Source organism: Neltuma alba, unplaced genomic scaffold, assembly GCF_004799145.2.
Source record: "Neltuma alba isolate B1F8T4 unplaced genomic scaffold, ASM479914v2 tig00003215_pilon, whole genome shotgun sequence".
NCBI lineage: Eukaryota > Viridiplantae > Streptophyta > Magnoliopsida > Fabales > Fabaceae > Neltuma > Neltuma alba.
The window spans coordinates 1-72,089 of record NW_021633191.1 but is presented as its reverse complement, the minus strand read 5'-3'; the positions used below and the strand labels follow the sequence as shown (position 1 = coordinate 72,089).

The 72,089-nt window shown below is 32.7% G+C and overlaps 4 protein-coding genes and 2 long non-coding RNA genes across 7 annotated transcripts; 3 read left to right on the top strand and 3 right to left on the bottom strand.

The window, feature by feature from the left end:
* Positions 1-2,343: 2,343 nt before the first annotated feature.
* On the top strand, positions 2,344-15,299 carry LOC114740969 (putative 3,4-dihydroxy-2-butanone kinase). Of its 2 annotated transcripts, none has more exons than XM_028929225.1 (20): positions 2,344-2,507; positions 4,604-4,677; positions 4,795-4,858; positions 5,333-5,445; positions 5,565-5,612; positions 5,966-6,037; positions 6,126-6,215; positions 6,446-6,619; positions 7,551-7,634; positions 8,849-8,904; positions 9,006-9,136; positions 9,219-9,311; positions 9,544-9,608; positions 11,646-11,783; positions 11,867-11,907; positions 12,846-12,929; positions 13,042-13,115; positions 13,227-13,339; positions 13,415-13,510; positions 14,934-15,299. In XM_028929225.1, exons 1-20 carry the CDS (start codon positions 2,468-2,470, stop codon positions 15,063-15,065), a joined length of 1,782 nt encoding a protein of 593 aa, XP_028785058.1. In that variant the 5' UTR covers positions 2,344-2,467; the 3' UTR covers positions 15,066-15,299. The 2 variants fall into 2 exon arrangements, with proteins under 2 accessions (XP_028785058.1, XP_028785057.1); XM_028929224.1 differs by having other exon boundaries at positions 11,640-11,783.
* Positions 15,300-19,586: 4,287 nt separating this feature from the next.
* Positions 19,587-22,431, bottom strand: LOC114740961 (zinc-finger homeodomain protein 1-like). Its single transcript, XM_028929218.1, has 2 exons — positions 22,381-22,431; positions 19,587-20,516 (listed from the first exon to the last, which is right to left on the bottom strand). Exon 2 carries the CDS (start codon positions 20,323-20,325, stop codon positions 19,765-19,767), a length of 561 nt encoding a protein of 186 aa, XP_028785051.1. The 5' UTR covers positions 20,326-20,516; positions 22,381-22,431; the 3' UTR covers positions 19,587-19,764.
* A 15,068-nt stretch (positions 22,432-37,499) lies between these two features.
* On the bottom strand, positions 37,500-40,252 carry LOC114740962 (zinc finger protein SHOOT GRAVITROPISM 5). The gene is made up of 3 exons (XM_028929219.1): positions 39,763-40,252; positions 39,267-39,666; positions 37,500-38,471 (listed from the first exon to the last, which is right to left on the bottom strand). The coding sequence occupies exons 1-3, from the start codon at positions 39,854-39,856 to the stop codon at positions 37,718-37,720; spliced, it is 1,248 nt and encodes a 415-aa protein (XP_028785052.1). The 5' UTR covers positions 39,857-40,252; the 3' UTR covers positions 37,500-37,717.
* A 982-nt stretch (positions 40,253-41,234) lies between these two features.
* LOC114740971 (uncharacterized) lies at positions 41,235-65,818 on the bottom strand. The gene is made up of 3 exons (XR_003739732.1): positions 65,747-65,818; positions 49,155-49,158; positions 41,235-41,246 (listed from the first exon to the last, which is right to left on the bottom strand). It is a non-coding gene; the product is annotated as an uncharacterized LOC114740971 (long non-coding RNA).
* On the top strand, positions 65,332-66,683 carry LOC114740970 (uncharacterized). Its single transcript, XR_003739731.1, has 3 exons — positions 65,332-65,526; positions 65,749-65,891; positions 66,227-66,683. It is a non-coding gene; the product is annotated as an uncharacterized LOC114740970 (long non-coding RNA).
* A 1,380-nt stretch (positions 66,684-68,063) lies between these two features.
* LOC114740963 (CASP-like protein 4D2) lies at positions 68,064-69,163 on the top strand. Its single transcript, XM_028929220.1, has 3 exons — positions 68,064-68,218; positions 68,595-68,730; positions 68,894-69,163. Exons 1-3 carry the CDS (start codon positions 68,064-68,066, stop codon positions 69,143-69,145), a joined length of 543 nt encoding a protein of 180 aa, XP_028785053.1. The 3' UTR covers positions 69,146-69,163.
* The last annotated feature ends 2,926 nt before the right edge of the window (positions 69,164-72,089 follow it).

Here is a 72,089-nt window from a genome sequence, read left to right as displayed (position 1 = left end):
ATTGCTAACAATTAGAGCTGGAATCTGGGAAATGGTACACAGATCAGCATCTTTAGCCACTTCTTGTTATTGCATCACAAGGGATGTTGGAACCCGCGACTTCTCAATCTTTTATATGACACAGAAACAATAGAAAATATCAAAAGAATTTTGTTCTGTGTGTTTGGTTATGCTGACAAACCAGCCGGGAAATTAAACTCTAATGGGTAATATACAGTTGCTGATGGTTGTAACTTATAAGTTCTTTCTTTCTCACAATGGCTTGATTTCACCACCTGACAATTTATGGGAAATCATCTCAAGATTTCATCTTATCCCTTGGGTCTCTTTATTTATTTGGAAATTGCTGAGTCTCACATTGGAAAGCTTCACAAGTATTGTGAGTTTATAAGTTCAAGGGGCTCTCTCTTTTTTAATAAGCTAGTCTTTTGAGATGGATGGCTTCCTTTAAACTTATACTTATCACATTTGTGCTTTTATTAAAAGTTAACCAACCAGAAAGGTCTATCTGCAAAGGGTTCTAACCAGAGGAGCTGATCAGTAAGACTCTCTTTTTGGGTTTATACTCATCACAAAAATCCTTTAAAAATTCCTTCCCCGTGAAGGATATGGTATGTAAACACCATTTGACTGTGGATTCAGCTTGCTTATTCAGCTGCTTTGCCTTTGAGACGCTGGGACATCTTTTCTTGCCTTGTCCTTGGTCAAGAGCGACATGGTTTGGATCCCAATTGTCCTTTAAATCTGATCCTGATCAATGCCAGCCCTTTTATTCCTGGTTGAAGATGATGAGATGGGATATTATGTTTGTTGTATGTTTTGTACTGTATGTGGTACTTTTGCGACGAGCAGCTCATGACGGTATCACTGTCGACCCCTGTCATGTTATCTTCACCATTAATTCTAGTTCTTCTAGCATGTCTCTCGGATATGTCAAGAGCAAGAAGACAAAATAGACTAAACAATCAGGAGCTCTTCCGAATGAGATTGCCTTATGACCTGATTGGACAATTATTATCTCTAATATTTGGAAGTGAGCGAAGAAAGCACATGAATTTGAAAGATTTACTTCAGAAGTGAATTGGCACGAGCTCTTTCCATGACAAAAGGCACATATCAGGACAAACGGCTCTTTGTTGTATCAGGCTTAAGGCAGATCTATCCTCATATTTATAGCAAACCAGAATGTCATTGGACCACCTATTTTGTATGCCCTGCATATCCAAACATCAGACGCTATACTACTGAAGTTTCTTCAGCAACCGGCCAGCACTTCTAATAATACCAAAGTGGTTTTAGATGACTGTATGAAATTAATCAGTCTTTTTAGAAGCAGGTCGTTCAGTTAATTTTCCCATTTCTCCTTTTGTACTTATCTATACTTCATGGCTTGTAACATCTTCTATATAAATAAAATATTCTTATATGATTAATTAATTAGATAATCTTTGACGAGAAGTTTATGTGTTTTATCCTTCAAATTTTTTATTTAATAAAATATTCAAGTGTTCAGATGAAATTTTAACTCTTGTAAAATAATTATAAAAAAGAATACAAGATCAGTGCCTTTTTGTTTTTTGGGACCAGCTACAAGATCGGTAATTTGGGTGAGAGTTTAATCTACAACATCATTTTTTGAACCCCAAAAAAAAAAAAAAACCCACAGCATCATTTAGCTTTTAACCGCGCCTCACACCGATGGGTTTTTTTTTTTCAATATTCAAAATGATATACTATGCCTAGTTTACTAATTTGAGGAAAAAAATTAATCAAATTAGTTATTTATCATAAATAGATGTTGTTTTTTTAAAAATATTTTTGTTAATTATGTGTGTTTGAATTATCTGTTAATAGTAATTTCTTAACCTATGCAACTACTATAGGTATTCTTTATAATAAATAAATATTGTATTCCTTAAAATATTTTTGCTAATAATAGGTATTAGCTAGAACTACAATTTGGTAAAATTTTTAACATATGCAACTATTATAATGATTATTTTAAAAAAATAAATAAATATAAAAAGTAAAATAAATTAAGATCTTATATTTAGAATTAAATTAAATACCAAACTAGTTCTTCAATCAGTTAGTAATTTTTATTAATGGCTACTTATGGAATTATTTTTATAAAAATAAAAAATGTTATGAAATAAATTTTATCTTTTATTTATTTACATCTACAGTGGCAGGGGAGCAAATTATGATAAAAAGTGAGGATATTTTCGAGAAAAGCGGAGCGTTTTTCTCGCTGGAGAGCCTCGGACAAGGAAAGCCAAATTATCAACTCCCTCGCTTTCCTGTATATAAAAGGGTCACACCACCAAACTAACAACAACTCTCCCTCCCTCTTCCTCACTCTCTTTCTCTCTCCCTCCTGGTTTTTACTGTTTCATGCACAGCATTATTAGGGTTTTCGTCGTTCGCTTCTTAATTCGATCAGTGCTGCTCTGAGAGAGTCATCCACATGGCTTTTCCTGGGAAGAAGCTCATTAACGATCCTAATGGTTTGCATTTCCTTCTTGGTTCTTGCGATTTCTTGGGGACTTTCACTTTTTCGGTCGTTGTTGTTTGCCCCGCGAATACCCATTGTTTTTTTGCATCTTAATAAAATTTATCTGCATTTTTTTTTGAGAAATTTCCTTCGGACATAACTTGAACTCTGAAAATTGGATAGATTAAATTGTTCTATTTGCTTGATGATGGAGCGGATTAATGTTTTTGCTTAGTTACTCTCTCTCTCTCTCTGTGTTGTCTTCTTTGCGTTCGGGACTTTTTTCCTTATTTTTGACTTATTCTTACTGAGCCTATAATGAGTTTCCCGGTACTTGTCCTTGATTGAGTTGTGGAGAATATGTCGTAGAATTGATATGGGTGATTTTTTTCTTGTTATTTTAACTATTTCAATTCACATATGATGAATCAATCAGAATGGCTCAATTTTAGCAGCGGGGTAAGCCCTCTTTGTCTTGGGTAGCCAGCCATTTTTCGTTCTTCTTGTCTCTTGTGTAACCTCTGTTGTCTCAATAGTCTCTCTGTTCATAATGCTTTAGTTGGCTGTCAATTTTCTTTTAAGTACTAGGATGCAATATTTTTGGTCAATTTGTGTCTTTCCTGCAATGGGTGGTGCTGTAGAGATTTCTCTGGGTTAGGCGAGTTTAATTCCTGAGTTTGAGTGGTGACTTAACCGTGCAGCAGTTTAAATTAAAAATATTACCACACTACAAAATAGGTCTTATATTTAGGACCGGAGGACTATTATCTTTGCATGTGATAAACATACTATGACTGAAAGATGATTTAACCATATGACTGAATATTATAGAAGTAGCTGTCTGACAGACAATGCTCTGAACTTGATTATAGTGAATGAAAATAGTGGAGCACATGTACAAAAGACAGACAAGATAGCTTTACCAATCGAATTCCAGCAAAAGATAACGACAAGGCTTTAATCTAACTATAAAATATTTGAAAATTCCTGTTATATAATACTCCTATCTTAAAAGATCATTTAAAATAATCTTATGATAAGGCCTATCAAAATATTTTAAATAATCTTATTCTAATAAATTAGGATGACACTATTCTAATTGAAACAGAACACTTAACCTAGTGGTAAATGGATAAAAATGCCGTCTCAAAATAACTAAATTGATCTTTAAGTAAACAAAAAAATTAAAATAGTTAAAGATAATTAAAATCACCTTTAACGTCCAATAATGACAAACAAACGCAGATTTATGTTAGCCTTTTCAAATATTTGTCCCAAAATTTAAAGCAATTAAAGCAATGTGTGTTCCCCACAATCCCGATGTGCCAGGAACATTCTAAAACTGAGTGTAATAGACAAAAAGAGAATTGTACCATGCATAGTGGTCCTATCTCTGATATGGAACCAGTCTAAGTAGCAAACCTTTGTAGAATTTTCACTCTTAGAGGGATTTTAATGCTATAGAATTCAGACCTTGCCCTGTTGTCGAATATCATTATTCTGTTTCATACTTCTTTGTCTGATGAAAATGTTTGGCGCTAGGATTCTTTCACTTCATATACTTGTTTTCCCCACTAGTTTTTTTGATTCTAAGACCAAAGACCCGAGGTCTTTTCTTGTCAAAAATCTTTTATACAAAGTCTAGGCCCCTTCTAAGGTACGGTTTGCATGATCTAGTTCAGAGTCCAAAGTCTAGTGAGGCTTTATCATCTGATGTCTGTTTATGTGTTCTTAAACTTTAGGTACAAATAATCATGTTGTCATCATTGTGAAGTAGCATGGCTGATTTTTAATTGGCTGTTTGATTTCCTTAACGAGAGTTGGTTTTGTCCAGCTGATCTATGAACTCTTTATGTTTTCTAGTTTATGCGTTTCTGGCAAAGAAATTTGTCAATGTGCAGTTTTTGTTAGTTTGTAGTGTCTTTGGTGAGGACAAAATGCAAATTTTTCAGTAAGAAGTTTCTTTGACTTCAATTTTTGATGAGGTTTATTTTTATGGCTTCTCTAGGGGTCTTAACAATCGTTTTTTTCCTTTGCTTTTTTACTTTCTCATACTTCTCTCTTTTCTGCAAGTTAAATATTTTCCCTGTCTTTGTTGTTTGATTGTAGATGTTGTCACTGAATTCATAGAAGGTCTTGTGGAGACATATCCTGGGTTACAATATTTAGATGGCTTTCCACAGGTGATTCTACCTGCACAGCCTCGTCTTTGCACATCTTTGCTTGGTGTACTGCCGGTAAGCCTTGGTATAAAAATTTCTGATGTTGTTGTTTTTCCCCCTACTGTTTGCTGGATGCAGGTGAAGGTAGTGCTACGTGCTGATGTTTCACAGACAACATATGACAAAGTTGCAATCATATCAGGTCTGGGATTTTCTCTTGATTTAAATTTGTATTTGTTAAGCTTCATAGTTCCCTGGGTGTTTGGGATGTGCTCCTCTTAATGAAGAGGCTCCTTTGTTGACTGAAATGACACAACAGATTGTTAGCATCTTAGCATCTTAAATTTTTTTATTAATATTCTTGCTAGCGCTGGCGCATGTCAGATTTAACATCGTCCAGAAGATTCTAAGACCGTAGAGCAGATCAACATTACTGGTTTATAATTGATTTACAGCCTTAGACGATATTAATTATTCTAAACCTGCTTGAATATGCATTTTCACTTACTGAGTGAAAAGAACAATTACGTCTATTGATGATCTAAGCTGTTGTTTTGATGTTTCATTTCTTTGTTCTCTTATCTTTCTCCCCAGCCTTCTAAACTGGCCTATTTATTGGTGATTTGTAGGCTTACTTTAGCATGGTTCTCACTTGGCTTTTTATTCCATGATGCAGGAGGAGGAAGTGGACATGAGCCTGCTCATGCTGGATTTGTTGGAGAAGGGATGCTGACAGCAGCCATCTGTGGGGACATTTTTGCCTCTCCACCAGTTGATTCAATTCTAGCTGTATGCTTTGTTCTTATAATTTGAAGTGGTGCACGCACACTTAGACACACTAAATTTTCAGTTTACGTATTTGGTATGTTCTTTAATAGTCTGATACATGTATGCTGCTTTGAATTTAGGGCATCCGAGCTGTAACTGGTCCTAAGGGATGTCTCCTGATTGTCAAGGTATCCTATTCCCTCCACAATATGTTTGCTTATTGCCTCGTTAAGTAAGAGTTAACACCAGTCATCTTACCAGTATGTATGTTTTTGTGCTCATTATCAGTACTTAATTTTTCAGTTTTAAATTCCAATAAATTGAAATTTATTCTTGATAACTTAAGACAATCAAAGTTAAAAAGGAAAAAAAAATTATTTTATTTTATTTTTTATTTCGCACTGACTGGATGTCTGCAAAATCAGATCTGATATGTGAATGTTTCGTATGTAGTTTTTGAACAAGTAATATAAAATCATGTGTAGTCATTAGGATCTGCTTCTCTTTCTGGATTCATAGTGTCGAATTTGGGTGTTGATAGAACTATACTGGTGATCGTTTGAACTTTGGTTTGGCTGCTGAACAAGCAAAGTCTGAAGGTTATAAAGTGGAGGTATGTTTAGATGTCTTTGGTTTTCATCTTTAGCCTAAATAATACTTTAGATGCTGGTAATCCATGTCAAGTGTTTTACACTAAGCAGACAGTTATTGTTGGGGATGATTGTGCTTTGCCTCCTCCTCGAGGGATTGCTGGAAGAAGAGGTTTAGCAGGGACTATTCTGGTTCATAAGGTTCTCTTTCTTCTGTACTCTCTCTTTCTCTCTGCTTTTTCTGCATACAGATGAACCTTAAGTCACATTTTTTCATGCTAATTGCATGAAGGGACTTTCTGGTTTATGCATTCAAGTGAATTTTATTTTGCTTAAGGTAGAATTATGTCTGTCAAGATAATACACATTTTATTCTGAGCCAAGCTGTCATTTTTACATTTATTATATTGCAATCTTTTCGTGTGAGGCAGGTTGCAGGTGCTGCTGCTGCTGCTGGCCTTCCTCTGGCTGATGTTGCTGCTGAAGCAAAACGTGCATCTGAGATGGTAGGGACCATGGGTGTTGCCTTATCGGTGTGCACACTTCCTGGTCAGGTTACATCTGATCGTTTGGGCCCTGGAAAGATGGAATTGGGTCTTGGAATTGTAAGTTACTTATGTTGGGGCAATTTTTCTTTGAAACAAATTACTTTTTGGTAGTAGCAATGTTTTTAAACTGGGCCAGTCATCGAATTAGTTAAGGCACTAGTTCAAGGTCAATCTGTGATCAAACCGGTAGTTATGATATTAATATATCTATTATTTGATGCATTAAATTAAAATTCTGTATAGTCAAATCTGAACAAATTAATATTTGCCCACTATGGCACAATGAACTCAAAATTGCAAACTAATTGTCTATCGTCAAAGTATATATTAAGCAAGCATGTAATTATTAACAGTTATGTATCATGTGCAAGGATGATGGTCATATATTATTAGAATATTGGAAGAAAAGGATTTCTCTTAAAACTGATACTATTTTGTATCGATAACTGAAAAATATTTTAATACAAAAATAAGAAGTTTTGTTGAGGTGTGCTAGTTTAGGATTAGTTAATTAATTAAGTAATATTATGGTGTGCTAGTTTAGGATTGGTTTAGGATTAGAATTAGATTTGGATATTATCTAGGATTAAATTTGAATATTATATTATCATATCTTAGAAGAATAAATCTGAGATATTAAGGATTAGGATAAGATTCTAGGTTTAGCTTATGGTTTGCTTATATAAAGGCTTATTTGTACTCTTATTGATAATAGTCCTTTTTACTTGTGTTCTTTCTACCAATAAAGTCTCTGATCAAACCAAAAGGATGTATGCAATATTATTTGTTTTCTGTCACCCTTGCGTAAGCGTGGAATGAAAGGCATGGATAGATGAAGTAAAAATTTAGTTCTGTATTTTATTTGATTTAGATTTCCATTTGGCATTGTTCTTAGAATATGTTAGTATTAATTAATGGGTGAGAAGGGATGAAAGACTGACGCTTCTTAAATTCCTAAGTACCTGTTTACTATTGCTACTCTTTACAGCATGGGGAGCCTGGTGCTGCTGTGGTTGACCTGCAACCTGTAGATGTGGTGGTTTCTCATGTTCTTACGCAGATACTATCCCCGGTATGCTTCAATACTGGAAGGATAATTTTTAGTTCAATTTATGGGCTGGAGTAGACTTATCATGAAAAATAACATTGTTTGCTGTGATGTATTGTGGCACCAAATGGAAGATGAATTAAGTAATAGTGTAGGGTTAATGCCTTTAAAAGAAGATTAGTACCCTTCAGGGTTTAGTGTGACCTTTATGTTTCTACATCTAATTTTCAGAGGAACCGGAAATTCTACTATTGGGGTTTTCTTTTTAATTCTTGGAAGCTTTTCATTATTGTTTGGCATGGTTTGAGCCTAATAAAATTTTTATATCCCCCCCCCCCGGGAGGGTTTTTTGGGTGTTTATGGCATGGTAAAAATAAGAAGATATACAGAGAATCTTCATAGAAGAAATCTGTTGAAAGATTTTTCATTTGGGTTTGAGTGGTGGGTATATTGCTGCTCCAGGCTGCACTGAACTTTGGAATAGTATTATTCTCTCATCGGCAATAAAATCATTTGATGTAAAACACTAGATAACAAGGGGAAGAGGAAGGAGAGAGAGGCAGAGATACAGGGAGGAAGTTGGACGAGCAAAGGCCTGAGAATAAAATGAAAATGACTCAAATTGGAATGATCTGAACAAATTGCATTACCACAGACCTATTTCATGAGGAGCAGAAAATAAATTAAAAGTCAGGAAATAGACATAAGCAAGGAAAGCAGATGCGTACCTTGATAAAGAATAAAGATTTTTCCTCGAGTCTTTTAATAACCCTCTTCAATGGGTTCTCAATTTCTTTTTGAATGTCTACCGAAAGCTCATTATAAAACCAACCTAGTGACTGTCATCCACTGTTCTTCCTGCATGCCTCAGCTTAGCGCAAATTCATTGAAGCAGGTAATGCAGTCAGAAACACTTGATAAGGGCAAATATTTTCCTTTCAATTCAATTCCATTTTCATTTTAGCCTAAATCTTTATCTGTGGTTGACCAAGGCGTATTAGGTTTTCTGTGACAGTTTGCCAATATTTTGACTATATTTTCTGGCACGTATGTAAATTGACTTGAACATTATAATTACTCAATCCAAAATTTTGTCATTGATTACTTCAATGTGAGTGTTTTTGGATTAATATGTCTGTTCTTGTGTCTAAAAGCTTAAGTTGCAATTGTAAGTAAGAATTATTTTATATTGTTATGTTTGTTTCAACCATACCTTTTGCCCCTCTTGATGTTCACAGGAAACAAACTATGTTCCAATAACACGTGGTAGTCGGGTTGTCCTCATGGTCAACGGGTGGGTACATGAATACTATACTGGATTGAGAACAAAACGATGGTTCAGTTTTCATGACTACCATTAGTTGTGGCTTCCTGGTTCTTTCCTTTTCATTGCAGGTTGGGTGGCACTCCTATAAGTGAACTAATGATTGCAACTGGAAAAGCAGTTCCTAAATTGCAGCTGGAGCATGGATTGGCTGTTGATCGAGTGTACACAGGGTCATTCATGACTTCTCTTGATATGGCTGGTATGTTATCCCACATAATGACATTTTTTTCAATTTATTTATAATTTCGATTCATTGAAGTCTTGTTTCCCATTTTTGTCAGGCTTCTCCATTTCTATCATGAAGGCTGATCCAGTTATTCTTCAACGTCTGGACGCATCAACTAAGGCTCCTTATTGGCCTGTTGCAGCTGATGGTCTGTATATGTTGGATTTGTTTTCATCTTGTTGCTGTGGCCCGATTGATTTTATTTTCACTACGTATTTGTCATGTTGAGAATTTAAAATACCTTTTTAGCCAATATTGCTGTTGGCCGATCTTTTTTATCCCTGCAAAAAGCACATACTGATCAACTGTGCTTACAAAGAAAGCCTTGAGATTTTCTGGATTAAATCATCCATTGAACTTTCAAAGTTCTTTGTTGGCAGGTAATCACCCACCTGCTAAGATTCCTGTTCCAGTTCCACCATCTTGGTCAGCAAAGAGTGATGAGGTATGGGCACAAGAATTTTGCAATATTTACCTTATATGTATTGGAGTTTAAGATAACTACTTTTTAGTGACATAACATTAGTTGTCCAAATCTAGTTTGGTTCTCCATAGGATCTCCATTTTCAAAGTATCACACTTTATGGATTTATACATACCTTCAATCATAAATCTATTTTAATAGGCATGATAAATTAAAAAGGATAAAAAGTCTTTTTTGAATCATGAATCTCTGGGGATAATCATGCATATTCTTTTAATCACTCGTGACAGAAATTTTATAGCGCCCTAGTGACTTTAAATGACTAATGGGAAATAGTTATTTCACTTTCTTCGCTTTGTTGTTTTGTTCACAGATGTTTTAGGAGGCTGTCTTATTTCTCTTACAAACGTGAAAACCCTATCTGGGAAAACTTATCCTGATTTAGGGGGCACACTTAGTTTATAACCCTGTCATTGTTTCGCTTGTTAAGTTATGACTTCAAGTGGGCATAGGTTTCTATGCTCTGTTTGAAGTATTATGTAGAAATTTAATTGGTTCTTTTTTCTGGCCAAGAATATTTATCTAAATGATCAAATCATAATTATCTAGAGATAGGAGTCGAACTCAATTAACTTCTCCCGTGGCAAGTTTTATTTTTTGTACATTGTTGTCTTTAAAATATAAAGGGGTTAATGGAAAGATATAGAAGTAAAAGGAGGGATTTACATATGGTTTTTATTGACCTGGAAAAGGCTTATGATCGTGTGCCAAGAGAAGTAATGTGGAAGGCTTTGGAAAAGGTGTACGGGTTGCTTATATCAAAGCTATACAAGATATGTATGAGGGGGTAACTACCAGTGTAAGGACGCTTGGAGGTGAGACAAAGGACTTTCCTATTAAGATTGGGTTACATTAGGGATTTTCTTTGAGTCCATATTTGTTCAACATTGTTCTAGATTTTCTACTTGAACCTATTCAAGAAAGAATCCCTAAGTTCATGCTTTTCGCGGATGATATAGTTCTCATGGTGGAATCAAAAGAAGAGATTAATACTAGATTGGAGTTATGGAGAAGGACTTTGGAGTTGAAAGGTTTCCGCTTGAGCAGGAACAAAACAAAATATATGCATTGTGATTTTGGGGGGAGGCAAGGCAATGGGGATTTAGAGGTGAAGATGAGAGAGCAAATAATTCTTCAAGTATCAAAGTTTAAATGCCTAGGATTCATTATACAGGAGGATAGGAAAATTGATGGAAACATTTCTCATAAAATATAAGCTGGCTGGTTAAAGTGGAGGAAAGCTACCGGAGTTATTTGCAATAAGAAGGTATTTGAGAAACTAAGAAAATTTTTATCAGACTGCTATAAGACCAGCTATGTTGGACAATAGTGAATGTTGGGCAATAAAGGGAAAACAAAAGCACAAAGTCAGGGTAGCAGAAATGAGGATGTTGAGATGGATGTGTGGTCATACAAGAAAAGATAGGATTCGAAATGAAAATATCAGGGCAAGAGTCAGTGTGGCACCTATCCAAGAGAAAATGATTGAAAATCGCTTAAGATGGTTTGGACATGTACAGAGAAGGTCATTAGAGGCCTCAGTGAGGAGGGTGGATCAGACAAGATTGAGTCCCATAAAAAGGGATAGAGGAAGACCGAGAAGAACGCTTAATGAGGTCATTGAACGAGACTTCCTAGTCAACAACATATCTAAGGACTGGGATGTTAACAGAGCACGGCGTCATGTGATTCATAAAGTCGACCCCACCTAGTGAGATAAGGCTTGTTTGTTGTTGTCTTTAAAATATAAGTGGGCATATTTTGTCTCTCTAGTTTTTCTTATTCCTTATTTAGGAGAACTAAGATAAGATTTAAGAATTCCTAACACTCAAATTACTTGTTTAGGAATATTAACCTGATAAAGGATTAACAATAATTAGCGATTAATGATATTGATTTGAATATCCTCTCTCTTTGTTGTTGGCTGAAATTCTGTGATGTTTTGTTTGTGTTAATAAATTGTGAAATATGGTTTCTTTTGCTTTATATAAGCCACAGAGCCGGCCATCACAACTGAATGAACAAGGCCAAATTCTTGAGGCTGCCATTGAAGCTTCTGCCAATGCAATTATAAATCTTAAGGACAGTTTAAATGAATGGGATAGCAAAGTTGGTGATGGCGACTGTGGCTCAACTGTGAGTCATTTTTGAATTTATCAGTTTTATATTTGCTGATGTATTGTGTGCATGACTTGTATTTGATTTATCTTTCTATGCAGATGTGTAGAGGCGCAAAAGCAATTCTTGAGGACATTAAAAAGTAAGCTCTATATGCTCTATCTTGCTTGGATTTATTTTGTTTTCCTTTACTCGTTTTGATTGTATGGTTGTATAATGGTTGTGGACGATCAATGCATAGTTCATTGGTAAGAATACTTTATGCATTTTTCTTGGACTTTCTGACTCTTGTAAACTTCTATCTAGAAAAGTATCTTGGTTGTAATTGGATTGTAGTATCTAAAATTTCATGGAATCCCATATGTGAGTAATATGAAATTGACAATTCAAATTCGTGATATTCAAAATATGTTGTTGGGCTAACTGCAGTATTTATAAAATCAATTGTCTGTGAATGTCTGCCTGTATGCATGCTCATACACAAGTTCACGTGTTTATGCAAGCATGCATAGGTGTGGCTATATATGTGTTTGCCTGTATTGGTATGCGTGTGTTTATGTACACGACCATGTTCTTGTGTGTTGATATGCATTTGTGCATGTGACGATGTGATAGATGATAATGTGCATGTCTGTATGTGCAGATACATTTGTATCTATAAAAATCACCCTTTGTTCAGCCAAAAATCACCCACCCCACCCAAATACGTATTCCTTTATTATATGTGCTGCGGTGCTAAAGTGTTGTTAACTCAAGTACAACTGTGTATTGTTATGATGTTGATTATTTGAGTTCAAGTGATCAGCTATCAACGCAGATTTGTATTTTTTTTTTGTGTGGCATTTATGTTGGAGTTAACGTACTAAGTTTAAAACAACCATATGTTGTGGTGAATGTTGACTGTCTGGATCAATGGTGACCACTGATCTGTTACTTTCTTGAAATGTTGGGTTAAGTAGAGCATTGAGATTTGAGATATATCGTTGGCTTCATAGCTCCCGAACCAATGTTAGTTGCTGCAAAATGCTTGTTGTTGCGAATTGCTAGTGGGCCTGATCTGTTTCCATATGTTGTTTACAGTTATCCGCTGAATGATGCTGCAGAAACTGTTAATGAAATTGGCTCATCAATGGGAAGAGTTATGGGAGGAACAAGTGGGATTCTGTATTATTCCATTTCTCTATCTTTCTTAAACTAGATATTTATTTCTTCTGAGGCATTTTTCACGTTTATTTATACATTTACTTCCCCCACCCCCACTCCCCAAAACAAACAGATATACCATCTTTTGTAAGGCAGCATCAACACAGCTGAAATCTAGCTCGAACTCTGGTGTCATGGGAAAACAATGTGAGAAGATTCTTCAAATGTGACAACTTCTAGGCTAGATTTTTGCCCTTCTATATCTTTTCATCTTGTCTTGTTTGGATAGCAAAACCCTCATTTATTCTTTTTATTCAGGGGCTGAAGCACTTGCTGCTTCCATTGCTGCTATCAGTAAATATGGTGGTGCTAGTGCTGGTTATAGAACATTGTTAGATGCCCTTATTCCGGCATTGTCAGTTCTGCAAGAGGTGTCCACAATATTTGTTGGTTGATATGCGATGTTGATACAACTTTATGAGATACTCATGTGTTTGATTTTACAGAGGTTAAATGCTGGGGATGAGCCTTCCACTGCTTTTGTTGTCTCATCTGAAGCTGCAATAGCTGGAGCCGAGTCAACTAAGCACATGCAAGCACAGGTGACGATCAATGATTATTCTCTATTCTTTTGGCAGTATTTATTGGATACAGAAGAGGATGTAACTGACTTTACCCTAGAGGACTATTTTCAATGTACAAGACATGCCTCCTTAAAACTACTTGGTGGATGGGATATGGCTAATTTTCTTCAAAAGATACGGAAGATTCGTATTGGAGGTTGCCAAGGGGCTGCAATTTTGTAAATGTGGATTGAAAGACAACCAAAACGCAGGGAAAAGAATCGCACAATCATTTATATCATAGGGGAGAAGAATTAATTTGAACACTGCCCTTGATAGTTAGATAGTTAAAACGAGCTGTTGCGACCTCCACAACACTGTTTCGACAAACCTTTTCATGCCACAACATTTATGTCTCCCCGAGCCTTGGGGGCTTTTTTTTTTTCGGTGTGTGTTTGGGGGGGGGGGTTTAACTGATTTCAACACTGGCCTTGATTGCAAAAACCCTGAATGATTCCTCTATAGTCTTTTTGAAAGCATAATGACTTTTCTTGTTTTTGAAACTTGAGTCGTGCTCTCTTGATGTGCGATCCCTAAAGCCTGACTTCTTTCGTGGGCAACATGCTCTACTGTTGTTATATTTTATAACAGAGATCAGTGGTCTGGTCTGTTTTCAGAATTGGGATATTTAATTCATTGTTGCATGGAGGATTTCTTTTACTTGCTAGCTTCCTTGATGAACAAGTACAATCTAAGACCTGCTTCTCATCATTCCAGAAGGAACACTGGAAGAAATTTTACAGAAGGTAGTGCATGAGAAAATAAAGGACTATTTTAGAGAGAAAAAGCATATCGAACAAGAATGACTTTTGAGTCTAGCAAGATGTTGGGTTTTGGAATGTCTGGCAAGTTGTTGGATTTGGAATGCTGTGAGCTGATTGTGGGGTGCATTGACTATGGAGGCTTGGGAGAGAAGAGTAACATGAAGTTTAGAGGGGGCGATCACTGGTCAGGTCAGGATGGCTTGAGTATGATTGACGTTTGACTGTTAATTCCTGTTAATTCAATAGTTGAGATGCTCATGTAGATTTACTTTAACCAAACCGATGAGAAGCAGTTATAAAGACTTCTTAGAATTAGAAGTAGAGGGGGGATCCATCGAAGAGTTACTTAACATATCCATGGGGCTTAAGCTGTATTGCTTGACAAATGATTGACTGCTGAGAGATAGAAGATTTAAAAATTGGAAGAATTCCTGGTTGGATGAATATTAGACTATGATAGAGTGCCGTATCTGTGACAGTAGCGGCATGCTAGAAATTGATTTCTGGGTACTGTCATAAAGTCTCTTTCTTGGTGCATTCAACTGTTCCATATTGATGATTTATTTAAAGTTAGTAAATATAAAGGGTAATAGTAGCACTGCGAGTTGTCTGCGGATCTGACAGGTATCATTGTGCAGGCTGGGCGATCAACCTATGTATCTGGAGAGATTCTTTCATCGGTTCCTGATCCTGGGGCTATGGCTGCAGCCACGTGGTACAGAGCTGCCGCTTTAGTGGTGAAGGAGAAATACAATAGACAGGGTGATTGACATAGCTTATCATGATCCTCTTTGTGCGGATTCCGCCAAGTTTTGTTCGTGATTTTGTACTGCTGTAACTATTTGGGCTCTCCGCTTATGCGTTTGGCGCATGAAACTGAGAGAGCGACTGCCATTTACTTTATACACCCCGCGCTTTATATTGAATGTAAATTTGAAATATTGATGATTGCAATGGACAATAATATCCATCTTCATCTCAATGCGAGATCATGAATTGTAGTTTTTGTTTTTGCTCACGCCAAAACGTGAAAAATATAAAACAAATGCATTTATTATGCGGTCCATATTATGTGTATAAAAAGGAAAAGCAATGCTGTCTATATTATGCTCCCACCTTTTTACTGGCCGGGTTGGGTGAGAGAACACGACATCATTTTAGACACACTAGATTTCTATTTCCAACGCTACTCAAAACGTTATGTTAAGTACTCTGAAAATATAACTGGGGTTGGAAAGCCAGTGGAAGTTGGGGAAAGAGGATAACTTTGAGCCCATGTAATTATATGCATGCTAATGGGTTGAATTCGTACAACTCTCAGACCCTATGAAAAGTCATGCCCTACAAAGAACAATGGGTGGGGTGGCATAATAGTGTCGTCCGCTATGTTAGCATCTTTTCAAACGCGCGTATTGTCAACTTACCGTGTTTTCAATGTCTGATTACATATTGGGCCGATCTCAGTTTATTATTTTTTTAAGAAAGGATATATTTCTATCCATCTCCCATCAGGATTAAAATTTAAACAATTCAGATGTCATGTTTTATGAAATGATTTTAATGAATATTTTTACTATTGTTTTAAATCCTGATGTCTAAAATTCAGTCATTTAATTTTATTTATTTTATTAATAATTTTATTACATATGAAATCTGGACCATTTAAATTTCAATCTTATGATTAAAATGAGAAATGGATAGAAGTGGAGAGAATCCAATCCCTTATTTTTCTGCCCTTGTAGAGCAACTCAAAAGCTAAGCTTATAAACATCTTTTTTTGTTTTTTTGGGTGAAATATAAATATCTTCATTTTTATTTCTTTTGTCACGTGGCCTATGAACCAATTGCATATCGAATTGCTTCATCGAAAAGCAAAGACGATTGAATTTTCGGGCTGAAGATTGAAAATCAACCCAATATGCTTATAACATAAAATGGGGAGCCAAACTCTTCGATCATTGGCAGGAATTCAGACAGGTTGTATTGTTTTTTATGCTGTTGCCTTTGAGAAGCTAGTTCAGTATGACAAGTTATACTGTTGATCATTTCTATAATTTTATTCAACAAAGGCATGTCAAGTAGATTTTTTTGTCTTATAAAATAAACACACTCAATCAAGTCTCATTAGAATTCCACCAATTATTGCATACCAAGTGAAAGGTTAAAAAGCACTCACTGAGCCTACATTATTCTGTGCGGAAGCCTCTTGTATAGGGGGGAAAAAAAGAGGGAAGAAAGGGGACATTGAGTAAAAGGAGGAAGAAGGAAGGGAGATATAGGAAATGTGGGTAGGTTGCAAGTTGATGAGAGGCATGTGCTGTCTTATCTGTTGTCCCTAATTGGAAGGGCAGAACCGTGTACTGGCAATTCAAAGCAGAAAGTGTGGTGGGTTACACCAAAAACCTGCTCCTGTCTCTCGGTTCCAAACAAATGTATGTGTATGTATATGCCTCTCTAATAAGATTCTCTCTCTCTTCCATTCATATATAGATACACAATACTACTCATTGTTGCTTTTGGCAGACAAATAGTGGAAGCAGGATCATCTCAAGATCCACATGCAATATGATCTCAGAGTGGGAGCCATCTGGGTGTATGTGCAATTCTACCTCTCTTGGCTTTCTTGTGGATGAAGGGGACACCTTAACATGAAATTTCTTGCCTTTTTGGAAAATTGCGTACAGTGCAAGGTTATATTGCTCCCTCTCTTACCACTCTCCTTTCATTTGTGGTCCTCATCCAACCTCTCTTTCTCATCATCCCATATTATTCCTTGGCCTGCATTTCATCAGTTCCTGGCTTCTCTAATTCAGGTTTTGAGGACAACATTTGTGGGAGATCTCTACTTCCCAATGAATCAATAGGCCATTATTGGCTCTGCTCTTCAAGGTGGGGAGGCTGAAATTGAGGCTTGTGTTATCTTTATTACTTGCAGGATTTGATTAGCTTCACTTTATACTTCTGAGTGACGTTGGGAAATTGGCTGTAATTAAATAGGATATCGAACCTTTTTTTTTTTTGAGCATTTCAAATGTATTTTACATTAAGTAATAAGTCTACTAATTCCTAATTGGAAAATCCTCTTCCAGATTTAGGTGTTCTTACACCCTTCATGCACATCTTGCATGTCTTTAATATATGAAGCACAAAACTTTTTTTCCCCAGAATTTTAAGCACTTATCTTTATACATCATTGTAAGTTTTTTTCCCCAGATTGATGAAAACTATATGTTCAACAGTAATTATCAACATCAACTTGAAATATAAAATTTACATCAAATTAATCGTTGCATATTTAAATGACATATAAATATATATATATATAACTCATTTATCGTGCTTCTTATAATGCATGAAACCTCCTAATATTTTATAACATTAAACGATTGTCACTACTCGTTCTTTATATTAAACGATTGACACATATTATGAAAATTAATGTCCCTTAATTATTATGCTACCTTTTCTAGTCCTTAATATAAAAGCTACTTAACTACAAGTAGATTAAGAAAATTAGTTAAGTTAGTTATTTGTAATGAGTTAATTTTCACAAAATACTCTTTTTAATCATGACCTTGAATAGAAATTATATATATATATATATATAAAAAAAATCAACATAGATACTTTATATAATGAATTATAAATTTAGAGGGACAAAGTGGATTAAAGTTTTATAAGTAGGAGCAAATTCAATCCGAATTGGTTTTTATATTAAAAACCGGAAATAGTAGTGTTTTGCATGCCAAATGAAATTGATTGTCTATGTATTACATAAACCGTAGCTTTATTATTAATAAAAAATATATAATCTATACTGAATTGTACTATTTGTAAGTCTGCGCGGTGTAATAATAAGAACAAAGTTTCGTAGGCTCAAAAAATTGTGTTTTTATTTTTAATATAACGAGAAAAATTATTAAATAATTTTATTTCTTAGAAAGAACACATATTATATCTGTCAAAAGTTTACGTTTTAAAATAACAAATAATTGCACTCTTTTTAATATTAATGCGATCAATTAATGCACACACAGAGTGCGAATATCACGTAAGAATAACTTGGGATTCTTATAATAAGGGGAGAAAATTACAACACCCTTTGTATCCATTCGTATGGGGTCAGATTTTTCGTCTTTATCCTTCATGTCAGAAAGAAGAAGCAACCATCATTTGCTGTGCTGTTTATTAATTTAGGTAATATAACTTTTCCCCTTTTATTTTAATTACCATAAGTAGCTCAGCTTATTAATTATACCTAACTTGCCCTCATCTATTGGTCTCAACCTAGATAGACAGACAATGATCTTTAAGATTTAACTAGCTTTGAGTCTTTAATTTTCCCCCGGATAAGGCCAAAAGAACTTAGTTATTAACTGTAGTGCTAATAAATTATTAAACATAATCAATCTGGCATTAATTCAACAGTTAAAAATTTAGTATGAATTAATGCACCAACACATATAATAACACTATTTACTAATCATGAGAAATAATATATATAATTTATTTTTTTATGGTAAAAAAACATGTATTGTTAGTTATTGAGCAAGACGCATGATGGAAATCAATTTACATGATTGATAACACTATTTTTGCAATTTGCGGGTATATTGGGAATTTTAATTCCTTCGATTAATTTCCTTAGCCAACCAAATCAAACCTTCACATACATGATCAGTAGAAATAGCTGCATTTTCACAGTATATCAACCATTACCAAAAAATCAAATAAATAAAAGTAAACATAAAGCCCTTTATTAATATTCCCTCCCTAAATTTGGTTTCAATGCCTCAGTTAAGCTATGTAGATCTGCAATATTTATCAAAGAAAAGGAGAAGATCACCTCAATGTCACTCCCATAGCTTATTAATGAATTATTCTTGCAACTTTCACATCATGTTCGAATTTAGATGTTCTATCGTATTATGTAGATGTACTTAGAAGGAAAAAGACCCGAGGACAAATGAGAGTAAATGAATTTAAGAGAAAAAAAATATTACTCGTCAATGTAACTCTACAATACATAATAGAATTCTAGTGTTGTACATCGCAAACTGATTCTCCAAAAAAAAAAAAGAAACGGAGTCAAAAGAATTGACAAGAACATACGCATATATAAATGATTAAAATTATAATTCAAATTATTATATATATTGAGGGAAATTTGATATTAGGTTATATTGGTTTTCGTCTTAATGTTCACTTACATTAATTAGTATGAACAGTGTTATTAATCTTCCTATAATATGTCTAAAAATGAATCAGCAAACATCACCCAAAAATAATAGAGAGCTTTATAGATTTCCGTATGCTGACGCAATGACGATAAATTACAAGCAAGCATGCAGATTAAGGAAGCGAAAAAAGGCCATAAATATAAAGATTCAGAACTAATCGTCTTTCTGCTTAATTAGTCTGATGAGTACAATACTCTCTCTGAGATATATATATATATATATATATATATTACTGGGTAAGAGAGGAGGCATTGCCGGTAGAATTAGCAGAAGAAGATGAAGAAGAGTTCTTATGGTTATGCATCCAAACCTTGAAAACTTGCCGGCTCACTCCCACTCCTCTGCAGAACCTCTCGATCTCATCGTCTAGATCCTTCCTCTGCAACTTCCACCCCAGCTTCTCTGCAAATCCCATCATCTTCTCCTTCTGCTCCGCCGTGAACTTCGTCCTGAACCTCTTCTTGTTCCCCGTTCCCGACGTCGTCCTCTCCCCCGCCTCCATCATCCCGCTGCTCGGCGGCGTCGCCTCCCCGCCGCTGTACTCCATCAGCTCCCCCGTCAGCTCCGGCCGGCTGAACCCCCTCGGAGGTGGTGGGAACGTCACCTTGCGGTGGAAGTTCCGGTGGCAGCCGCAGGCGGCGCATTGCAGACACCCTCCCGGAGATGTGTCGTCGAGGGTAAACTCGCCGCAGCCGTCGGTGGCGTAGCTGCCGAGGCTGGCTGCATGGTTTCGAAGACACTCTCTGTAGATAGAATTAGATGAGTGACTGTGATCTCCTTCTCCTTCCATGGTGGATCTCCTTCTTAACCTTATTTCTTTCTTCCGTTGGAGGGTTTTGATGAATATAAGGAAAGAAGACCAGGGATGAAATTACCAAAAAGGACAGGGTTGAACGAGATAATTACAGTGTTCCCTCTTCCACGGACATGCTAGCATTGTAGACAACTAGCCACGACATGTTGTACGTACAGATTCATCAACTAATTAAACCAAACAAAACAAATTAAAAGCATCAAAGTCATCGTTCATAATTTTTTTTTTTTTAAAAAAGAAAGAGCAATAACTTTAAGTGGGGAATAATTAAAATGGAGATGAAAATGGGAGGAGGGTTGGGCAGGTATGTAGAAATGGAGAGTGAGAGAGGGCATGAAAGAGAAAACAGTGGGGAAGGTCAGGGAAGAACCCGAAGAGGTAAAGAAGAGGAAAGGGGAGGGGCAAAGTGGTCCAAAAGAGAGAGTGGGGGAGGCCCGTGAGCAGAGGGAGAGGTATGGAGGGTGGCAGAGATTCAATAATTCAAGTTTGGGGAATTTCATAATTGGGGAAGAGACAGTCCTTTTTTGTACTTTTCCCCTCTCTGCAAAAACCCCCCTCTCTGTATTCCTTCCATCCAATTAAAATTGTGCACATCCACTTGAGTGTGTGTGTGTGACTGTGTATTCTTCTGCGTCAAAATTACAACAACATGCATTTTTCTTCTCTCTCGTACTGTACTGTTACTGCATATTAGAAATTTTCTCACATTGCATTGGTAGAATGACTCTCCAGTCAAGAAATAATTGTTAAAAAGTTCTAATGGCAAAAGAAACTCACTGTCATTTTCTGTGTTAGAATTGATATTACAAGTTACTCAGCTGTTACGAGGTTTTTATGTAAATATATTTTTTGCTTGACATTTTATTGCAATTCTCTCAATTTCATTCCCTATTCCATATTCATGTGTTTGCAAAGAAAATAAGTACCCAAAAAAAAAAAGATAAACTATCTGAGGCCCACATTAAATTGAATTCAAGATAAATGCCCACCTAACACTCTAATATTTTTAGTGGTACATTTTTACTTATGATCTTTTAAATTTGATGCAATCTTACCATTTTTAATTTATTTAAAACTACTTTTTTCTTTTATTCATCTTCACAGTTAAAATTAACAATTTTTGTTCCTTTTATCAAATTATTCGACTTACATGCAAAGTAACCAAATTATAATTACATTAAAAAATTAAAAAAAAGTGAGATTGCACTAAATTTAAAAGATTATGGGTAAAATGGCACAACTAAAAAGATTAGGGTGTTGGATATACTTGAGAAATAAAATTAGGATGTTGATTGTATCTTTACCTTTCAATTTATACCCATTACCTCTAGTTGCATCTCTCTCTATAGATATATGTATATATAATTTAAACATTTATTTTTGTGTATGTAAGGAATCCAAATTGGTGATTTGCTGGTCAATCATTGATTCAAATAATCCTTTTTTAAGGGTTCCATTGGAAATTGAAGTGATTAATCATGGTTTGAGATATATAGTACGTACTGATATACACATGCACAGATCATGTGATTCTTTATAAACTGAATGATGTGATTTCAAAAAAAAATTGTATTGATGTAAGGTAGATTTATTTCCTATTTTAAACACATTCAATTAACTGTTCTTCATTTGTATCAACCAAATTAAACTATAAAAGATCAAAAATTATCTTTGGGGTTATTTATTTTCGTACAGACAAATTAAAAGAAGTTGATATATTATTATATGATCATCAGATCCAAAAGAAATAAGTTAACATATTGAGTATGATATATAATATACATGGCATTCATATATAAATATAGGGGTTTTAATCTTCCCTTTCATGCATACTTTTATATCTTAGATGACATAGATTTGAATGATAGATGACTATGCCTTAGCACAATTATATTTATATATATACCAAGTGCTTGCCAGTTCTATAGAACTAAGGAATACATATTTGCATAAACTAAAGTAGAGAGAAATAATAATAATAATTGATGATGGGGACAAGATCAAGATATGAAGATTAAGGAGATCAAGCACCTGCAGGTTGACCAAGCAGCCTATTCTCAAGCCTTGCATGGCCTTCATTCTGCCCACAAACAAAACTGAGCTGTAAAGGTATGGCGTCTGCATAAACTAATTGAGAATTGCCTACCACTCAATAATAATAGTAGTAGTAGTAGTAAGACAACTAGATCCATACCAATTAACTCTTAGTATTTGTATCTAAAATGAGTTATATTTGCATTTGCATGCATAAAACTCTAGATGAATCGCAGGGTTTTATAACTTTTCACTACACTTTTCATACTCCCTCTCGTCTTCAATATAAAGAGGGGTTTGTTTTGGTTCTAGATATAATTCCTCAATTCATTTTATCTCTTAAATTTACAATTTTTTCCTAAATTCTTCCCATTGATTACATGTGTTAAGGAGGTTTTTCATCAAGGAAGTATTTTTCAATGCAAATAATTAAAATGGTGGTAAAAGGAAACCAATAAACATTTTTTTTATAAATAACTAAATTAACTACTAATTTTCTTAATCTATACAAATTAATTAGTTATCTCTAATTCTTACATGTAGGGTTGGAGGTCGTATTTTATTAACAGGCGGAAGATGATTTTATGATGTCATTTGTCATATTCTTAGACATACCTACTAATTTTAGAAAACCGCATTAGGTATATTTGACTGATGTGAGAGCCTACTTAGATAAGACGAGCTAAAACTACATATCGTTTTCTAGAAAAATATCCAAACATATCTATACATTTCAAAATCAATTATAAACTAAAAACGAAACACCTCTTATTTTAGGCCAAACCTCCTCCCTAAATCAATTATCATTTTTATTAACATTTGTACAAGATAACAACAAGGCATCGATGTAATATTTTTCACCCTTTTCTACTGTGATAGTAAGGTATATGGAGTGAAGCTAGGGATGAGATTTAAAACAAAAGAGAATAATAATAAGAATATAAAATAATGATGATAATAATAGGTGAGTGGGGGAGAGAAATGAAATATGAAGGGGAAAAGGATGAATTCAATTGATGTGTCGGAAGAACAATAATGTTCTCTTCTTCTCTCAGCATTTTGGTTTGGTTTGTTTGCTTCTTCTCAGTGTTGAGTCACTATAGAATGTGACCCCTCCCCCCACACAATAAAGCTTCGCTTTTCTTGCTTAAGGCTGCCATGTGTAATGTGCCTCTGTTTCTTCAATATTCCCACTTTAACTATTATTTATATGTAAACATTTCTTTCCTTACATGCATTTACACACACACACACACACACACACACACACACACACATATATATATATTCCTTAACACCCAACACACTTCAGATCCTTTCTTCATGAAATTTAAATCAATTTAGTTGATTTTATCAGCAAAACCTAATCAAAATTAAATATATCCCCATGAGGTTTAATTATATATATGTTGCTGGCTTCCCAAGAAAACTTGTGAAAAAGCCTGCCAAAATTAGTTACAATTTGTGGTACATGCCTAATTCTGATACAACTGGTCCCAAACTAGTCTACTCTTTTTATGATTAATTCTTTACTAGCAGGCCAAACTTTTTTTTTCCTTTTAATGATTTGCATGGGTTAATGAAATATTACTTGTAGATGATAATATTCCTTTCGCTCTTAAATGCCAGTCGCTTTTGACTACCAACTCATTGCAACTAAGAAAATTTAGTTACTTCATCCAAAATTTATGCGGGATATATACTACATTAAATTAAGACTAAAAATTTGTTATAGACCATAACCTATATAAACTATTACTCCAAACTCTGTACAGTGAAAAAAAATCATATCTATGTAGTTTGGAAAAAATAATGAATTAGGACCTCCGATCGATATTACTTAATTGCAGTACGGAGAGATTCATGCACAAAACCCTAATTAAGATTATTATCTGCATAGTTAGCATTTTCCCCCTAAGAATCTCAAGCTTGTTTTAGCATTATATCTATGATGAACTTTTCTAGATTTGTGATAAGAAGATAAAAAGTGGGAGAAGTCCAGCTAATAAATCGTCCTCGTCACAAAGGGAAGATTATGGGTTTTAGTAATTATAATACATGGGAGCAACCTAAATGAATCTGTCAGACAAGAATATTTATTTGTCTACCATTAACCTGCAACTCCTATAATGTGGTCAAACATTGTTCAAGTTCATGAACCAGCACAAGGTTCTTGTTCTTCACTGTATGATTTAAGACGATTAGAATATTACCCAAGTGTCTCGTATTCCTTAAACATCAAGATTATGTATTAAACACATAATTATTCTTTTCTTAATTAATTATATAGCTTTTTAATGAAGGTAGAAGCTGCTCATTGTTAGGAATAGGTAAGACCAGCTTTGCTGTAACTGACGCTTCAGAAATTTATGTGTTTTCTCTCTGTGCCTCCAATTATTGATTCTTATTCCCTCCTAAAACAAAAATTTAAATACCATCTGGGGTCATATATATGTAGGCTTCCTCATCTTCACCCAAGTTTACTTGGTGTCCTTGCTTTCCATATAAAAGAAATTGTTTAGCCAATGCCCTTGTTAATGACATGACTATCTTTGTGGGTTCGATCCCAATTATTGCCTTAAGCATTTCCCTTACCCTTTGTGATCCGAAAAAGAAAACAAAATCGTTTACCAATTCATTGTTCTTCATTTTTTAATTAAAAATTTTGGTTAAAAATACCTGTTTGGAAATCTTTATAGCTAAAGGGATCACATGCTACTAATTTTCAACAAGTGCAACTCTTTCTCAGGCATATGCAATCTATTTTCAATTGTGCACAAAAGACTTGAGAATAAAAGTCATCTATATAGCTGAAGATGTGTTGCACACAACTAAAAAAGAATTGTACTCACTAAATATGAGTTATACCCGCTCATTCAAATCCTTTTTTATCAATAAAATTTCCAAACATATGCTTTTAACCATTAATTTCCTTTTTAAATTTGTACAACAATTATTCTCATTTTTTAAAAAATTAGATTGGCCTATGCAATGAGACTAAAATTGCATTATTCATGGCTCTTTGTGAAAGTTATATTAGGCAGGAGGAGTCCATGGTTCAATAGTAGTGGATGCATTTGTGATTAAGGAATTTTGGAGGTTGCTCTTTGGTCGTCTAAGACCATGTAAAATCAACTGTCGTCTAAAACCAATTCAATTATTCACCAACAACAAACCAATTCAATTGCTAATCAGTTTAATAAAAACCCACTAATTAAACCCAATTGTTGATTATGTTTGCCTAATTCTTAAGAAAGATGATTATTCATAATGTATTCTTGACCAGATTATTGTTTGGATTATTAGCTGTTAATTGATTGATGAACCAACTAGTACAGTCTAATTTTCAAAACAACAGATGTGCCTCAAAGAATATCTAAACTTACATATCTTTTAAGTTTGTTTTGATAGGATATAATATGTGTGTGTGTAAATAGTAAAATATTATAGGTAAAAGTACACATTTGATCTTCTAACTTTATATAAAAGGTTTCAATTTGACCTCTTAATTTTATTTTTTAAAAAATTCAGTTTTCTAATAATAACATTATTAGTCTCAAACAATGATTTTTTTTACAATAATTATTGTTTTGAAAAATAAACCTAATATGTTAGATTTTGAAAATATTTTGTCAATATTTAACATCATTTTTTTTTTATCAACATCTGATTAAAGGACAAAAAAGATATACTTTATAAAATCAAAGAACTAAAATAAAACGTCAAATGAATCAAGCGTACTTTTCCCAATAATTTATAATAAGTACTACCCCGGTTTTTAATATAAGACATAGTTTAATTTTCAATTTTATCCTAAATATAATATTACAATCTTCTTTATCTCTCATCTTTTTTCATTTTTCTAAGGTAATCTTTATAGTAATTACACATGTTAAATATTTTATCAAATGATATTTGATTAGTAAGGGTATTTTAGGAAAAACAACACTTATTTATTACAAATAATTAGTTTGACTAATTTTTTTAATATACCCAAATTAATTAACTACTCCTCTGGTCCTTAATATAGGACCCAACTGTTGAGTTGGTTTTGCTCTTAAATATAAGAACCATTTCTCATATTTATCAATTTTCTCTAAATTACCCTATAGATACTCCCTCAACCATAATCAAGTAGAAGAGGGAGAGAAGGTATTAAGAAAGATGATTATGGTATTTTAGGAAAAACATGTCATATTTCTTATAATTAACTAACTTACCTAACTTTCTTAATCTAATTAAATTAGTTAAATGAGTCTTATATTAAGAACCGAAGGAGTAATTCTTATATTAAAGACAGGAGGTAGTACTTTGTTAAAAAAACGATTCCATGTCAATGGTACGCATTTTTTTGTGACAATCTCAATTGGATTTAATCAGATCATTGAACCATCAATTGCGCTCGACCTCATTTGAACAATTAGTCTACTTTTTAAATTAATTAGATCCTTGAACCACATATTGTTATTTACTTCCAACTAGCTGGCGTTTAATATATACTACTCTGTTTCTTATTATAAGATCCTTTTAACTAAATTACGTGATTTAAGAAAACAGTTAAAATTTGTTAAAAATAATTAATATATAGCAAATGCAGTTTTTTTTTTTAAATATACCCCTATATATAAATACATAAATTGAGAGAGTAATAGTGAAATAAATGAAAAATATATATATATTAAATACATTAAATTAGAGGTAAAATAGGTAATACTGCATTAAATGCTCAGACAAACTCAAAGATGATCTTATAAAAAGGGACAGACTCATTCAAAAAATTAGATCTTATAATAAAAGAGGAGAGGAGTATGGAGATAGCAAGTGATTAATCTGAAGTTGTGGCTGTGAGAACTAGCTTGGATGATCCAGGGACCTTTAACTTGGACATATATAGTTTGTTGAATAAAATAGTTTGGTCAAAAAGATAATCTTGATTTAACTAGGCAGTACGTACTTGCAAGTGTGTTTCATGTCTCTTCCATTAATTAATTAGTCATAATACTTATAATTAAAGAAAGCAAAAGTTCAATTGCATATGCACATGTGCTTCAACCTCCTTTACTGATTCGTTACATGCATCTAACCCTGAATTTGACTTCATTATTTAATTAAATATATAAATAAAGTTCATAGACCTAATTCAAAGAGAGAACATGTACGCGCGCGCGCGCACACACACACATATATATATATAAACGTAACCCACGTTTTGTTATAAATTAAGCAAACTTGCGAGGCAACTAATTAGAGATATGTTCATGTAACTGACATATGTAAGAGAATCAATGTTTTTAAGTTTTTTTGAATCTGTAAGACAACTAACTCTTTATTTTAATTATGTATAATATTATCTATTATTTAATACTCCGAAGTGGTGGAAATAAAAGCCTGCAATTAATGTCTTCTTTGGTTTTTGTTATTATACAGGTTTAATTATATTTTTGGTCAGCGGGGTCATGACAATCTGTTTCATGATTAATTTTAGTCTAAGTATGATGACATGTCTTTGACCCCCAATAAATTAAATGGGAAAAAAGTTTATATGAAAGCATGCATGCACAAAAAGTATATATTGATATAATTGATGGCTACTTTAGATTTATAGTAATTGGTAAGAATATATAAGAGCAGAGACTATGCTCCTAATACTCAACTTTTGGGTTGTGATCAATTTTCTATACTTTTTTTTTTGTTAAGTTAGAAAGGTAGACATCAATGGCAAGAGATTATAAAAAGATTTTGATTTTGCAACCTTCTACTTCCAAAGAAATTTTCATGACATTAGATTACAAACTCAAAATCAAATAAATAATTTATGGATTACATAATTAATTTTAGCTCCACATTGTTGGGCTCATATTATGGACCTTGGTTAGCCCATAAGCAGCAGACCAAGTCACAACCCTAATATAAAGTATAGGTAGTGGTTTCTTAAAAGTTTCATGTTGGGTTTGGGAAAGCCTTTTTAAAAGGAATGATCCATGTGGACTAGGTGTTACATGAGATGATGCACATAAATGGACTTGATCCTACATCTTGACCCAAACTTTCAGATGAGATGAACTTATTAGCCCATCTATTTGTCTACCTTTTCTTCAACCCAAGTCTATGTTATGGGAATTTCTCACTTCTTTTCCAAATCAAGTCAACTCATGCCTGACTTTTCAACTTCTTTAAACGCACCACCAGCAACCTAAATGCAGTCTATCTAGAACTTCAAAACCAGAATCATTTGAGAAAATGAAACATTACTTATCAATCATCATTTAGTGATTTTGATTGTGCCTTCACCTTCTTAATTCAATGCCTGTAAGAATATATAAAACCAGAAGCATTGTTAACAGCAAACTATATCATTGGACATGCCTCATCAATCCAATAGCAGGTGGAGCAGTGCCACATGTCATGGCAGATCTGTTCCATACAGTGGTCCAAATCTTTCAAGATCATAATATATGCAACAAGAACTAATCAATCCATTCAAATTTTGAAGATTATAAGCATGATTTCTTGTTGTTCTATAACCATCCAAGAAGCCTCTGTCCCAGGCAAAATATATAAAAGACAAACAACAGGCTGAATGAAATTAAATAAATAGGCCAGATGGAGCTCATCAACCTGGTAGAGACAAACTTATCAGAGCCATGCATGTTTTACATCAAAGAAATGCCTATTTTGCAGCATGCAGATTGCCATATTATGACATTATTGTTGTGTCAAAGCATGAACAAACTAGAATATGAACACTAGGAACGTTTATATCTATTCCCTTTACTATAGTTTAAGTTGCTGATCTCTTATCAGTTCTGGCCTGTCGGACTGGAGCAACATTAATCTCGTCCTTTGAATCATCTGCACGTGCATTCTCGTTGGCTGTGTCTGAAGTCCGTCAACATAACATGGATTTGCAGGTATCATATCAGAACTTCACCTTCATCAGGCTAATCAAGCATCATATGTTGTCCCTGGAACCCAAATGTGCTTATGATGAAATGTTCCATTCGTACCAGAACCAGATAAAACCGCAGCACCACAGTCTACAGTACTGTGTTCAGGCATACATGGAGAACATAAGCTGGAATCCACTGTGGATATTAAAGGCCGTACGTTAAGGCCATTGTCTCCATTCATTTTAGAAGCAAGTGGCGAAGAAAATGCAGGCCAGCAAGTCCACTTTTTCATGTATGACATATTGTACTCATGAATGCAGAAGAAAGTGCATGGTTCCATATGGTGATATCAGTATATGCAGATAAAATACATAAAGACAAAAAAAAAAGTCTATAGACTAACAGGTGTTGGTTGGCAGAAAATAATAAGCTCCACTAAAGCATAATTTCTTGAGTTTAAGTTTATATGAATGTGCTAAAAGTTTTTAAAAGATCTACATGATTTAGGATTTAAGTTGACTCGATTTAGATTAGTCAGAATTGAATGTAATTCTAAATATCAATTAGTTTATTGTCAAAAAAAAAAATGAGCGTATCAAGTTTAGGAATAATTCTCACATGCATAGCTCTTCTTAACAACTAATTTTATTCAATATAGGACATCATTTTCTGCTTGATTTCCTTATTTTCCTTATTCCAATGATAAAATATGCTCGCCAAAAGGCAAGCTCAGAGATGAGGACACCAAATGAATCAGAGGGTTATGTGCTAATGTGGGCTCCTTTCCACATGACTGTACTCAACCACCAAGTCATATGCTCCGAAATATGGGCTTCCCTCCACGTGGGCCCACACTTCACATGAATGACATCTGACCATTTAGCCATTTCCCCTAAATGGCCACAAATATTCAGCCTTCAATGCTCTTGGGTCATTGTCTGTTAGGAGCTGGGATGGCCTTAAATGAATGGAAATTTCTTTTATTACGGTGAGTTGAATCTTAACGCGGATATAAGAATCATATTGGTAGGTAATTTATAAATAACTTTGCAAGTGTTCTTTGAGTTTAAGGGTATATCTTGGTCCTGATGAGTCTCGGAACCTAAATCACCCAAATATTTTTGTATAAGAAAATTGAAAATTCAGCCCACTTCATTTTAAATAATTTTTAAGCCCCTTATGCTGTTTAACATAACAAAAATAAGAAGAACCCACAGTTTAAATTTCAAGATCATCACCTAATTTTAAAAGCGCTAGCTTCTAGATGAATTGATAATAAAACCAAAATTGGGGTATATAAAGGCATATTTAAGATAAAATAATTGCAATTATTAAATTTTCATTACAAATTAACTATTGGAAAGAGTTACATATATAGGTCTCAAATTTTTTTAAAAAAATAATCCATAGTTCATAACTATTTTGTAAAATATTATAGCAAAGATACTAGAAGTTTTCCTTGAATAGTATGTTGAAGGAGCTCAAATGTTCAAAATATGTGAACAAGAGATTAAATGGAAGGGCATAAGAAGAATGGGGGAAGGGATTTGGATTGAGAACTGAGAGAGACTGTAAGAAGGAAAAGGAAAGGAATCAGAAAAATGTCAGAAAACTGAATACTAAAATTGGCAGACACTTTCTGTATTTGAACCCCAAAATCATATACGTTTTTTTTTGTTGTCTTGTCGTTAATTTCATTATCTTCCTCAGCTCCCTCCTGTACAACTGTTTTTGCTTCAACTAACAAACTCAAAAATTGAACAAAACACACTGCAATACAAAATTACATAAATTACATGAACAGCACACTGTGATTTATTGTTTCTCCATAAAAAGAACATATGAAAAATAATTTTATTTTTTTAGGAAATATCTATGTTTTAAAATTTATATAATTTTAACAAAATTCAACCAAAAAGAACGCATATATAAGTTATGCCACAAAGAAAAGGGCCCGTAATGCATTAGGTGGCAGAGAGGCTGGACCACAATTTTAGGCTTTTAGCAGTGAATCCACAGATTTTGGTAATAAATGTGGGATGCTAATGGACATAGGATTTGACCCACAAAAAAGAAAAAGAGGGCTTAAGCATACGGAAGCATTTATGTGAAGGTAGGCCCACTAACAATGATGACTTGAAGAATGAGTGACTTTCTGTTCAAAATAATGGGCCCACTTGAGGCCCGAAAATATATCCCTTTCTCTTCCTCCTGCCAAGCGCTAAGTGCTAACCACAACCTGCTAATCTGAAATCATTATTCACTTTGGATCATTACTCTATTTGGGCCTCTTCTTTGACACCTTCGCCCCCGCCCCCACCCCTCCCACATGACATTCAATCTCTAAAATCCAATTACCCTCCAACATTTTGAACGTTACTTTCATCCCATCATATGGATGGGAGCTCGATCTAGCAGAAAGAATTAGTCTCCCACAACATAGTGAACCAAGATTCGAATCCCCTCTAGGAGAGGTGTCCATATTTAGTACCTGACAGTACTTCGAATAGGATTACCTCTAACAAGAAGATACCTATGCTTTAGCCAAAAAAAAAAAAAGAAAAAGATTTGCTAAGAGAATTACAACTATCTTTATGTGTATTCTTGTAATATAGAACAAACTTAGTAGAGAATTTGGTTTTAAAAAAAAAAAAATTAGTTGAGAAGGAGTTACAGTACACTATCGGTATTTTGAAGAAAGATTAGTCTATGCTATTCAAGAAGGATACTTCTAATATCCAATAGACACACGCACACAAATAGCTTTTCAATCATAATTTATAGAATACAAGTAAATATATGAGATGAGTTTTGTCCACACTTACATAAAATATACTTTTAAGCACTTAAATAAGTCAACTCAAATGAACATTATATAAAGAGAAGTAGACGCATCCACGAATCTACGAATGATGCAGTCCATAAAAAGATGTCAACTCTCTCTAATTTTATACAATTTAAACACAAACACACACAAATATGCTAATGTCAGACTCAAGTTTGAGACCTCATCTAAGTATAACTCTCAAGAAAAGAGGCTTGAACACTACAAATGAAAAGTATCAAATCAGAAGGGGAACCGCTATTTGCATCCGTAATACTTAAATTTGGACCAATAATGCCAAATATCATATAATTAAAAAAAAATTGATGCATTGATCATGGCGCAAAAACCCATATCAATATCCTTAACTTAAGTAAGCATTATGACTTGTTGCAATGGAAAAGGAGAGAGAGAGGTGGGGGGAGAGAGAGAGATTGCTCAACATACATATAAATGGTACGAACAAAGCTTCCAAAATCTGAAGAGAAGAAGAATTAAATGTGATGGTTGAAATTTGAAAGTGTTACTTTTAAAAGTGAATCATTGGCTACATTTATCTGCTTGCCAACCATTCAAATCTTGTTCCCTTCAGTGTATGTTGTTGGTTGAATCCAATTGATTGGCCTTGACCTCTTTTTTCCCCCCTCGATATTAAAGTCAAATGAATGAATCCCCACACACAACTTTGCCTCACAACTTCAACTCCACACACTCACATCACTTTAATTTTGCTATTTCCCTCATCGACAAATATCACTGTTTCGTTTGGTAGATCATGAGAAGAAGATGATTCTTCCAGTGAAGCTTATCGATCATCACCTAACAATAATAGTATTTCTCTTTTGAATAAATATCAAATCCTTATCAAATGTAACAGTTTTATTATTTGTCCTACTTTTATTATTCTTTTCACACAATTACAAACTTCTGAGTGTATACGTGTTCTTTAGTACAATGTACATTTGCAAAGAGAGACAATGAGTTTGACCCCACACACCAACATACCCTTTTTTGGTACCAAAAAGTTTAGCTGAGTTAGGTTCCGAAAACTCATTAAGGCTAAGACATACCTCCAGGCTTCTAGAGCACTCACAGAGATACTTACATATTGCTTATTAACAAAGTTCTCACATCGACAGGTAGATTTGAATTCATGATCTTTTGAGTTATGAGTTGATTCCCTACCAATTGGAGTAACTCTTATTAGCACACCAATATACTTATTTTCTCAACAAAATTTTCATATTATAAAATTCATTTATGGTAATAATGTGTTTCTAAAATGAGAAATCAAAGGAAAGTGATATCATACATAGCTTGAATATGTATACTCGCTTTGTCACTTTTCACTCACTATTTTTTTTCCTTTATCTCATAGTTTTATGTTATTTTGTATGTAATATAGTTAATTGCATATAAAACTTGCTCTTTTTTGTTGTGTCTGTTGAAAGAGAGAACATGTATAATACAAAGATAATATAAATGTACGTAAAACTTGCTCTACTTTTAATTTATGATTTTGAACTCATAAATTGAAAAAAAAATCATATCTGGAGAGTCAACCCCCCTTAATTAAGTCAGAAAAAATGCTTAAATTTGCCCTATTTGCACAAGATAACATATGATTATTTGAAAAAATAATGATGAACTCTACAAGAATTTTACAGTAGCAATTTTTTTTTTTTAAAGTATCATCCAAATTACTCGTCCACATCCTATGTCTCTCTTTCCTATTGAATGTTAATTAGGATATCATATCCAAACTCGTCCACATTCCAAGTCTTTGTTTCCAAAAAGATGTTAAATATAGTGGATGAGCTGGATTGATCCAACCTCCTTCCCTTTCACTCTCCAATAATTCCCTTTCACTTCCCAATCTATATTCTCAAACGGAGAAAATGGGAAACACAAGTCCCTTTCCTTCTTCAACCATATCCAAAAATATTTATATATATATATATATAAAACAAGCAGAAGTCTACCATATATATACATAATAAAATTCCCTCATTTGCCCCTCTGATGTCCCTCTTCTCTCTTCTCATCTCCATCGCAAAGTACTAAAGAAGCCATTCAAAAATCAAAATCATCAAAACCTACTGTCAATAATAATAAGTAAAAAGAAACAAAAGAGGATTTATGATTTGTGTCCACCAGGGAGAGATTTCAGGAAAATCTCATCACCAACATTAAACCCATTCACAGGTTTATATGTGGAGATAGGAGAAGAGTGAGAACTCAAATTAAATTGCATTGCCTAGTTTTACGGACCTTGTCAATATAATGCCAGGACAATTTTGCAGCAACATAAAGCTGTATTCATGGATAGGTCTTTTTCCCTCTTTTTTCCTAATTATATTCTTTAATTTATATCTATCTTTATTATTACTCCCTCCGTTCCTTATTATAAGAGACAAATAACTAAATTACGTTGATCAAAAAACAGTTAAAATTAGTTGAGGATAATTAATGTGTAAAAATATAATATTTTTTCCAACAATACCCCCATTAATAAAGAGAGAGAGTATGAGAGAGAACAATTAAATTATTAAAAGAAAGAGAAGTGGGAGGGAGAGAGAGTATGAATTGGAGACAAATAAATAGGGATAAAATAGGAAATCATACAAAAAAGTAGAGACAACTTTTAAGTGTCTCTTATATATAGGAACATGCCATGAACATCAAATGTCTCTTATAATAAGGAACGGAGGGAGTATTATTATCTTCTTCACTATACTTCTCTGTCTCTCTCTCTTTTCAATTCTATACATCATCCATATCTGTGGTGGAGGTCCATATAAATCGCCTTGATGTTCTTGTTCTTGACTACTACTACGACAACATCTTTATCATATAATTACCCTCCAATCATAGTGCATTATTAACCGTTTTTGAAAAGTAAAATTGGTTGAAATTAATGCTTCTTCTGCGATTTTGATTAGCGGCTCTAATTTACTACTACCGTCTTTTTTGGGAACATATATGTATCATTGGATTCTGAGCTTCGATTGATAGGTTGAAAAAGTAAAAACACGTACGTACGAGGTGTGGGATGAAATTAATGAGGTTTTTTTTTTTGTGTGCTGCCAAAAAACACTACATCTTTCTTCGTATATCTTTTTTGTTTCTTTCTTCTCAGGGACCTTTTGAATAGTGACGTGATTGCTTTCAAAACAAGCCAGAGGGAGGTTTTTCTTCGGAGAAAAAGAGGGATCGAGGTAATTCTGTGCAAAAGAGTAAAAAAGAAATATATACATGTCTGTAACCGGTAATTCCTCATAGTTTTTAACGAAAATTTACTGTGGTAAGTGGGCCATCGCCTCCCCTGACCGGAGGTCATGTCAAATATAATTGCTGAAAAGAATATTTTTCAAACTAGAAATTAAGTATGTTTAGGGACAGGTTCAAGGTGTTCTTATAAAGAGTTTAAATATACTAATAATTATATAAACAGAAAAAAAAACGCTGGTGAAGGAACATAAATTTTTGCATATAAAGCATGAGATGCAAAGGCATAGAAAGATGAGGTGGGGCTTGGGTAATATTAATAATCCATTATTCAAATCCGTAATAAAAAGTTAATATTAGAGATCAAATAGAAATTGTTAAGAACATGAAGACTCAATCATTTTTTTTTTTAAAAAAAAAGTCAATTAGAAAAGAATGAAACTTTAAAAATCAAAAGAAGAATGTAAGTTGATCAAGAAGTTGAGTTAGGTTCACTAATTCAACTATTTTTTTCCCATTTTGACGCTCGTGTATGGTATGGTTCTCTCACTCGACTATCAAAGCAAGCACAAATAAATTAGTTAGTAGCGGAAAATGATCATGGTGATATCCACCAGCTAGCTAGAATTCATAAAATAAGAGTGAATAACCCATTAATTCCAAGTAATCCACATGAAGATTAACTTATTGTTTTCATCAAATAACTAAGTAAATTGTGAAAAAAAATAAATCATTGCGAGTCTTGCTGATAGATCCTCGTACAATATACATTCGAACTTACACAAGGATATCATATTCTAGGGCAAGATCACCAGTATATGCTGAGTTTAAAAAATAAGAACAATACTAATAACGGTAAGATCTATATATTGGGATTCATAAGATAGGGTTTACAATTATAAAACAGCCTAGAAATCCGTCAGGCACAAACAAGTTGGCAGAGGAACCACCACTTAACAATGATTGTACAGCCATTTATGCGTCAGATAAAAGTGGGGGGACTAGTGTGATACTACTGAAGAGAAAATAAAATAAAAAGCACATGGTCCAAGAGAGAGTTCAACAAGCTACTACGAGAGCGAGCTAGTCTCTAGGCAAGTGCATCATCAAAACAAAAGAAGAAAAAAACAGACCCTTTAAGCTGCTGCTCATGACTTTGGCCTTTTTACGGCTTTTTGTTTTGTATCAGTTTTCACTAGATTATTATTTTTATTATTTTGTTGTTAGCAGAAGTATAAGTATTTCTCTCATTTCTCTTCAAACCCACACATGAAAGGCTTTGAATGGTCTCTGCATATTTGGAAAGATGCTACTTTCTTTCTGGTTACTGCAGCTTGGGCTTCACTTTCTCTTTCATCTTCCTTCTCTCTCTCTCTCTCTGTGCGTCCAGTACTGCCCCCCATATGGCCCTGATTCTGATGCAAAGAGATTAAAGAGGATCATCATCATCATGAATGAATGGAGTTTGTTTGTGTCTGTGGCTTTGGGCGACCTTGAGAGCGACCACTGAGTCTCTGTGACTGTCATTAACCCCTCCCTCCTACGCTGGCACTGAAAAACATGCTACTCCTCTCCTTTTCCTTTCAAATTCACACACACACACACCTCTCTCTCTCCCCCCTCCCCACGCAAACCTATTCACTTTGTTCTGGGCCTTTTAAGATTTTGCTGACCTTACAGTTATTTGACTAGGCTTATTCAGTATGCTTTAATAATAAGAAGGCTCGATGTATCCGTAATTTTGTCACCTTTGATTCATCTGGTGAGGGCATTAATTTCTTTAATGTTTATTATTATTGTTGTTTGCGTGATGTGTACTGATAAAAAGAAAAAGACGATGGCCTAGCTTGCTGGGCTGTTTTCCATTTTCTCTCTGATGACCTTCTCTTCTGCTATTGCCCAACAAAGATCTTCTCATAATAGTCCCAGCAGAAAATCCAAACAACCAGAACTACAGGTTAGGGGAAATTTCAGAGTTTTCTCAGACTCTCTCGTGCATTCAATGCAGTGATCGAGTAAAAACAGCCTGATCATTACAAGATATAAAATACATATCATCATTACTACTGCCAACAGATCAAAGAGCTAGAGATTATTCATATTCATATCCATATAATAGCTAGAAAAGACAAACAAAAGGGGGGGGGGGGAAAGATCAGAAAAGAAAAGCTTTCTAGCAAAACCCTTAAAACATAGTTTTATAGTCTGCTGGCTGGTAGTAGTGCCGAATTTAACTAAAAACTTAAACACCCCACTAATCCCACGTACACAATAATCACATCATCACTTCTTACTCGGTATACCAATTCACAAAGATATATAATGAGGGTAAGACCCAAAAAGAAGAAGAAAAAACCAGACTTGGGAGAGATGATATATGTTTCGATATCAGTTAGTGATGGTTTTCTTTCCCGTTGTTGTTGTTGTGGTCTAATACTTGGCCACCTTCCGTTATTAATTTTTGAGCTTGCTGGTGAAACTGTTGCTTACAAGCTTGACATGTGATCTGAAGCATAGTTGAATTGATCTGCTTAATCGCTTGCTCTTTCAAAGCGAATGCTTTATCCAGTTCAGCTTGAGCTTGCTGTCTTATTCTCCTGGCGTTCGCGAACTCTTGCTCCGCCGCCTCCATCTGTCTCTTGGCTTCTTTCCTTGCCTCCTCCGCGTATGCCTTCTCCACCATCAGCGCCGCCACCGCACCCGGCGGCTTATCGCTGCTGTTACTGCTCTCCTTTGGTGATGAATTCGTCCTATTTGATTCGTTCTTGTCGCTCAGGTCCGACGACCCAATTGAGAGCTGTAACTGGGTCGAATGGGTGTCGTCTCTTGCGACGTCGTTGGGCGGCGTGGCGGTTGAGAGCTGAAGGTCCAGGTTGGGGTAGAGCTTGTTGTTTTGATGGTTGGTCTTGGACGAGGTTTGATGAGCAATAATAGGGTTATTGTTCTGCAAGAATGTGGGTTCCGCATTTGGCTTTGTCATCACCAGACCAGGTGGAGGCCAGGCCGGACCGGCGCTGAAATTGGTCTCGCTTGACGGACTGGGGCTCGATGCAGTTCGAGATAGACACGCCGGTTGCTGCGGCTGCCCCTCCGACTGGAGTCGCCCCATATTGCACGCATCTTGGTGTTCGATGAAGCTCTCCACCCTACGCGCATGCATACAATTAGGACAACAAAAAAGGATGAACATAAAGACAAAGAAGAAGAAGAAGAAGAAGAAGAAACATCATCATCATTTAGCATTTGAAAGGATGGGATTAGATGATGGAGGAGTGTGGACCTTAAAGAGCGAGCTAATTAAAGAAGGAGAAGGAAGGAAGGAGGAAAGAAAGAAAAAGTGATTGTAAAAGGTGTTCTTTTTAGAAAAGGCGTCCACTGGTTTTTTGAAATGGCGAAAGGGGGTTCCGCTGAATAAAGGTGAAGAAGCAAGAATCATATTAAATCACATCTCGAAACTCGTTATATCTCAGATTAAGACATATATGCTGTAGTTCGTTCGTCCAAGAAATATACAACGTATGATCACGAAGAAGATGATCCTGGAACGGCAGAAGCTATATATATATATATATATATATATATATCTGTATGTATGGGACCAAAACCAAACCCAAAAAAAAAAAAGAGCTTTGGGAGCAGTGTTCTCCAACCGTCGCGAAAACAGTATTATTTATATGTTTGAAAGTTAGGATTAATAATGTTGCATCAGTCAAATACGAAAACCTTTTATTTCCCCCTCACTAACTTTATATTCCATTCCAAAAAATGTATTTCCCTTTTCTCAAGTCAAAACCAATGTAAAACAAAACGGCATCAAGTTTAAGTGAGTTGATAATACAATCATATATAATCAAAGAACAAACAGATGTATCTGTTGTGAGTATCCGAAGTTTTGATTTAATAATACCAATATTGCATATATATATATGTGATATATATACCTGGAGAAGACTCGGCCACAATCACAGGAATGGCCGCGAGTGCCACAGGTCTTGAGATGTGCCTTGTAATCGGACTGGACGGCGTAGGCCTTAGAACAGCGGTGGCAGACCCATTGCTTGTGGTTGCTATGCTTCCGGCGAAAGTGTTTCTTGATTCCGACGAGGTCGCCGAGGGCGTGGCAAGGGTCATGGTGCAAGCATGTCGGCTCCGGGCAAACAAACACCCTCTTCCTCACCACCGGCGTCTCTCTCTTGAGCAGCTTCCATGGCACCTTGTGCCTCCTCCTGTGCATCTGCAGGTTCTGGTCTCTCTGAAACCCCTGGTTACAGATCTCGCACACGTACCGGTCCGATTCCAATAGCGTCTTGGGCGACAGCGAAACCACCTCCGCATCTGGATCTGCAAATATTATATAAATCCCAAAATCAATTCAACGTTTAATTTCATCATGAACACAAATGGGAATTCAAATTAAGACTGTGGCGCACACACTACCTGGTGTTCCGGCGGGTCTTCTCTTTCTTTTGTTGGTAGTATTGGCGCCATTTTCTGCGGTGGAAAACTGCTCCGACGTTGGAAGTGATGACATGGGGTTTTTGTTCTGTGATGATCCTTGCTTATAATAGTGGTATGGGTGTCTCTGTGTGTTGAGGTAAAGTGGTGAATTGTTGGTGATAGGATTAAGTAAATGGAGAGATCATGAGAGGAACAAAGAGAGAAAGAAGAAAAGACAGCTAGAAGGCATAGGAGAGAGAGGGGCGGGGGGGAGGGAAGAAGAAGGAAAAAGATCTTTGCTTTCTTGCTTTCTTTCTTTCGGTTACTCTCTCAGCTTTCTTTTAACTTGCTTTTAAACTTTCAGCTTTTTCTTCCATGGGGCTCTCTCTCTCTCTCCCCCTATCTCTCTCTTCTTCTCTTGCTTCCAATTCCAACTCTCATCTTCAGAAGGTGTTGTCTCTCCTTAATAAACTTTCAAAAAGAGAGACACACAGACCCAATCACAAAGCTCGAAACTTGATCCCACAGGCACCCTCCTCTCTAAATGGGCTCCAGATATATGAGAGGCAAAAAAAAAAAGGAAAAAAAAAATCCCCCACAAACAAACACATCCCTTCTCATAATTTATCTCTCCCCCTCTCTCTCTTCTTTTCTCTCTCTTTCTCACCGTAAATTTTTTTTTTCCTGCCTTCAATCCATGCATAATTACACCCCCATACCCACGTAAGCTTCCTATTTTTGTCACACTTTCTCTCTCTACCCCTCCCTCTATCTCTCTTGCGCGGGGAGGATATTATCTTTATAGACCATTGTACCCATGCTCGTGACTGTGCAGAACCTCTAATTAATTTCTCACGAAGCAGCTTTTATAAAGTTAGATAATGAGGACGTGAGGTCACCCTCAAGGGCACTACGGTACTTACACAGCATGTGTGTGTGTGTGTTTTTTTTTTTTTAAATTCCAAAATTAATTAATTAAGGTGGCTTTGCCTTTTGGTAAACTGGGGGCATCAAAGCTAACAGTAAGGAGTTGAAATTAAGGCGAGGTTGTCTTTTCTAGGAGAGTTCGTAATGTTGGCAATATTGTCCCAAGCCAAGACATACATGTAAGCAGTAGTCCCTGTGGTACGGCGACGACCATCATTTTACCTTCGAGTTTTATGGCCACATTAGGAGAAGGGGGGATATATGTAGATATATATATATATATATATAATTAACACATGAAGAAGTATAATTAATGAGTCTATAATCAACTTGATAAAAATATATTCCGTCGGTCCTAAACATAAGACTCCTTTTGTAATGTAAATTACACTATAAAATTGGTATTATATTTAAGACCAGAGGAGTAATTAATATATACACACACAGATAAAATGAAATTCTTGTGCCAAGGAGGCTTATCCAGTTTACATAATATTACCTCCGATCCTAATTATAAGACTCTATTTGTAGACTATAAATAAAGTCTTATAATTAGACTAAAAGTAATAATAGTCAATTTAATGACTTTTGTCAAAAAAAATTAATGATCAATTCATTTTTTATAATTTTATCCATTATAAATTATAATTAATATATTTAAAAATAAGATCAAATTTATCATAGCGCTTTATTGTTTATATCAATGCATTAGTTGAAGCATTGTTAAAAATTTAATAATTCTTGTGCAGAGGGAGCTTATTTAATTTAAATAACCTATAATCATTTTTAAAGAAAAATCGTGACTTTATAAACAATATATAAATAAAAATAAAAAATCAATATCGTTTTCATGTGGGAAAAAATCTAATGTAAAAATTAAGAAAGGGAAAGACAAGAAAAGGAAGGAAAGTACACTATCACATAAATGGGGGTGATGGGATTACCTTCTTTGTGCACCGGAAGAGGCAAAACTTATTACACATTAATCAATAACTAATTAATCCGTACGTGTTCCTGATGTTATGTATATATAAAAGTGGCGTACATAAACTCATCGATTAACTTTGTAGTAACTTGCAAGGAAATTAGCATTGCATGTTTACGGAAAGTTGATCATGCAAATCCAAACCATTATTAGCCGAAAAACACGTCTCTATAGCTTCTTCTTCTTTCACATTTTTCTCCCTTCTCATTTTGCCCTCTTGTTTTAACCTATGCGCCACATAAAATAATAGAAATACATTATTCAATGGTTAAAAAACATTATCGAAAAACGTACAATTTTATCTGCTTTTGTGATTGTTTTTATTATATTGTATATCACATATATATCATCATACATTAGGAACAAAATATCTGCCCATGAAAAATTCATTGATGTTAGGTGTATATATAATACACATGTACTAGACGCACTACAAAAAGTTAGCATATTAGTGAGAAAATTTAATGATGAAATAAAATTCTGTCACTAATCTGTCGCTAATCCCTCACAAATTCTGTCACTAAAATTAGTGACAGGACTTAGTGACAAAAAATTTATGTCGCTAAATCAATGAAGGATTATTTCGTCACTAATTTAGAGATGGATTAGTGACAAAATCTTATTCCGCCACTAAATTCTGTCACAAGTCCGTCGTTAATTTTGTTTTAAATGATTATTGACAAAAATTAGTAATGAAAAAATTTCGTCATAATTTCTATTATCAATCTATCACTAACTCTCATTTTATGACAAATTTTTCCGTCACTAATTTCGTCGTAATTCCGTCACTAATCTGTCATAAAAAACATAATATAAATATATAACAATTATTTTAAACTTATTATTAAAATAAAATATAATATACCATAATTTTTAAATAATATATTATATAAAAATTAAAAAAATACAAATATTATAAAAGAAAAAAAAATATATAATATACTTAGTATTTTGTTAAATATTTAAATAAAAATATAAATTACTAGAAATTTTTATTAAAATATAAAAATTAAATTCAAATAAATAATAATATATTAAATATCCATTTCTAATTTGATTTTTTTTTTGTAGTCAAGAATTTATGTGCTGCATGCATGGTGTAATCATCAGTAATTTATTAATTACCTTTTATTGCGTTTTAACAACAATTCATCCTTCCGCACTAAACACAAGAGCTAGTTAAGGAGTTAATTTTGACCATGAATATAAGACCCTTAATTCATTTTATCTCTAATATTTATAATCAATTTTGACCAAACTTGTTTATATCTAACTTACAAGCTAATATATACTCTAATACTATATAAGGGCATTTTAGAGAGATGGTGTCAATTTTATTTAAATTAAATAATTTATTCAGCTATTTTAATTTCTTTAAAATAGTTAAATAGTCCTTATATTAAAAGAGTTTTTAAGGTTATGATAGTTTTAGGGTTTGGGGATGTTGTCATTATTAGCTCATGATTTTTCATTACGCTGGTGATGGAGTTGCAGGGAAATGGTAATTTTACTAAAAATTCATATTATTAATCAGTTATGATCAACGAGTCTGCTAAACGCCATATCAGCACACACATATATGCATGTGTGTATACTTTTGTAACTAAACTAGCTCTCTTCATTTGCACAAATTAAAATTAAATAATGGTAGTAGCCTGTGAATGGTACGGTTCTTTACCCTTTTTTAACAGTTATGTCGATGTTAATTATTGGAAATTTTTTAATTAATAAAGAATGTCCTGTTAATTTATCGTTTGTGAGGCTTTTTTGTTTTTGAACTCGTGTGTAGGATGAACGAACTGCTGTTGTTCAATCAATACACGATATTAACTATAAAGCATTTGGACTAAATAGGCCTTACACTATCATTTCCATATGGTAAATCATAATATATGAGCATGTTGTGGGAAGCTTCTTCGTGAGAATTAGTTACTTAATGTAAACGGCCCGTTCCAACTTACTAGCAACTAATTTCTTGTTTTTCTCTAATAAAAAATTATACATAGGAATGTCCATCCAAACTTGTAAAGCACCTAAAGTTCCACTTTCAAGTTTAGAGTGAGCGAAGTCTATAGAAATCAATTAACTCATCCGTTAAAAAAAAAAATTTCCTCCATTCCTTAATGTAAGAAATACTTAACTGGTTATTCTTTTGATCCTTAATATAAGACCTAATTTAAGAGGTAATATAGATTCTATATGTAAAACTTATTTTATATGTTTATCAATTTTTTCCAAATTAATCGTATTAATATTCTCTCAATAATAATTAAGTAGAAGAGTGAGGAAAGAAATTAAAAAAATAATTAAGATATTTTAGAAAAAAACATATCATATTAACTGATTTAATCAACATCTTTAATCTACTCAAATTAATTGAGTAGGTTTTAAATTAATGACCAGATGAGTAATTTAGATAGATTAAGAAAGAGCATTTTCAAAGATACTTTCGAATTACTTACCAAAATGGTACTCATATCGATCAGTAATAAAATTTAGAAAGTAATGAGAAATTAGAGGGATAATATATGAATAATTGATGAATGCATATTCATGGATACAAACATAGACAAACATATTCGCTGCACATGCAGATTTTGGTGAGGATATATATTCCCGCATGTGTTTTGGTGGCGAGGTTCGTCCTCTTTATCCCACCCATAGCCCCACTTTGCAATACTCTCCTTCACACTCAAGAATAATATTCAAACCAATTCATTGTACACTATCATTCACCAAAAGTACACACCCACACATTTATTGAAAAAGCCAATGTTACAATTTACTCGTTCAAGTCATTAGTATAAGAGGTATTAGACAACAAATTTAAAGAGATTCAAAATATTAACTAATTAAGTTAGTTATTTATATAAAATATATATTGATTTTCTTAAAATATGCTCTTTAATCATCATTTGCATGGAAACTCCCTTACTACTATACTAAATAGGGTAGTTTGAGCTAAAAGATTATAAATTTGTATGAAGACAAAACAGGTTGAAATCGTGTATTTATGATTAAATATATTACTCCTCCGGTCCTTATTATAAGACCCAATTTGATTTTTTATTTGGTTCTAATTATAAGACCCAATCTATTTTGTCTCTTATATTTATGCATTTTTTTCCAAGATAATCCTTCTAATAATGATAGTTTTAGCCAATATACTTAATTAGCAAGGATATTTTAGGAATGACAACACTTATTTATTATAAATAACCAACTTAACTTACTTCCTTAATCTCCTCAAATAAGTCAATTGGATCTTATAATTAGGACCGGAGGAGTAACTAACTCCTATATTTAAAATGGGAGAGACTACATAAAATTCATTGGCCATGGGGAAGGGAGGTGTGGGTCCCCTTATGACCATTTCTTTTATATACTTTTATATCATACTGTGCTCACATAACATTGGATCCACAGGAGTGATTGAGATTGATTCATATTGTAGTGTAACTGTTATAAAATATGATATATATATATATACACTCTTCCGGTTTTTAATATAAGACCCAATTCTTGAATTGGTTTTGGTTTTAAATATAATATCTATTTCTCATATTTATTAATTTTTTCTAAATTACTCCTATGGATACTCTTTCAACTATAATCAAGTAGAAGAGGGAGAGGAGATATTAAGAAAGATGATTATGGTGTTATAAGAAAAATATGTCACTTTTCTTATAATTAACTAACTTATCTAACTTCCTTAATCTAATCAAGTTAGTTAAATGGGTCTTATGTTAAGGACTGGAAGAGTATATAAATTGTAAGGGAGGAGGATATATGTCACATTAAACCTAATTAATGCTATTTGGTATATACGAAAAGCATCAATCTATTTCTTACAACTAAAAGCAATTAATAATGGATATATACAACAATTTTGGATCATAAATAGGACTTGAGTTTGACATTTGTCGGGCTTCAAAGATTCTCTCTTCTTCCTCCTTCGGTCCTTCCTTTACAATATTTTCATATGTACACACAGATTATATATTTATATATTCCTTTACAATTAATATATATGCGAAAATACATTGTAATTTAAGTTTTTGAGTGGTTTTTTTTTCCTTTGTGTATTTGATTAATTCTTATGTGATCAATAACTTCTCTTAATCTACAGAGAAAAAAGCGAAAGTCATCAATAATAATAATAAATGATTGCGCAAATGAGCAATACACACATGGATTAAATTAAATTTTAGAATGTTTATTTTTGTTAACCTAATTACTGTTGTTCAGTTTCCCTTTTGGAAAATAGTGTCGTGTGTGTTTATAGGAAACCGATTTATTATGAAGATATTGACACAAGAGGTGAAGAAATTAGCATTAAAATTAATATGGATAGAATCGCTTATGTCGATGATGTTAGCTGGATGATGGCAAGTGGTGGATGTAACTCAAACAATAAATTGTAGACATATTAATAACAATTCGAAAACAATAAAACTTGTTAATAATTATTTTTTTAATAATATTGATATAATTATATAAATAATATTTAGGTGCAAAATGCAAATGTTGTGTATAACATGAAATCTGAAAAAAGAAACTGCTACATATATCGTAGATGACACAGCTTCTTTTGAATTTTTATTTTATATAATTACATGAATACATGAATATTAATTAAAAATATTAATAATTATTATTGAGTAATTAGTAATTATTAATAATAGTTAACAATAATCAATACTATCTCTAGTACTTAATATAAGAGCTATATAACTAACTTGAAAATATTAAAAATTAAAAATATTTATTTATTTATAATAAATAGATATTGTCTTCTCTAATACATCACTTATCAATTACGCGCATCTAAATTACGCCTTGATAAAAACTTCTTAATATGTGCAATCATCGTAGAAATTTTCTAGTGGATAAATATTAGAGACAAAGTATATTAAATTTTTATAATTAAAATCGAATTGAACCTCTAATTAAATTTTATATCTAAAACTGGAATTGAGGTCATTTATTAAGTTTGCACAAAAATGAAGGATGTAGTCTGAGCGGAAAAATGATTGGCTACACGCGGCAGAGGTCAAGGAAAGATCAAATCGCATCAGTGTGTTGGGCAGGAAAGAGAGAGAAGCAAGTGGGTAAAATGAAAGGCGGTGATTCGTGGAGAGCACGGACATTCTGTAGTGCCCGTAGCATCGTAACATCAACTCCGATATGACAAAAGAATATGAGAGAGCGGGGTGCCCGGGCCCGCACCAGAAATAAGTCGGGTCTGTTTGGTGGCTGCCGGGTGGGGCCCGCCCCAACTTCATCATAATTTTCACCACCCTTCTCCTTTTCCTCCTCCAATCCCCTCATTTTACCAACATTCATCTCATCCTGGGAATATTCTTAATTTAATAATTTTATATTCATTCAATTATTATTTTTATAAAAATGAATATCACCACGCTTTTCTCCAGATCTTATGAGTTTGAAACAAATTATATATGTTATCTTTTTAGCATTAAAATTTTTATCTTCAAAATTATTCACAAACCAAATAATTAAAAAAAAGCATTTTTTGGTGAATTATACATATTATATATTCAAATAATTTAAAATCTGATAGTTAAAATATATGTCACTTTAAGAATATAATTTTTCATATATCACAAGGGTTTAAATACTTGCTTGATAATATCCTTTTATCTTATTATTAATACCTCTATACTCTTGCTTCATGTGTTTAGATTGTAAATTTGTGCTTTATTCCTAAAGGTGGAAGTGAGTCACATTTTTTATCACTTATAATAGGGTCATTTCCAAGAATCTTGTTTTATTTATATCATATTATAGCTATATAGATATTATAATCACCGCTTATTTATTTAATCAAAACTTTTTTTTATTAAATTAAAATTTCACATTCATCACACCCATAAAAGGTCAGGAGCTGAAAGAGAACCTCCACGTGCTGAAAAGTAGAGGTAGAAAGAGAGCTCCTAGCTGATAGTATTAAAAAAAACAGTTTAAAAAATATTCCTGAAAATTTTAAATTGTTATACTTAGTTTAATTTCATTTGAGAGACAATATAGCTAGATAGAACCAAACAACATCCTAGTACCAATTATTTAATAATATTAGTGTATTGTGTGTGGTGTATGTAGATAGGGATTTGGAAACAAGGGCTAATAATGTACTCTTCCGGTCTTTAATATATGACTTAATTATTGAGTTGATTTTGATCCTAAATATAAGACCTATTTCTCATATTTATCATTTTTTCCCCTAAATTATCCCTATAAATATTCCCTCAATCATAATCAAGTAGAAGAGGGAGGAAGGATATTAAGAAATATGATTATGGTGTTTTAAGAAAAGCATATCATATTTCTTATAATCAACTAATTTACCTAACTTCTTTAATCTAATCAAATTAGTTAAATCGATCTTATATTGAGGACTGAAGGAGTAGTTAATTAGGTGTACAAAGCTAGTTTGGTGAACAAGTAAATAATTAAAGAATGAATGAGAAAGAAGTCAGAAATTATTATTATTATTATTATTATATTATTATATTATTATTATTATTATTATTATTATTATTATTATTATTATTATTATTAAATGAGAGTGATGGATAACACACTTGGGAGAGATGATTGCGAAAGACATGGTGCTAAGTAAGTTGCATGTGTTGCAGAATCCAACTAGCATCATCTTCCTATTGATTATTAATTGTTAATTAATTAATTAAGCTGGAGACAGAATAAGCACTTAGGCAGGTTTGCTTTATGTAAGAAAGAATAATGCTTATTGTAGGCGCATCATGAAGAGGCAGCAGCGCAGACATGTAGATCTCGATTGAGAGCTTTATATATATAATCTCACTCATACGTGTATATAAATATATATATATATATGATATATAATAATATAATTATGCTTTTAAACTTTAAGAGACTTTAATTAATAATTTCATAAAGCAGCTAATGAGATGGGGTCAACAACTTCTTCTTCAAAGCCTCATTATATTTACTTATCATGCTGACCACACACTTTAATTAATTACTCTTATAATATAACCAAACTACTATTTGATGTAATTAATCCACATATAAGTGGACGCGGGAGCATTTTTTTCCAGAATATTTTTAAAGGATCTTCATCAAAAGGCATAATTTTAAATAATTTTAAAGCTTAAAAAATGATATCAATAAAATTTATTATGTTTTATACCTCCATTTATAAATAAAATAATTAACAGAAAACTTTGGGCTTAAGTTGATTTTTCATTAGCTAATTAATTTTGTACTCTGTCAGTCAAAAAACATTATTTCTCATTACAAAGTGATTTTTTTAAGTGCGCAGTCGGCAATAATTATAAAAATAAATAAAAATTAACTTATGCAACATAGTACAAATGGACATCATTAAGCCAAAGTTAAAAAATTCAGATAACTCAATTTTTAATATGCCTAATAATAATTAAGATGCATGCATGTGCATGCAAGCCTCAATTACTTCACTCTTAAGTATTAAACAATTATTTTGGCCAAAACAAAAAAAAATTTATTAAACAATTATTTATCAAATACATACATACAAACAAAGGCAGCTTCATCACATCGAGAACGTTAAGGATACGTCTCCCTTTGTTTTGTTTTTTTTTTTTGGGGACTTTGTCTCCATGTTCAATGAAAAGTAAAACAAGCAAAAAATAAAATAAAATAAAATAAAAGTATAGAATACAAGAAAGAGACAAAAGAAATCTTGATGATTTTGTATGTGGCAGAAGGGAATACTGATCCAAATATACCTCAATAAAAACCAGGCCAATTATTCCCATTAACTTCTGCTATACTCTTCTTCATGTTCTCTGTGTCTCTATATATATACACGAATCGTTAATTAATTATTAATTATTTATTTTAAAAAAATGAAAAGAAGTTGCATCTTGAGAGAGCACGGCCTTGCGGTGCTTTTTGTTGCTTCACCTCTGTATCTTTCTTCAATCAAACAAACAAACCAGTAAGGTTCACTTGCATATCTGCCTCACCTTTGTTTTAATTATTGCTCTTCAATAATTGCTAAATTTTTTATCATCATGCTTCATTCATAATTCGTTTTATTTGTCAAATATATAGTAATTTACCCCATAGATGTGCTTGTGTGCTTAGCAAGCCCCACTATTAAAGTAGACAAGATTCATAACATAAGAATTGTCTAGAGAGTCTAATTATTATGGTAACTAAATTCTTGTAGGATACGGAAAAAATAAAAAAAAATGAAAAAAATAATTTAACGGTCACATATATTTATTTCCTAAACTCCAAACATTTAACATAAAAATTAAGCAAGAGATCACTGTATATACACTTGATACCCAAATAAGGACAAAGTAGAAAAAACGATATAATGATCTCAATAACGAAGAAATCCTTTTTCTAATTCTCTTACTAATTAATCATGGCATAAAATAGGGATCTTGTTATGTTGGTTTGGAACTTTTCCTCTTTTTTGCCCATCTTCTTCCCTCATCTTCCTTTTCTAACTATTATATTAAGATATTTCAACAGTTAAAATTTTAATTTTTATAGATTGTTTATAAAAATTTTTAAAAATATTTAGTGCATTTGCAAACCATTAGAATTAAATTTTAATAGAGTTTGTAATTTATTATTTGTTTATTTTTATAATTTAATATTTTATTAATATTTTTAAAAAGATTTAAATCTCAACTTTGTTAAGCCAATGGTTAGAAATAAAAGAAAAGGAAATAGGATAAAAAGAGAAGAGGAGAGTTTTGAACCGCTTGTCATATACATGCACCTCCCTCGTCCTCAAACGAGGGAAGTTGCAAGTTTTACCTTTATTAGTAAAGATAAGCCTCTTGTGGCGTGTGTGTTTAAGTTATCCTCTTCGAATAAAAGATTACTAACAAATAGAAAATTCGAGACAAAAAAAAAACATTTTCTTATTCCAAAAATTTGGCAACAGAAATTTTGCAAGGCAAATTAAATTTTCCGATGAATGACCATATACTTTACGATATGGGACAATGGTTCATACTAAACTGCTTTTATTAAATTGCTGTCATATCATGGTTGTTTTGTTATTTTTGGAAGATATAAATAATAATAATGAAATTGATCGTCACCTGGGGATCCTGAATGAAATTAAAATTTGTGCGGATTATAATAATGGCCCGTGTGTCCTATATACGTACGCATAGATATGTAACAAGTGTGTATGTATATATAAAGAAAATGAAAAGAAAAGAAAGAAAGAGATGGATGTGAATGAATGAAGAGATGGAGGGTATGAATGTTGGGGGAGTGAATAATGCGAGGATGTGTGTCTGGATGCCAAATAATTTGATGATGGGAAGGGCAGAAGGGCATGGGGTCCTCTCTTATTACAACCCACTCCACTGTTCCCAGATGCTCTCTTTGTCCTTCTTCTATTTCTTCCTTTTTCTACTCTATACTTCTCATCATTCTCATCATTATATATGTACACTTCTCACTCCAGCCTCTCATATATAAACATATATGAACTAACCCTATTCCCCAATAATTAATAATAATGCTGGTTAGGTTTGTTAGGTGTAACATAAGATTTGATTCTCTTATAGTAAGTTCGATAGTTTGAATCTATAGTCTCAAAGACTAATAACTGAGGTTGCCATGACTAATAAAACCTCTCGCACTTAAACTTGAATATTAGCCATCATATGGGTGTATATATATGTAGCATATTGATTCTGAAAAAAAAAAGAATATATATTATTACTGTTGGTCTTTATGATTTGATCGCATTTTGATTTTGATCCTTGTAATTTTGAATTATGTTTCTCATCCTTTAAATTTTATCTGTTTGAAATGTTGGTTTCTGTCATAAGAATTTGGAGCTAGGATTAATCGTGTTGACTTTGCTTATGCGGCCTTGACGGGTGTTAAATTTGATTATGTAGACTATATATTGAGGTGGAAGTTGACTTGGGTTAACACATAATTGTATTGTCTAAAACATAAATTGTTTTATAACAAATAATGCTAGTTATGGCAAGAATATATCTAAGAGGCTCAATTTTTTTTTTTTAGTAAAATCAGAAGTATAAATTTTGTGAAAGAAAAAATCAAACTGAGGGAAACTACATCCAACTAGATTTAATTATACTGAAATCCAACTTAATAATTAATAGCATAAAATATTAGACAATTATGGGAAAAATTATTTGTAACTAGAATGACTTGTTGTATATTCACAAAAGGTATATAGTATAACTTATTTTTTGTATAAAATTTTATTCAAAAATACATGGAGAAAGTGTCCAATTCATTATATATTTTCTTTTAATCAAATTCCTTTTTTAACTGTAATTAATTATCATGATATTATTGTATGACTTCTGCATATGTACATATTTGACTGATTATTCTTAAGGGCGACAGTTAATTAATTAACTGATTTTTTTCCCTTAAAATTATGTATTATTCTCCCTTTTTGTTTGGATTTTTTATGTTCGTTCCTCATACATACAATGACGGAGACGTGTACCTATGGTATAAAAAGTAACTTAGACTCGAAATAGTAAGCATATACAATTTAATATGTATGGTGAAGTGAGACTATTTTTCAAAAAAATACAAAAGTGTCGAAATTGATTAAATGTGGATGTCCATAAGAAAGGGGCCGTGTCTGAAGGCTGCCCACTGACCATGTTTTCCACTATCTCTTTTTCTTCTTTGGCTTTTGAATAACAGCTATTATTAAAATATCACTCTTTCATTTATACTATATACTTAAGTGGGGCCTCCTGCATTACATGATTTTAATTTCAAAAAACAAATTTATTATAAATTTTGTACTTCATATTAATATGATAAATGAAACTCATTAAGTACACAATGCAACTTGAAGTTTCAAAAATAACAATGGCTTAATGTCATGTTTAATTACTAATATTTGATCTCGTTTTAGTTTTAATCCCTTGTGAAACAATGATTTTGGTCCTTGAAACTTTGTTCCAGAAAGCAAAAACACGGTTCTTAAAACAAAAAATCTTTAGGTGTACTAAAATAAGATTAAATTTCATATACTAAAATCAGTTACCTCAGATTTGAGTTCTAAAACCAAAGCAGGGTCAAATTAATGAAACTCAAATTAGTATAATCATAGTCCTATTTAGGGTTGAGATCACTGGTGAAAAAATTTAAACAAATACAATCAATAGAAAAGGCTGCAACATAATAGCATCTCTTAGCTTAAAGGGAAGAAAAAGTAAAAGTACAGTATTTAGTATAAAGCAAGCCATAGAGCCTAGATAAATAATTTAATTAATTACATCACACGTGGATCTGTAGATTGGGTTAAAGATCGAACATTAATTAATTAATTGAGACATTGCTATACTCTCACTTTTCCCCCCCAAAAATTTGAATATATATTCTTAGTACAACATACCCACTTGATGGCTGCTGCAATAAAGTTTTGAAGTGGCTAGTTGTAAATTGTAAACTCCCAATGTACCAAAATCATTACATCACGTTCTAAACTCCATTTATATTCATCGCACTTTGTTACTTTCACTAACAAAGGTACAATACTTCTCATAGTTTACACTTATTAATTATATTTAGCTAGAGTTGTTACATACCACATATTTATAATATTAAAACCTATATATATATATATTTACTGCCTGGATCTGTTTGTGATTCGATTCGTTTCTCTGATTTTAATATATACGAGGCAAAGTGTGTGTGTTTGTGTGGATTTCACAGCTTTGGCATATCAAAATCTTTTGTTGTGTAATTGATTTGTTATTCGGATATTTGATGTAACTTTTCGGATTGTTTAGTGTTGGATATTAATTGTTGGACTTTCATATATTTCATCAAAACTTTCTATATTATTCTTTTACCATCGAGAGACTTACATCTTATTGTAGCCCTAGAACAACCACACACACACACACACATAAAATCTTTAAATACGTCAAGATGATTAGCTATTCAAGAGTGACATTTGATATATCAGTAAGGCTTATCTTTCTGTACAACATTGGATTACATAGTGTTGTGATTGAATTGAGGATATATGTGTGCGCGCGCGCGCATGTGGATGAGATAAATAATGAAGTTAACGTCTTCTTCTTTTTGGTATAACTTTATTTGTAGGTTTCATTTGTCTTTCCAAATCAAAAAAGATATGAATCTTCTGGGATGCCAATATCATGTCGCCCACTTGTTGCAATCAAAACCACAACTAGAAGAAATTAATTAAACAGAATTTTTTGAGAGATCTCTTCCAATCGTTAATTTCCCTTTGAAATTAAATTAAATTAGTTATTGTTGCAATTAAATAGATAGGGCTCAAGTTCTTGATTTGTTAATTTGTTTGTTTGTTTTTAGTCTCTCATCAGTCTTTTTGAGAAGACGACTCAAATTGATTAGAATCAAGCAAGTAGCTTCAATCGGTTCCATAATATAAATTAAAGGGTTTTGTGTTGATGAGATGAGATTTGATTCAGTTACATTAATCGTCTGAGACGAAAGATTGAAATTTAATCACTTGTGAACACTATAATAAAAGTAACAGATAAACATATCGATAAAGATTTCAGTTCAATTCCTTGATCCATAAAATCCTTTTTAGATCTTTGATCTTAACACTATTAGTCTTCAATCATAATCTTTAGCATCAATCATTATTTTTTTAACAAATTAAGCTTAATATATATTTAGTATTAGTGAATGTTTTGTAATCATTTAAAATTTCAATGCCGATAGTTTTTTAATTAATGAAATTAATAGTGTTTATATTTATTATTATATATAATAAAAATATGTTTTCTACAAATTATATTATACCAAATACCAAATACATATTTGATAAAAAAATTTATTTTGTTAATTACCATGTAACTTAGTGACATGAAACCTTTTCTATAAGTGAGAGGCAGGGTTCAGTCCTTCTTGCAATTTCAAAAAAGAAACTAAATTCAAACAACAAAGAAATTTCATGTGGCTTTTTTAAGCCACATGTATATTATAAACTACTTTAAATGGTAAGAATTTAGAAATAATAAATTATAGAAATTAGAAAGGGACATGGCAACCTAATTAGTTAAAATCATGATTACATATTTCTTGATATAAACAGGCCTCCTATGGCATCTAATAGATGGCGGTTCTTCCACATATGTAACACATTACGCTTCCACTTAAGTGTTTGGTGTTTGAAACTCTCAACGCTAAATCCATAGAAGTACTTGAAATTTTATTACTCAGTTCAAAACTACTGCAAAGCAATTTTACTTTTCTTAGCCACTCATCGCTTGTATTAGCCTCTCCATTATTGAAGTATTTCAATTTTATGATCTTTCTTTTTTTTGCCGGCAACTGTTTGAATTTTATCTGATATTGTATAAATTGTTTATTTTAATAAATACATAGTCTTAAAAATGACCTACCCTGGGGGAGCAATATTATAGAGGCATACGAATTTATGCCCCTATAATGTTTTACTCCTTCGGTCCTTAATATAAGACCCATTTAACTAATTTGATTAGATTAAGAAAGTTAGGTAAGTTGGTTAATTATAAGAAAAGTGACACATTTTTCCTAAAACACCATAATCATCTTTCTTAATATCCCCTCTCCCTCTTCTACTTAATTATGGTTGAGAGAGTATGTATAGGGGTAATTTAGAGAAAATTGATAAATATGAGAAATGAGTCTTATATTTAGGATCAAAACCAACTCAAAAATTGGGTCCTATATTAAGGACTGGAGGAGTATTTGTTAGACCGACACAAATCTACTCATAAAATATACAAATCTTATAAAATTTTCTTAGATGCAAAAGTGCATATGAATGTTCTCAAAGTAAAGCAAAAATGTCATGTCTATTACCTATACCTAACATCTGTTACTTAGGGTGACGGGCTCACTTGATGTCCAACGATTATGAAGTAACGGGCATTAGCTAGACTTAATAAATCTATCACTTTTGCTCATTTAAAAACATTCATGTGTATAATTGTATTTAAAGAAAAAATTTTATGATATCAAATCCGCATGAAAAATATTTTATAAATAGCTAGATTTGCATCTTAATATATTTTTTATTACAGAGATAAAAAAGGACTTGGATGTGGTTTTACTCCCTCTAATCCTTATTATAAGATTTATTTTATAACACAAATTACATTATAAATTCAAACAAGTCTTATATTAAGAGAGTGTTTGGATATCAAATTCGCAAGCTCTAGAAGTGCTTTTTTAAAAACATTTTTTTACATATTTATTTTATATACTATAAAATTATTTTTAAAATTATAGTTTGATTTCTATTCAGATACCTCTTAAATATCACATATGTGGGGAAGGGATTCGTGGAGAGTGCAAAAAAAGACAAAGGCAATGGAAAAGGAAGAGGGGCTTGCGTCCACGTAAGAGCCGTCAAAGGGGCAGTTTCCGCTTCCCTCGCTGTGGGACCCACCACCCCCTCGCCTAATCCTCTCGCCTCTTGTCACCCACCCGTCTCCATCACCACCCCCTTCACCCACCCATTGGATCTTCAATTCCGTGTGTCTGTGCGTGTGTGTTTTTCTCCTAACTTTTTAAATATAGTTATCCCTAGAATTATGGTTAAATTAGAATTAGAGTCCAAAATATGGGTTGGTCTGTTCTATCTTTTTTTTAAAAAAAAAAACCTTAGCATTAGGCCTTGACAATTAGGCATTTTTATTGAAGCCTGATAAAACGGTCATAGATTTGAATAAATCTATAATTATTTTATTTTATTTTTAATTTTTTTCAAATTCCTGAAAAACGAAAAAAAAAAACTATAGTATTATGGAGAGTTTATGTGGTTTAAAATCTATCATAGCACATTTTAATGACAAGTAATAGTGTTCAAATAGTAATATTTGGGTTGTTGGGTTCTCCGGATAAATCTTATTCCGTCAAAAGGGTAGGCACTGTTACTTTATTCACGTTCGAGCTAGAGTCAAGTTGGGATAAAAATGATGTCTAGTTAAATAATAAGTTGGGCTTCTATTTAGCTTTAAAACCAGGCTAGCCCATGCCTATATATATGTATATACATGTATATATATGTAAATTAACTATAATGTACATTATTTATATCAAAGAAAATGGGGGAAAATATAAATACAATTTCAATTTTAGAATCAAATTTTTAGAAAACTGGTTTTCAATTTAGAAATATCAATGTCAACTTTTGAAAATAGTGTCAAATTACTTAACTTTTTTTTGTGGAATTATTAGTATCAAAGGTTATAACAAAAGTCTTTAGTATGAAAATTTAAAATGTTTGCGTTAAAACTAACAAGTATTGGTTCAAGTGGAAAGGACTTGAACACTTTAAATATCATATCCTGGATTCAATTCTCAGGGTGGTGTGTATGGAAAAAATACTGTTGAGAGAGGTTCTGTTACGGCGCTTGACAGTATCTCGAGAGATTAGTTTCTTACCGTTCGGGTAAAAGAATACTCTGGGCAACCAAAACAAATGTTTGAGTCAAATTTGCAAAAAAAATTGAGTCAAATTACTTAATGACCTTTAATTATTATTATCTGGCATTAACTACGTATAGTCTAGTCGCAAAATAATGTTAAATTCATTTCCTGATCTCGTCCAGATTAAGAAAAACAGCCATCACCAACAATAACTTTTTGTTATGTCACGTTGTTCACTTATTGTTGGTGGGCTAATTAGTAAAAGGTTAAACTTTATATTTAGAGACCATTTAAATATTTAAATTTTAACCATAAAATTAATACAAATTAATCGATTAGTCTTAAAATTTATTATTATATGTATAAACGAGATCAATTATCTTTTCAGAAGATATTGCAAATTCCATTTGCTTGGCACCTTGTTGATGCATTTGTGAAGTTTTGTCTTGTCCTTTTCGTACTTTTCCTCCAATTCACGAGCAAGTTACATCCATGATTTGCAAGTAACGAAACATATATATGAATGTTGGGAAAAAGTTTGTGTGCATTGAACATATATATACAGCTGCTGTGCGTGTGACACTGGTCCACCCAATAAGATATTATATTTTTATACATCTAATCTGTTAAATGAAAAACGACATCAACCATCTTGAAAAATTAATTAAATTATATACAAGTAAGTGGTGGAAAATTATTGAGTAATATCGTTATCTATGATGTTATTAAAGGGATGTAACGTTCTTTAAATAAAATCTCGAATTCAAGTTTGTTGAATGAAACAACATGCTAGAAAATTTTCCCTAGGTTATTTGAGATTTGATATATGGAACTTCAATCCAAATTCTTTTAGATATTTTGCTTGATAATTCTCTTTTAAAAAAATATCATCCACAAAATAACCATATATATATATATATCATTATATTGTATCGGTCATCAAGACAGGGATATGAAACTATTTTGGATATTTTGCATTACTATGGGATCTAACACAAATGAAAAATTAATCTACCGGAATTATATATTTAAAATAATTGTAGCTACGCTTTTTTAAAGTTTAATCAATAGTTTTGACAATGAAATATGTGATTTGGACTCATCAACTGATGGTTGAACAAAACGAATTATCCCACATATATGACGATTAAGCAGCAATAAGAAAAAGAGAGAAAGCAATTATAAATAGTAGTTCATATGATTAGTGATGATTTAGTGACTGACTTTGATATAAATAGGAAAAAGAAAGTTAAGAGATTGTTGAGTAATATATATCTATCTATATATATATATATATATATATATATATAGTGAAGAAGGGTGTTTTGGAATTAGCAACATGTTTGGAGTGATTAGGTAGCTGTTTTACTAGAAAGCACTTTTGGATGAGAAAGACAATAAGGTCTAATCTCATATAATATCTCTCCAATAACAATAATTAGTGATCCAATTCCTTCCTGTTTATTAGCGTAATCAAAGTGGATAATATATCGCTATTATGCGCATTGACTTTTTTAAATACTGACAAACGAAGCATCCAGTTTTATTATATTATTATATCATAATCACATAAGCATGCATTCTATATATGATAAGAATAATTAATAAACATCTTCATTTCTTCAAATTAAATTACTGATGGCCCTATTATTTAATTTCAAAATTATTGTATTTCCTGTTGGTTGCTGACAAAGATACAACTCAAAGAATCTCATAAATTATTTTAAAGTAAAATTTGTTTAATTTTGTTAAAATTATAGAGAACCCTCTTGTATACTTGTTTACAAAAAGTTATACTCTAATCTAATTTGTAACACCGTTAAGAATATGCTGTTAAAGATAAAATTATATATGTTAAAAGTTTTGGAATCACAAATTTTCCTCATAATCTAAATATCCATCCCGCTTAAATTTAAAGAATTTTCGGATAATTATGTATGGGGTATATTCAGCAGGAAAAATTAGTAAACATAAATTATATTAAAATTAATTAAATAGTTGTAACCAACCCATATATTTAAAACTAAAAAAGATAGACTATATATGCCCTCCTAAATTTTAATTTTTCTAATAAATAATTTAACTAAACTTTGAATCATGTAGAATAATCCCTTTACATGTGCAAAGACATTTTCGTCATGTTCTATTGCTAAAAGTATCATCAATTGAAATATATATATATATATATATATATCACGCTGGAGGGAAAATGAAATATTGAAGGAGGCATACATATTGACATATTAATTCTAATATAATGATCATGGAAGACAGTTGCAATTAAATGAAGGAAACAAGGAAGTGCAAATTAAAGTAGAGTTTCTCTGGATCTTAGCATTGGATATATAATTAGAAGCAGTTCATGTTCTCTTGTTCACCTTACTTAGGACATGCACACATCAAATAGGGTTTTCATTTGACTGGTCATTATCAGCAGAGAAATAAAGATACCTATAGAAGTAGCCATGAAACGAATGGATAGAAATAAGGGTTTAATTAATTGCTTGGTGTGATGAATTTGTGTGGGGGTGAGATCTTTTTCAAGGCATTATACTCTTAAGTTGTCTTCATTGCCTCGGATTCCACACTGTCTAATTATAGCTTCAGTTTAAAAATTTCAGTCATTATTAGATTTTACAGAATTCATATATGATATCTCCACTTTTAATATCAACCATATCCTTAGAAAAATTTTTCTAATCCTATTTATAAGTCACTTTTAGTATGTTTCACGCAAACCAAGACAAGTTTTAAATTTCACTAACTCTCATTTAAAATTCAACAACTTTTTAACTTTATCCCTATTTTTATATATTATACCTATTGAAGTTGTGAGTTCAACCATCCATGAATATGTTGGATGCACGAGTTCCATTGAACAAAGGATGATAATAAAAAGAGATATATCGTGTGTTCAATACTGATTGACTTAAATACTTACCTCTCACAAATAATAAAGATGTTAAAGGTAGTTTAATACTCCCTCCGTTTCTTATTATAAGAGGCAAATAACTGAATTACGTTGATAAAAAAAACAGTTAAAATTAGTTAAGAACAATCAATGTGTAAAAAGTACATTTTTTTTTCCAAAAATGCCCTTATTAATAAGGAGAGAGAGCATGACAGAAAACAATGATAAATTATTAAAAGAAAGAGAAGTGGGAAGGAGAGAGAGTGTGAGTTGGAGACAATAAATATGGGTAAAATAGAAAATCAACACAAAAAAGTAGAGACAACTTTTAAATGTCTCTTATATATAGGAACATGCCATAAGCATCAAATGTCTCTTATAATAAGGAACGGAGGGAGTAATCTTCTTCAATTTCTTTCTCATTTAATAATATGAATATTCTATATTACTACCCACATTCCTTAATATAAAAGCATATAAAAGCTAATTAATTAACTTGGGTACATAGACTAAAAAATTTCAATAAATTATTAAATTATAACATATGTGATATGATTTTTCTAAAATACATTTAGATAATATTAGATGATATATTAGTTTATAAGTTGGATGGTATATGGGTCGTACATACTGAGACAAGAGGGACTGTTTTTGGTGATTGATTGTACTGTAACCTGTGGTGTGTGTATTATATCTTTGTTTCTTGCTAAAATGATGTTCTGATTTGAAGGCGCATGTCTTCTCATGTTTCAAAGTTGATAATAATGCTGTTGAGAGACCAGCTAGGATCTGCCCGGCTTTGCTAGCTTACTCCTATACCTTAATTAATTTTGTTTGATGGTTTTTGTTTTGGAATTAAGAGGCTTTCTCTGAATGATTTCAGGGACATGTCAATCAAAACTTCTGCATAAGACAAACATATCCTTATTTAACATGTATGGCATCACATGTTGGGCTACATGGGCATTTAGTTCCTGTCCTATGTCTTCATCATCATCATAATATGCCTCTTCCCTCAACTGAAGAAACTCATGCATCCAATATATTTACAATTGATTAAACATATAACCTCGTGTTTAAGTAAGATTTAAGAAAGTGTTTCGTGTCAGTTTGGCCAGATAACCTTAATAATAAAAATCTCATAAATAAATAAATCAAATTGAATCATGATAATTCTATGTAGATAACATAATTTTTATGGTATGAAGAAGTCTTGAGTATTATGAAATCTATTTTGCCCTTTAGTTTTATAAAAAAAAAAAAAGAATAAAAACATAGAGAATACGAGAGTGATTAGGGCTTTTAAAAGGTGATGACCATTCTAATTAATATATATACATGATATTTCTAAAGGTCATTATGAAAAACCTCATGAAATCATAAATTGTTAATTAATAGTATAAAACCCTCTATTTTAATCCAAAAAGATTCTGATCATATATTGATGGGTTATTTATTAAAAAAAATGTAGACAGAAAAAGATGGAGGGCACAGAAAATATAATTGGGAGATAAGTGTTTGAAGGAGTTGATGAGTTTCAGGCTTAATGGAGAAATGCCGTGAAGAAAGAGACAGAGAGAAGTCCACAGAGTTCCGGTGAATTCCTTGGAAATGTTAATTATCACTCACTTGTCATACTCATAGCTCAAAAGCCATCCCTTCTTCCACCTTTAATTTGCCAAATGCCAACTCTATCTCCCTCACTTTGATTTCGTCCTTCCAATATTAATATATCTCTCTCTGTCTCTCTCTCTATGCGCCATCACATTCACAACCAAAAAGTTCAAAAACATGTAATTTCTAAGATTTTAATTTATTTTATTTCTCATATAAATTGTATAAAAAATTTATAGATAAAATTACACAACTAAAAAAAATCGAGATGTTGAGTGCATATGAGAAATAAGATCAATGATAAAATTTTTATATCTACCCAGTATTAATTAAGGAGCTCTTTCATTAAGTTGGAGGAGTACTTATAAATTAGTTGATGAGATCCTAAATACAGGAACTAGAAGATAATTTGTAGATATGAAGAAAATCCTTTAAGTTAATTATTTATTCGTAAAAATGTGTATTAGTTTTTTTATAATATTTTTTTAATTATTTGTATTAGAACTATTCTTTGATGAAAAATTTCTTTAATACATGCTATCAATAAGGAAAAGTTGAACAAGAAATTATAAAATCAAGAGAGAAAGTAAATTACGAGGAAAATTAAAGACATATAGCAGAGAACTCATGGAAGCGCAGGGCAGCATTATCAGCAAAGACAGTGAAGCGTGGGCTGTTTAATTAGCTTTTTTTTTTCCCTTCCTGTTAACTTTTCTTTCTCTCTTCTCGATCCTCCTCCTTTTTCTTCTTTTACTATCTTTTTGGCTGTAATGTGTTCTCTTTTCTGGGAAGATGACCTTTTTAGTCTCCATGTGCCTTCTCTCCTATGTCTATCCATCGCCTTCATTATTCCAACACTACAATCTCTCATTCCAACCATCTCACATGAAAGACAAATGCCCTTAAAGTGTGGCCTTATGCTCACCCACAGGTGCACCAACTTCATTCCACGTCCCCTGCCTCCCTCCCGATCGTGACGTGGCTGTCAAAAGCATCCAGCTTCCATGGCTTCTCGCCTTTCCAGGAATATATATATATATATTAAAGTAAAACAAAACAAAAAGTCATCCTCAAATAACAAGTCATAAGTGGTAACATGTCGCTCACAATGAGAAATAGAAGAATCAAGATGAGTTGGCAAGGCAAGGTTGTTCTATTGACATCACAAAAGCTTTAATGACATGAATGCTCCTCAGTGAATGAAAAACCAGGCTTTAATCTCATCTATGATCTCAAGCCGTTAGTCCTTCAATTAAATTATTATTCTTCTTTTTTAATTTATATATATACATAGTTAAGCGAAAATTTATGATGTGGTAATTATGTTAAAGTTGTATTATGAATGAAATGGGGCAAGAAAAGGTTAAGCCAACAAACCCTAATCATAAATTTGGACGTTGGGACCCTCCTTGAGTTTTGGGCATCTTTTTTTTTTTTTTAAATAAATTTTTTAATGTTATTTTAGAATTTTCTGAGGCAAAGTCGAACAGTGATAGCTCAAGAACAAACCATGTGAGTGGGGAAGACCCGTCTTTAAATCCGAAAAGAGGAGTTTGCTTGTGCAATAGTCCAAAAAGTCAAAGCATCAAATCCAAAAATACATCGAAAAGTCTCTTCCTTTTAATAAGAACAAAACCATCAAAATACTCACATCATATAAATATATATATATATACGCACATATATATATCACACACACACACACTGTACCTTTCCTCTTTCGCGTACATATACTGTACTCTGAAGCATATTATTTGTCTTTTCATCATCTCTCTCTAACTCTTCAACAGTTTCATTTCAATTTTTTCACCGAAGAACTTTTAACCTTATATAGATATATATGAAGCAATAAAGTTTAATTTCTTGTACGTTTGGTAGAGGAATGATATATATATAGTCAGTATCTAAAAGCAGGAAGAAGAGCCGAAAGAAGAAAAAGATAACGATATATCGAACCCACACATGATAGTTTGTTCGCACATTTTGCTTTGATTTATTAGGTTTCTGCTTTTTCATGTAACTATATATATATAATAATAATAATAATAATCCATATATATGTGTGTGTGTGCGTGTGCCTTCTGGAGCCTTAATTTGGATTTAGCTGGAAAACATATTTCAAAGTTGTGTTTATTTTAAGCTTATTAAAATGTAATGAGTGGACGATATTGGTTTTAGTTAGGTGATGTGGAATCTTTTTAATTCATTGATTGACGCTTATATGGACAGTGATATTATAGAAGCACCAGTCTTTTTTGACCTTTTATTTGTTCCTACAAATCACTTATTTTGGGGACAGAAGGGAGAAACATAGGTTAATCAACACAAAAAAGAAATCATGCAAATTACTTTAATTATTATTAACGTACTTTGATTTTCCAGAGTGACTGCCGTTCTCTGAAGCTTAATTATTATTCTCTGTCATTATTACAGAGGGCTACTTTAATCACTTGACATTGTTAAAAAAATTCAGTTAAAGATAGAGAATCTTATCAAATTTGTCAATAATTTGAATTAGTTTTAAAAATTACCTCTAAAACACTCTATTCACTCAATTAATCCCTCTCTCTGTATTTTAAACACCCGATATTAGAAACAGTGAATAATAATTAATGATTGGGTTGGATTGTCTTGGCTGAAGCATGTAGTGTGTGGAAATCTAAATATGTGAATGATTTTGAGAAAAGATAATTAGTAATTAAAAATTAATTTGACTAACGAAATTTGTAAAATATGAAATTAATAATATTTTACGTAACTATCTGCTTAACTATAACATTTTTTCATTAGAAAATAATAATAACTCTCCTAAAACAAACAACTACTAGAAACTACATGTTGTGATTGATCTCAGCGCCGGCTTTTCAAATCCAATTTCAACTGCTTTCTATTTACTTTTTGTGTGTGTGTGAATGAAGCATGAAAGATCGGTTTTTTAAACGAAGTATTTATGTTTTTAATATGCACAACAAGTAATTTTATCAGGGTGTATTAAGCTTTGATTTTATTAATTTGTAATAGGAATGATCAAATTGAGTTTAAACGAAAGGCACCTCGTATAAATCCATCATGGGAAAGCATGCATCGAATTATATATTGTCCCTAAAAAAATATATATTAAAATTATATTTAAAACTTCTATTATAATTAATGAATTAATTTTTTAATTTATATGAACTGTAAATTTTTCATATATTGCACTTAATGTGTTGTGGAAAATTTTCTTGCAGGAATTATATACCAGCTGTGTAGAAATGAATGTATATGGTTATGCATGTATTAGAATATCGTACAAAATATGTTCCCAATTATTTAAAATTATACATAATTATAATTACTCACTGTACATGCAAGATGCACATTTAATTATTTATTTAGTTTTATGAATTTTAATTTATGAATTGGAATAACAAAGAAATATATTTCAAGGCTTATAATTGTCCAATTTATTATTGACAGCAGATTGGGCCAGTCATCTTTATACTTGGGCTTTGACCGCTCATGTTCTGCAAATGTCTATGAAAAACTGTTGTGGGCTTTTAACAGGAATATTGGGCCCGTCGGATTTATGTTGGACCTTCCGGCCCTTGACTTTCCCGACCCAATATTGCCCTAATCCTTCTTTTGCTCCGTCGGCCATTCTCACCGCCGTCCAAGATTCTTCTGTCACCTCCCGTCGCGCTCTCCACCCCATGCGCTAATATCCTAATCCTGCTGTGCCAATAATTTTTGCCATCCATCGGCCGACGAGGAGGCAGAAATTGAATCGATGAGGAATCCATCACACAAATGGGCATACATTAGGATCATCACTGGAACAATCGTCGGGGGCATTCTTGGGTTCTACGTTATGCATCGCCTCGAAGCTAATTATAAGGTTACTTCTCTACTCTCTCTTTACTTTTTTAGTCCATTTTACAGGGCGTGATAGAGAGACTAAGATTTGAGATTGATCGGATTTTGAGCTGCCTGATGGAAGGACCTAATAATTCAACTTGAAATCATGTGCTTTTGGAATGTGTCTTTTATCTTATTTATTTATTTTTGTCTTGTTTGAAGTGTAACTAATGGCTGATGTGGGGAATTGTGTTGATAACAGGAGAGAATGAATGAAAGACTGAGAAACTATGAAGCCGAATTGCAGAGGAAGAAGCAAGAGAGACTGAATGAGTTTAAAGAAGAATCGTCTTAGCCTTCCGATTGAATGCCACGCCTCTTCTTCGGGCCCCTGTTAGAATTTTTGTATGATCTCGCCTTTCCTTTTCTTTTCTTTGCCCGGTGTCTCAGAAATGCTGTGGAACTGGAAAGAGATGCCATTATTCTGTTTCTAGTAGTTAATTTTATGAACTTGGTTTATTGAAATCGAACATCTCTAGCCTTGCTGACATTCATGTTTTGGACATGAAAATGGCTGTTGATCAGTGATTGTGAGCTATTCCTCTGGCATAACCTTTTGATTATTATCATTATTTGAATGCATTCCAATAAAAATTTGTATATTAGACCGGTTCTTCAGTTACTAGTTAGGAGTTAACAGAAGATAGAACCTGATCCTTGTCCACCAATGTCCCATACAGCCCTAATACTTTCAGCAAAATCACCTCCAAGAGAAGACCTCAAGGCAGTGCGATACACCCTTTTCATTACATCCCGGAGCTGAATTGTTACTGCAGCTCAGTGTTTGATCCAAAGGATGGGTTATGATGGTATTCGAACTAAAAGCTGCTTCAAGTCTTTGACTGTGCCTCAGACACCCAGGTTTAGAACTGCATAATCAATGGACTTGTTTAAGATTCTCGTCTTTGATAACTCTTGTGATGCTCAAAGTCTCAAAGATATTACATTTCATAATGTATCTGACAATGTCATTTATTTTTCAATAAACATAGAACAATGTATATAGTGTATGTGGTGCATTACTTGTACATCCAAATGCACGATGAAGAGGGCCTGTCTTTAAGGTCAAAGTACTACATCTGTTGAGACATATCTTCACTTTAATGCTTGATGTGGATGATAAAGCAATTTATACAACTTTGTAGTATATGGAGAAGCTTTTAATAAGATCATCATCACTGTAGGAGAAACACTGATCTTGATTGCTAATATTCTCCTCAGCGCGGCTCTTCCGGTTGCTCTTTCAGTAAATTCCCCATTCATGAAGACAAATTTCAAGGCTTGTTTTGCGGCCGCAGACTTCTAAGCTGGTGGATGAATGAGAAATGAAAGGGAAACATGCCATTGATTGGATCAAACTTAGGGAGTGTTTGGGTAGGATCAAAACCGAAGTGCTTTTATGATATACGAAATAAATATGTGAAGAAATTTATCGCGATTTACGAAAAAGTGTTTCTGAAAAGTGATTATTGGGGTATCCAAACATCTTCTTAGTCAAGTTTGTAGTTCTCGCTTGTCTTACTTTTTTCATATCATCATTTAATTCTAAAGCCACAATCATCATTTAATTCTAAAGCCACATGAAAAAAATAGGATGTGTCAAAATAAGATGATTGTAAAGAATCTGCCGCGTTAATTATACATAAGCTTCAGTGTAATTGGGCCACAAGGCCAAGTACAGTGCTTGACCTTTTCACTCCCTGCGCTACTGTAGTACTGTGTGACTCTGAGCAGCGGTCGTTTGTCATGTTTTAATTATTTAACTAATCATTAATAAGAATATCTAAGAAATTTATTATGTATTTAAATATCCTGAAATTTTCATATGATAATTGACTATTAATTAAATTATCAACAAAAATCTAATACTTCTACCCTTCCATCCAGTCTTCATCAAGTCTGCAATTTGTCTGAGGAAAATGTTAGGTAGTAGATGGAACGAATTAGCTGGATGTTGTTTAACCTAAGCTTCCAACTTCATAAGTAAGATCTTGTAACCTTTTTTTAAAAAAACAATTTAACCCACGTAGGGGGGCGTCCGGATCAATGTGCGTTGCAGGCTCTTGTCTATCATATGGCCGCCCTGTGACAGCAAAATCCAACAAACCCAATGGTCTCATTTGTGGACCATATATACAACAACAATAATAATAATAATAATAATAATCTCTCATAACCTCTAAAATTTAAAATGAAATAGTGCGAGAAAAGAAAAAGAATTAAGAGTACTATATAATCGTCAGGTCCAACGATAATTGCACTGTGGGAACGGACAAATCAATGGAATCGGCCTTCCACCACATTACAGCATAGCAAAACAAGCACATTGGAGTGACCGAGGGATGAGAACAATGCACAAAACATAGCAGAGAACCGCTTTCGTTGTTTTCTGTGTATAAAAAAGGACTTTAGTTTTGGAAGTGCGTAATTAAGAGGCCAACTAATTAAGAAGGGTGGGATTAATTTGGGTTAATTAGAGGAAAAGATCATCTATCCAAAGTAAGTGATATATTGAAGATGGGGTCCCAAGCTGTTGCAGTGTCAATGCTTGTGTTGAGGATCATTGCTCTGGCAGCCTCAGTGGCGACAATCGTTTTATTGGTTACTGACAATGTCAAGTCTGATGGTTTTTTTATCTTCCAGTTGAAATTCCAAGATATTATAGCTTTCAGGTAATTCATTATCTTCTCCACAATTCAACATCTTCCATCATCCTCTTCCTTTTATTACTTAGCTACATTGATCCTCTTTAAAAATTGATACCACCAATATAGAAGCTAATTAGAAAGTTAATTTTAGTTCTAAATATAAGACTCAATCCATTTTATCTTTTATATTTATTATTTTTTTAAATTAATTTACCTAATCTATTATTAAACATGAGTATTTAAGGGAGATCATCGTTTGATTTAATTAATTAACATCTGTTTGATTTTTACATCTACCTAAATTTGATAAGTAGCTCTTATGTTAAAATCAGAGTAATATAATGAATAATATATGGAATTAATGCGGGTGTATGCGTGTGTGTGTGTGTGTGTTGGGCAGGTACGCTTTAGCAGTAGCAGCAATATCAGCAGCGTATGGAATCCTACAACTTCCATTTGCAGTGTACTATGCTGTGAAGGAGAAGAGACTAATACGCAATGGCTGCTTGCCTGATTTTGACTTCATTGCCGATAAGGTAACATATGTTTATGCTAAAAAGTCTTGAATCTAAAATGAAGATAGCCTTCTAATCACTTAAAAGTTGAAATTATATATGAATCATCTAAATTTAGATACAAACTATATCTCTAATGTTTATGATTCCTATCACTGTGATGAGCACGGAATGTGACATGCAGGTGATTAGTCTGGTGCTGGCAACAGCAGTAGGTGCTGGAATTGGTGTGTCATATGAGGCCAAGAGAGGGTCTTTGCAAAACGCAGGAGTGCCAGTGTTAATCATTGTGGACTTTAATGACAAAGTCGACCAGTTTTTTGAGAGAGGCATTATTGCTTCATCCGTTCTGGCTGTGGCCTGCCTTTGCATGGCCATCGTATCAGTCATTTCCTCCATTGATCGAAGCCGAAGCAGAGGAGGCTTCTTCAACTGAACATTTCATTCATTTCTTCTATCATATCATCCTCAAAATAATTAGAGCCAAGATCTCTGCCTATGTATAAAGTGTATTCCCTTTGATTTCATATATAAGGCATATTCTTGCAGAAAGTGTTTGTTTTTTCACAAGGCATATGATAGTTTTAAGGAGTATTTTATATATATATATATATATATATATATCTATATATATTGCCAATGATATTTACACACACATATTCCACAAGGTAAGAAAGAGAGGAAACTAACATGATATTGGAGTTTAGTATGATTATTTAGGCCAATATTCTCTAATCACTTAAATTTTTTAAAGTTAAAATATGATTTTGAACCTGATTTTTTTTAGGTGTTTGCCCTTAATCTTTAGGAGCAATAGGGGCAAAATTGCACCCAAAAAAAAAATCAGGATCAAAATTACACCATTAAAAAGATCAGGAACAAAATTACATATGAGAAATAATATCAAGGTCAAAATATATTTAATGTTTTAAGCTTTTTTTTATTAATATGTGTGAATTGTTTAAAATGCGTTAATTTTACTCTACGGTGTTCAATCTAAACTAGAGCTACATGCCCAACCCGCCACTCTTTTTTAACTTTTATATATATCTTACACTTTTTTTCCCTGTACGATATACATGAAAATAGAATGAAATCTTTTTCTTCATAAGCCTAAATCATTAGAATACATTATTGATAATCACAAACATCAAATGTTTAAATTTTTCAAAACATTACAAACAAAAACATCTAATTCAAGCATGATTTGCCAAATGAAATTTTAAGTTCAATAACAAGCTGATTACAACATGAAATATGTTTGTGTCAATCATTTCATTTGGATAAATCACGTTTGAATGAAATATTGTATGTTTGCATTGTTTTGGGTAATCTAAATATTTGGTGTTTGCAATTGTTAACAATGTATTTCATTTAGATTTGTAAGGAAAAAAGAAAAAAAAAATATATAAAAAAGCATAAAAGTGGCAGGCTTTGATTGCCCTTTCAGCTCACCCCACCAAGCTCGCGTCTCGTGGTAGGCTATCCCACAACCCGCAAGTTGGCGTTATTATCAGTTCCTAAATCTCCAACTTCATAAATCTAAGTATCAAAAAAGAGAACACAGAAGGAAACCATTTAATTCACCATAGCATACATCAGTTCCAATGTTTGGTGCAGGCACTCGTCTATTAGATGAATATGGACGCCAAAAACTTGAAGTCCAGTCTTACTCGTCTTAACTCAGTTCAATCTGATTTAACCCGATATTAAAAAAAGCAACACAATGTGTCTAGTTTGAGCTTGTTTAATGCTTCTGGACGGTGCTGTTTAATTTCATGATTCGGCATTGCTCCCTAGTATGGGTCCAACATTTTTAAAACGAAGTAGTGTGTCTACATTTCTCAAGACAAAAAATATTAACTGAAGTACTCTTCAATTCTTAAATATTGGAGTGAAATAACTAATTTATTAAAAAAAATTAGGTAAGTTACTTATAGGTAAATATTTGTTGATTTCCTAAAATGCTCTTTTAATCACTTATACATAAATTACTCTTTGATAAAAACCTCCTTAATAAGTGCAACTGGTAGGAATAATTTCGATAACATATTATAAATTTATTTTTAGTCCTATTTATAAGGCAAAGAGAAATTTTTTTATTAAGTCATATTATTAAATTTTCATACAAATGTACTATTTTATATTTATTATTATTTTAGATTGATGCTTTATTGATAAGTGAATATATTAAACAGAAATAAAATTAAAATGTTGTTCAATTTCAAATAGATTGTTAATACTATTTAGGGTTTTTCTTACTTCCGGTGAAGCATGTTCTTACAAGTGACTTGTTAAAAAAGTATGTTAGACTTTTAGGATCACAACAAATCCCCATTAACTTCTATATCGAGGACTAGAGGAGTACATATAATCGACAGGTCCAACGTCAATTGCATTGTGGGAATGAACAAACTAAAAAGAAACCGGCTTTCCACATTAATTAGTACAATAACAAATGAAACGCATCGGAGTAAACGAGGGAGGACAAGGGGCAAAACACAGAGAATATAATATGTGTAATTAAGAGGAGTGAGATTAATTAGGAGAGAGTTGATTATTAGAGGAAATTAAAGATCATCGATCCAAAGTAGTAGTAATAATATAATGGCGTCTCAAGTTGCCATCTGCATGTTTGTGTTGAGGATCATTGCTATGGCAGCCTCAGCGGCAACGATAGCCTTACTGGTTACTAACAATGCCAAGCTTGAAGTTGCTTCTTTTCACTTCGACTTGATCAAATTCCAACATGTTATAGCTTTCAGGTGTTTAATTATCTTCTCCACAGTTCTACATCTTTAATTTTATCGTCTGTAATTGAGCTTCCTTCCCCTTCTGTGAGAAAATTCCACTCCAATCTTGTTCTAACATAGAAGCTTGATAATTGATATGTGTACATTAATAAATTTGTTAATTTAGTTTTTGTAAAAAATGCGTATTGGCCTTACTAAGATATCCCTTCTAATCATACGCATTTTGAAGCTATTCATGGATAAATGAATAAGGATAATTTGGAAGAAAAGAAAAACAATAAGATATAAATTTAGAAAACACAACAGGCTGAGATCTTAAGATCAGAGGGAGTAATAAGAGTCAATCATGCATGTTAGAAAAAAGCAGAGTCTTACAAAAAAACTCTTGAATATTTTCAGTTTTTCAAATTAATACAGAGTTCTTGAATTTTAATAGATTCATTCATAAAAATATTTACAAACTTCTTATCAACAAAGTCATAAAAGAATTGATTTTTGAGTTGTTCTAGAATTTTATCTCCTTCCAATATATAACTCACATGAAGCCCATATATTTGAATTACTCATAACATATGTATGGTGAGTTAATATATGGAATTAATGGCGCGCGTGTTTATATAATTATAC

Coding starts and splice junctions, on each gene's coding strand:
- LOC114740969 (XM_028929224.1), top strand. CDS start 2,468: ATGGCTTTTCCTGGGAAGAAGCTCATTAACGATCCTAATG. Junction 9,312..9,543: donor TTGGCCTGTTGCAGCTGATG/GTCTGTATATGT, acceptor CTTTGTTGGCAG/GTAATCACCCACCTGCTAAG. Junction 11,784..11,866: donor ATGGCGACTGTGGCTCAACT/GTGAGTCATTTT, acceptor CTTTCTATGCAG/ATGTGTAGAGGCGCAAAAGC.
- LOC114740961 (XM_028929218.1), bottom strand. CDS start 20,325: ATGGAAGGAGAAGGAGATCACAGTCACTCATCTAATTCTATCTACAGA.
- LOC114740962 (XM_028929219.1), bottom strand. CDS start 39,856: ATGTCATCACTTCCAACGTCGGAGCAGTTTTCCACCGCAGAAAATGGC. Junction 39,667..39,762: donor AAGACCCGCCGGAACACCAG/GTAGTGTGTGCG, acceptor TAATATTTGCAG/ATCCAGATGCGGAGGTGGTT. Junction 38,472..39,266: donor TGTGGCCGAGTCTTCTCCAG/GTATATATATCA, acceptor GCATGCGCGTAG/GGTGGAGAGCTTCATCGAAC.
- LOC114740963 (XM_028929220.1), top strand. CDS start 68,064: ATGGGGTCCCAAGCTGTTGCAGTGTCAATGCTTGTGTTGAGGATCATT. Junction 68,219..68,594: donor CAAGATATTATAGCTTTCAG/GTAATTCATTAT, acceptor TGTGTTGGGCAG/GTACGCTTTAGCAGTAGCAG. Junction 68,731..68,893: donor TTGACTTCATTGCCGATAAG/GTAACATATGTT, acceptor TGTGACATGCAG/GTGATTAGTCTGGTGCTGGC.